Source organism: Magnolia sinica, chromosome 17 (genome assembly GCF_029962835.1).
Source record: "Magnolia sinica isolate HGM2019 chromosome 17, MsV1, whole genome shotgun sequence".
Classification (NCBI taxonomy): domain Eukaryota; kingdom Viridiplantae; phylum Streptophyta; class Magnoliopsida; order Magnoliales; family Magnoliaceae; genus Magnolia; species Magnolia sinica.
In genome coordinates, this window is record NC_080589.1 from 57,166,491 (window position 1) to 57,238,579 (window position 72,089).

A 72,089-nucleotide genomic window follows, 5' to 3' on the forward strand; every position below is an offset into this window, starting at 1 on the left:
GGATGAAATGTATGCTAGCTGATTACGGCATAGTTCAGAATACAATGAATTTATATTGCGATAACACAAGTGCTATTAATATATTAAAAATTCTTATTCAACACTATCGTACAAAACACATTGACATAGGATATCATTATATACGAGAATTAGTTGAAGAAAAGAAGATTATGCTGGAATACATTTAAACTGAAAAGAAGCTTGCAGATATCCTGACTAAGTCACTTGACGATGTTCAATTCTCAAATTTAAGGCATAATATTGGATTGTATTTTATTAAATGAGTTTATTGAATAATAGCAGTTTTGTTTATTTTATTTTTCTTTAATATTTATATCTCTATTATTTGTTTAAAGAAAAATAATATGGAAAAGAAAAGAAAATTGAAAAAAAATGAAATGATTTTTTTTTTTCGAATTTTTAGGCCAGTTGGTCACCTCAATTCCGTATCCAAATATTGTCGATTGAGGCACTGGAATCCGAATTACCTTTTAATTCTTCCAACCTTCATATGATGAACCTATTTCCTCTACCTGAGCAACATGGCGTTTAGGAGGAAAGGTAGGGAGATAACGTAAACATGAATGATATTTTTGATTAATTAGAAGAAGAATTACCAGAAGATGTAGAAGATTCCGACTATCATCCTTCTAATTTTGATGAAAGCTTATCATCTTTAGAACAAAGGATGGATGCTCTGCATGTGTCTAAGGAATCTCTTACTCAAAATCAAAAAATGAATATGAAGTACATAAAAAGTACTTCTATCACTTTAATAGGAGTTTGAAAATAATTGATCCTGATATGCTTGTTCTATCATCCTCTGAATCTGAATGACTTTTGAACAATTTGGTCTGTAATAACTTATATTTGGTTTGGTGTGGAATTACTTAATACTTTTAGAGTTGTTTTAAAAATAAAAATAAAAAAATTGATACTTATAATTTGCTATTGGTATTGCTTAGAAAGTTAATTCTCTTTAATGTGCTTAATTGTCCTATGTGTTACTGCTTCCTTTGCTTAATCTTCCTTTGTCAACTTGTGGCAAAAGGGGGGAGAGTGATTTATTGATTGATGATAATCTTGAAAATCTTGAATCTTATGCATATTAGAAAATAATATTTTTGTTGATTTTTATTGCATATTCTTGAGTGTATTTCTTAAGGGGAGCAACAGTTGTGCAGATTTGATATTCAAAAAGATTTTGATCTGAAGCTTTAAGTTGATGGTTAAGTTCGTGTAATTAATGTAATTATTTATAATGTGATATGTATGTATGATATGATGTGTATGTATAATGTTGTCACGAAATTGACAAATGGAGAGATTGTAAGTACTTGTATTCTAGGCACATATATAGTTGTCAAATTTCGTAGATAAAATACTAGTTTGATCTTTAATCCTCTACGGCATTTCATAGAGAGTGACTTAACATCACAAGAATATAAGAATCGGTACGGTTGCAAGTGAAAGATCAAATTGTATGCCAACCTTCAGGTAAAATGACCCTACGAATAGACTATAAGATAGAGGTTTTTATCATGGTCCTTAAATGCTTAAAATGTATTAGTTTACCATGTAAATTTATTGAAGTTCAGTTGGGCTCAGGCCAACCCAAAGGTGTCTCAGGTCAAGTTTCCAGCAATGATAATTTTCAGATTTTAAGGGGATTCGGCCAGCTGAATTTTTGATAAATCTCATCTCAAGAAATCTGATAGCTGTTAGAACAATATCGTTGAAATCTGGCCAGCTGAAGTTATTCTGTAACACTCAGTACTTTTCGTACTCGGGTGTTACCAAGAAAATCTAAACCAGTTTCATCAATCTCAATCGTCTGGTACAACATTCATTCGTATATCAAGTCATCCATTCAATTGATTTTTAAAATAGTTTAGAGAAGTATATTTTAGGATCTCAACCACTTCAATAGAAGAATCAAACCGTCCAGTAATATTTAATAAGTGTGTATATATATATATATATATATATTGTTATATTATAAGTTTTACACAAACATATATCAAAAGAATTATGGACGTATTTGATAATTTATTTATCATACAAATAATGTATGAAAATGTGTTGTAATAGAGTGATATGTATATAACTAACGCATATAAAATATTACAAAAATAATATTATAATGAGTAATAATCTTACAATGTATAAATGAATTATAAATACTAATGTAGTATCAAATATCTTATGTGAATATGAGTACAAAACTTATTAGATATTTTAATAAGATTTTATATGATTTAACAATATTATGGAATACAAAGATGATTTTGATTAAATATATATTAATATTATATATTGAGAATTATATACTAATAAACATGTGATCCATGGCACGTATATGATAGTATATTAATATTAAAATTTATATACTATTTGAATAATAACATATGATGGTTTGCTTAGACACATAAGTGATCCCTTAAGACATTTTAACCATTGATAGTCGAAATAGAACTAATCCGACCGTTGGGTTGACACAATCAATGATAAAAGACATTAATTCCACTAGTATGACTCACCCAAACTTGGATCAGCTTGATCAATGGCCCAAGATCCTATGTTAGAGCTCCTCAGTAGAATGGGCAGAGTGGATTTATCACAAACATTACGGTGGGCCCCACACAAAGCGGGGGTGCACCAAGGCCATCCGTGCACGAAGTGCACGGGACGTGGCATGCTGGCCGACCAGCGCTGACCCGCTCCCTCCCTCAAAACAGAGAGAATCCCTCTCTCTCTCTCTCTCTCTCTCTCTCTCTCTCTCTCTCTCTCTTTGCTTTCACCAGCGGACGGGAGTCCGTTTGGGACGTCCGTGGCCCACCATGATCATCCGCCTGGTCGATCCAGACCGTCCATCGTGTCCAGGGCTCGGGCCCCGCCACCCAACTTTCATAACAGATTTTCATGCACGTGTGGACGCACGATCCTCGCTGCAAACTAGCCCTACAAACACCCTGTTTTCAAAAATAGAAACTGTTGCCACTCTACGTCAACAATCCATGTAAGCCTCCTCTTCTTGCATCTCCACCATTCAAACCGGAGTGATCTTGACCGTCCTAAGCTAGGTTCTAGGAAAGAAAGAGAATGAGAGACAGAAAATCGTCCGCCTCCTCCCAAGCTCAAACCCATCACCTAAACTCTCATGAAACGCCTAAAGGCCTCCTCCACAAGCTTCCTAGGGCTCCCACGAACCATCTACAATAGGCAGATCAGAGGAAGAAGCCTCCGCTCGAGATCCGTCATTAATGGCCGAGCATCTTCCTCACAGTTGCACTACCCGTCTGAGTTGTGATTCAGGCTCCGTTTTTGCAGTAATGAGGTCCATCTGATGGATGTTTGAACGACGACTCGTTGAAGTCTACACCCAGTATAGGGCCTAATGCATTTCCAAAGTCCAACAGAGAGCGTGCGTTGCTGCACAAGCTCGAATCGGATCGAGTCGCCCGAACTGGACACCCAAGTCTGGATGCTTCCAGCAGTAGAAGGAGAGGTATGTATTCTTATCCACGCCCCTCATCCAGCCGCTGGGACCCACCTACCTGGACGTGGTTGGCTGGTGCACACCAGCTATATAGTTGTTGTAGGATGTCAGCAGGTGGGCCCTGATCATGGGGTCTGTGTATATCCAGACGGTCCATACGGTGGGCCAGCAGCCAGTGCCTGCTGGACTGACATCAGCACATTCTGTGGGACCCACCTGATGCGTGGATTCCATCCACGCCGTCCGTCCATTTGGATGGGGCCAAACCGTGATGTATATGATGGTCCACACCGTCCATATGGCTGGACGTGGGCCACGCCATGATGTATGTATTTTACGTCCACACTGTTCATCTGTTTCACACCCACGCTGTTGAACGTGTATCAAGTGAACCACACTACAAAAATCTGTGGAGATTGAACGTCCACTATTGAACTGGTTGGGGTCACAGAAATTCTGGATCAATATGAAACTGCTTTCACTCTTATTTCAGGCCTCTGTGACCTTATGAACAGATTGGATGGAAAATAAACGTTACGGTGGAGCCTGTGCATTGTTAAGAGTGGAAATCATTATCTCCACTGCTATTTGTGGTTCGGTCCATATGATCTCCCGATATGACTCTTTTTTTAGGGAACGCTCTAAAATGATCTCTATGAATAGGTGAATGGTGTAGATAGTCCAGTTAGGCTCAGCTCAAACTCATGGGAGCCAAGCCCAGTTTTTGGGCCACCTTGGAGCCACCAAGTTGGGCTAGATTAGGCCCATGTTAAGCCTAGTTAGGCCACTTGTTGGGGCAAGTATTTGGTGGGCCTGGTTCTCTTGATGAAGGTCCAAACAATTTTAAATAGGGGCCTTTCAAGCCCCACCAATCCCTTATGTGCTTAAAGCTTTAGGAATTATTGTGTAATACAAATGAATTCTCTAGGAGACTAAATGAGTGACTTGGAGCCACTAACTTTACGCGGAAAAATTGAATCAAGAGGCGTACTATGACTCTTCAGTGATGATTCTTCCCCTTAAGCTTTCCATTTCCAAACTAGTTTAAGTAATAGTTTTTATTAGAATCACTAATGTTATCTCATAACACGCGATCTTTTATCAATTATTAAGGCATGGCCTATACTTGAATTATATTTAACAGTTGTGAACATGATTCCATACAATAACTGCTTACATGATGGTTTCCATTTAAATTTAAATTAATAGTTCTTATCATTATCCTGAATTAACTTATGTCTGGTATGCCATAATTATATGCTTTATCACGGATTGATGTGAATCGCTTATGGGTCTCTATTCACTACATTTAATGGTAGGTGATCCCTCTTGTGTACGTGAACCCATAGTTAGGATGTAACAAGATGGGTTGGTAAGGAATGGGCCATCGATTTAGAGGTTATATGGAACATGGAACGTTAATGTTATGATATTTGAAAGGGGCAGATTCATGCAATCTTAAAAAACAAATAAATATCAACCTGCTTTATACATCATAAACACAAGAAAGAAATAATGTTAATATAGCATTGAATAGGGCCATCCATCACAAAACAAAGTATTGAATCTTAAAATCTGAATTTAGTTGGATCTGGCGAAAGATAGAACTTTCGTCTTGCAATAGGTCCGTCTAGTCGAGGGCTGTTCGACTCAAAGTCCAGCGACTTGTGTTTTTTGGTGTCCGGGCTGCTCGACTGGTCGAGGGGGTCCCTCGACCAGTCGAGGCCTCGGCTTGACTAGTCGAGGTTACACAGATTCGAGTCCGGATCTTGTGCGGACTGCGAAAATCTGATGCGGTTTCGCAAGGGTGCGAAAGTGAAGTTTCCTAAATTATAAATAGGGGTCCCTAGGGCTATTCTAAAGGATTCTAAGGCTTCCTAAAGGTATTCTAAAGGGTTCTAGGATTATTAAAAGGTATAGCAAGGGTGAGATTCGAGGTTGTTCAAATCGGATAAGTCCTCTCACTTTATAATTTTTATTTTCATAGTGGAGATCTATCGTTTTTTGCCGTGATTTTTTCTCGAAAGGGTTTTCCACGTAAAATCTGTGTGTTCTCTTATGTGTGCTTGGTGTCAATGGATTACTATCCTAGATCTAGATCTGAGTGATTCCGCAGGCCAAAATCCCAACAAGTGGTATCAGAGCAATCGTTGGGGCACATATCTGAATCTGAGGGATTAGTAATAATGAGAAGCACTAGGTATGAGATTGAAAAGTACTCAGGGAAAAATAATTTTGAGTTATGGAAGATCGAGATGATAAGTTCCTTAGTTAAGAAAGGCGAAAATGGTGCTCTTGAGGAGTGAAAGTCTATTATGACTGATGATGATTGGAATACTCTTGATAAGAAAGCTTTATCATCAATCCGTTTGTCTCATGGATGAGGTTCTCTATAACATCCTGAGGGAGAAAACTGCGGCTAAGTTATGGGTGAAGTTAGAGGATGTCTATGTGTAAAATTCTCTGAAAGTCGCCTACACTTGAAGCGGCAGTGGTATAACTTCAAGATGACAGAGGGTGGAGATCTGGAGGCTCACATCAACAACTTTAATAAATTAGTTTACAAATTGCTGGATATGGAGGAAGTGATGAAAGATGAAGAACAAGCATGTATGTTGCTGAATTCTCTTCCGGCGTTGTATGAGTCATTCAAGGACACTATGTGCAGCACGAATAAAACCCTAAGTGTCGACACCTTTATCTTGGCCCTTCAAGGGAAGGCTTGAGAAAGCTAAACGTCAACATGTGGATATCTTCTGAGGCACTGCTTACAAGGGATAGAAATTCTGAACAAGATACAAGCTCTTCAAATTATAGGTCCAAATCCAAGGGCAATGGCAAAGGAAAGGTAAAGTGCTGGAACTGTGGGAAGGAATGACATGTGAAGAAGGATTGTGAAAATCCTAAATTAAAGAGGGAAGATTATGTGGTTTCCTACAGGGAGGCCAACGCTACCACATCAGATGGATCGAGTAGATGTGATGGTGATGTTTTGTTTGTGTCTACTATCAGGCGGCCATACGATGATCGTAAGGTTGAGTGGATGCTAGACACAGGGGAATCTTTTCACATGACTCCTCATCGGAGTTGGTTCGCCAGCTACAAGGAGTGCGATGGTGGATAGGTGTTTATGAGCAATGGCTTTACCTGCAATGTTGTGGCTGTTGGTACGATGCGCATCAAGATATTTGATGAGGTGGAGCGTACCTTGACTGATGTCAGGCACGTTCCTGATTTGAAGCAGAATCTGATTTCTCTTGGTGTACTTGAGGTAAAAGGATGCAAGTACACAGGTATTAATGGTGCTCTTAAAGTATCTAAGGGAGCACGGGTAATCATGAAAGTGCAACGACTCGATAATTTATACAGGTTGATTGGGAGCACTTCAAAAGGTGGAGTTGCAGAGGATATAGCTGATTCCACCTTTGCACATGTGTGGTATATTGGGCATGGCCACATAAGCGGACAGGGCAAGAAGGCTGAGACGCGCGGACAGGGATACAGAGCAGGTGGAGAGCCACCTTTGAGAAGAATCATACAACATGATCGCAGGATATCAGTGAAGTACATGGATGACTTCAATATCGCATGGGATTCATCTTCTATTCAGATGGCTCTAGGTGAGCCTGGTGCTGAGAAGTGAAAGGTGACTATGGGCGATGTGATGGATTCATTATACCAGACCGACATATGGGAGCAAGTGGAGCTTCCAGTGGGCTGGAGAGCGGTTGGATGCAGGTGGATCTTCAGGATGATACAACATAGATACAGGGCGAGGTTGGTAGTGAAGGGTTATGCTCAGAGAGAAGGGATTGGCTTCTTAGAGATATTCTCGCCGACGGTATAATAGGTGTCTATTAGATCTGTAATTGGCACTGGTTGGCCAATGTGATCTTAAGCTGGAAGGATGGATGTGGAGTCTGCACTTCTGTAAGAGAAATTAGAAGAGCAGATCTACATGAAGCAACCAAAACGGTTCGAAGTTAAAGGGGCTCAGAAAAAATTTTACAGGAGGTCGTGGTTTGACCTGTCGCCTAAGCAGTAGTTTAATTCCTTCATGGTGAGTCAGGAATTGATGAAATGTAGATCGCCAATTATGATATGTCTGAAATCAATGCACTGAAGACTCGGTTAAGTGAGAAATTCAGGATGAAGGATTGAGAGGCTGTCAAGATGGTTCTCGGCATTGAGACTGAAAGAGGAGTAGGCTTTGGTAATCACAGGAGGAATACCTTGTGTATAGGTATTGATCAAGGATGTGATGAGCCAGGTAAAGCCAGAGAGCATTCCCTACGCATTTCTCCTCAAGTTTTCCTCAGGACATGTCCCAAAATAGATGAGGAAAAGCAAGATATCTCATGAGCCTTATTCGAATGCAGTTGGCAGTGCATGCCATGGTTTGTATTAGATCGGTTATTTCACAGGCTATTAGTGTTGTGAGTAAGTACCCCGACAAGCAATATTGGGTAGCGGTGAGATGGTAAGAAGACTACGTCTTTCCTTTTGAGAAGACAATAGCAAAAGTGGTTAAGCACGTGGATTTTGATTCGGCTAACATGCTCACCTAGATCGTTCCTACAGAGAAGTTCAAGTTCTGTATAACTTCTCTGGGCTTGACAATGACGTAAAAGAATGACGGATTGTGCACGAGAAGCGTTAATTGAAGCTATGATATGATGCAGAGATAAAAGAAGAGGGCAGCAATATACACAGTCGAAGATTGAAGGCATGGTGGAGATTGTTGACAGATGCCTTAAATCTGCATTGCTCGACCGGTCGAGTAGGCTACTCAACTAGTCGAGGGCTGTTTGACTCAAAGTTCAGCGACTTATGTTTTTTGGTGTCCGACTGCTCGACCGGTCGAGGGGATGGCTCGACTGGTCGAGGGGGTCCCTTGACCAGTTGAAGCCTCAGCTCCACTAGTCGAGGTTACGCAGATTCAAGTCTGGATCTTGTGTGGACCGCAGAAATCTGAGGCGGTTTTGCAAGGGTGCGAAAGTGAAGTTTCATAAACTATAAATAGGGGTCCCTAAGGCTATTCTAAATGATTCTAAGGCTTCCTAAAGGTATTCTAAAGAGTTCTAGGGTTATCAAAGGGTGTAGCAAGGGTGAGATTCGAGGTTGTTCGAATCGGGTAAGTCCTCTCACTTTGTAATTTCTATTTTCATAGTGGAGATCTGTCACTTTGTGCCGTGGTTTTTTCTGAAAGGATTTTCCACATTAAATCTGTGTTCTCTTGTGTGCTTGGTGCCATTGGATTATTATCCTAGATCTAGATCTGTGTGATTCCACAGGCCAAAATCCCAACAGTTAATGTGTGATTTACCATCCATAGGGCATATGGCTTGAGTGGCTTAGAAATGATCTCTTTAACCGCACCGATTTGGCCTTGCTTGACCCTTTTTGTCGATTGATTTGATGTTCTGTGTACCCTTTTTGCCGCTGCAATTTGATACCTGTCCTATGTTTTGAGATTTGCTGATGTGGCTTCAATGGCCTATACCATGCGATGTGTCAGACATGTGTCCTAATGACCATTCCGTTCTGTAAGATCTCGTGGTTCTCCTGGTCGAATTCCGGTGACCTGCGACGCGTAGACAGTGTTTGCGCGTGACTCTAAGACACATCCTGTAATTCCGAGACAGCTTGACCCAAGACCTATGTCATTGCGACCGCATCGTCGCTATGGTTCCAACGCCGTGACTCGTGCGCCAATCCTACGGGTAAATCAAAAGATGTATCGTTTGTAATATTTGAGCCCTTGATTGATGCGGGGCCCACTTTAGGGGTGCATATGTTTTTCTAGGTGGACCCACCCTAGCTGCACCATTTTCATGAGAGCTTTAGTCAACTCTCTCTTACAAGTCATTATGAGGTTCTCTTCCCTATGCTCTTATAACTCATTATTACTCTCTTACAACCCATCCTCTCTCTCTCTCTCTCTCTCTCTCTCTCTCTCTCTCTCTCTCTCTCTCTCTCTCTCTCTTCTTCTTCTTCTTCTTCTTCTTCTTCTTCTTCATTTTTCCCTAGTAAGGAAGGAGCTAAAAATGTCCGTGGCAGCCCTCCCATTTCCAGCCACATTCACCTTAGATCTCCTTCAATCCAGCCATTAGAAGCCCATCTCCACCATTGAAGGAGCCTCACTGGAGCTTTGGAGCACTATGGAGGAAGAAGAAGGAAAGGTAGGTGCTTCTTTCTCTCTCTCTTCTTTTTTTGGGTGATGGTGTCTGGCCCACCTGATGATGCATGCATTATATCCTGACTGTCCATCATGTGGGACTGTCCACTCGACCCAATCTTGCTGGCCGTCCAGCAGTTTTTCCTGGCTGCCTACTTTGGTCAGGCCTGGAGGATGAGAAAAATGCAAATATCAGCTTGATCTTTTAAGGTTGGGTGTCCCACTAGCATGTGGACCCCACCTTGATGTACATCCACACCATCTAGGGAGCAGGTCCCATTGCTGACGCTGACCAGTGGCCTGCTTGGACCGGTCCAAAGGAAGTTAAAAAAATAATAATAATACAAATAACAACTTTGCATTCAAGCCGGTGGCCTACCCGCATGGACCCCATCATGCACCATGAAATCATCCAGGCCGTCCGTCTGAGGATGTCCAGCAAGCCTGGAAGATAGAAACACAAATATTTGCTTGGTTCGTGGGGCCTACCTTGTTGTGTGCGTTGCAGTCCACACCATCTAGCCATGGATGGTGGGATCCACCAGATGAATGTGTTCTGTCCACATGTGTGGACTCACCATAAGTATGCGTTTCATCCATCTCATCCACCGTCCAGCTGGACGGTGGAGCCCACCCTGCCTGCATGTACCGTCCACATCATCCAGACCCCTGGACGGTGGGACCCGCTGTGATGTATGTGATCTAGCCTCTCCGTCCATCCATTTCAGGCGGTGGGGCCCACCTTGATGTAATGTATATCCACACTGTCTGTCAGATTGGGACAGTGGGTCCCACGCAGCAAAGTGTTGTTGTTTTAACGGCCACAAGTTCTGGGGCTGATCATGTGGTATGCGTTATACCCATGCCATCCGTCCCCTTTTTCCTGCTGGTGGGACCCACCCACATGTGTTGCACGTGTGGGGTGGGGCCCTACCTTGATGTATGTGTCCTATATCCTCAGCCGTTCATCTGCACGGCCCAGATCCAGCATGTTGTGGACTGCACAGTAGCAGCAGCAGTACCGCCCACCTGCTGACTGTCTGGACAAGGAAAAATGTAAATACCAGCTTTGTTTCAAACATGGTGGGCCACATTGACGTGGACCCCACCTTGAGGAATGTATTGTACCCACACCGTCCATATGTAACGGACTATATCCAACGCTCTCGTGGGCTGCACCATAGCAATAGTTGAACTGTCCACCTACTGGACCGCATGAAAGGAAAACACGAGTATCAGCTTGATCCAAAAAAAAAATAAAAATGGTTGGGTATTGAGTATATAATCATATTCATCACGGTGGGCCCTGGGACTTAAAATCAAGTCAATCTGTGGCTTGTGTGGGCCACACCATGCACAACAATTGAGAGGTTTACCCTCTATTGAAGCATTCATAATTATTTGTTGGGCTTACCAAGCCGTGGAAAAAATAATAAATGGGCATTATTCACAATATTCTACATACCATGTTGGGCTCCAAGTAATGGCCGAAGGCCTAAATACAACAAATGGGCTTCATGAGGGGCAGCCCATGGCCCAAAAACATCATGGCCATGGGGAACATCCTGCTCATGCATTATGTTGGACTTCATGGGCAACCCACATGCCCCGATTAAATAGCCAAGGTGTAACCAACATCCACCAATGTGTGCTTTTCAATTCAGCCCAAAACTAGGCAAGTTGGGTGGGTGGCAAAGATTCAGTCACTTATATCATATTGGGCCCTCATGGGGTGGTCCATAAAATCCAAAAAAATAGATGGGCAGCATGTGCAATCACATACATCATAACAGGCCCTCATGGGGCAGCCCATGGCCAGGGAACTGATAAACAATGTGCTTCCAATACACAGAACAAGGTGGGCCTCACAACTGTACAATGGGCGGCCAATCATAGAACAAATGGGGCCCTTGCACATCATAAATGTCCTTACCAAAGGTGGCCAGCATGAATATGGTACATTCAACATGGTATGACCTAATTGGAATATGGAATCTACCTCATAATGGGGTCCATGGCCCATACACAACAAGTAAACAGATAGACAACATGTACATACTTCTTATTTATATGGCGGGCCTCACGAGGTGGCCCACTACTCCCAAATGGATGAGTAGAATGGATATAACATATTCATCATAGTGGGCCTCATAAGGCAACCCATGGCCCAGGAAAATAGATGGGCAGCATGCATATACACATAACTCATGGTGGGCCTTATAAAACCATGGGGCCCACGACCCTAAGGACAAAAGAACAGTGTGTGTGACACACATACATCATGGTGAGCCTGCATAAGGCAGCCCTTGATTGGGCACATACATAGGGCGGGCCTCTTAAAACAGTGGGGCCCACGGCCCTAAATATGGATGAACGGTCTACATTTATCACATACATCATAGTGGGCTTTATAGGTCAGTCCATGGTCTAACAATTTGGATGGCAACCTGTACATATTATGCTTACAACAAGGTGGGCTCGATGACTGGACGTCTAACCCATCTGGGCCTGCTGGACATCCAGCAATCTGGACACCTAACTGGGCCCATATATAAGGTGGACCTGTCATGGCAATGGGGGCCCACGGCCTTAGAGGTCAAAAAAATGGTTGGGTATTGAGTATATAATCATATTCATCACGGTGGGCCCTGGGACTTAAAATCAAGTCAATCTCTCTCTTGTGTGGGCCACACCATGCACAACAGTTGAGACGCTTACCCTCCATTGAAGCATTCATAATTATTTGTTGAGCCCACCAAGCCGTGGTTCACAAATCCAGCCCATCAATTATGTGTGTCCCACTAGGTTAAGGGGTCAAACCAAGTTTTAGGTGCATCCAAATCTCAAATGGACCCCAGCAAGTGCTTTTATATGATTTAGCATGTCTTCAGATGATTTTTGATGGTGTGGGCCACCTGAGTTCCATGTACGGCCGATTTTTGGGGTGTCCCAATTTCTAAAGGGGACCCATCAAATGCACGGTGTGGATATTTGACATACATCATGGTGGGGTCTGCTGCTGGGTCCCACGGACCCAGCCATCTTAAGCAGCATGCAGCGTCCTCTGGACGTTGGAAGCAGCAGGATGTGGCACCTATTATTTTTTATTTTTATTGTTTTCCATGTTTTTTAATAGGCGGGGCCCACATCAGGCCGATCCACTCCGTTGGTTAGGTTTCAGGGCTCGAGACAGGTTCAATGAGTCCAATATTAGATATGTTTTGAAGTATAAAAAATCCACGAGAGCCCTGACAGTTTATCACTACTAAAATTATCTTTTGATGGTGTGGCCTTCCAGAGATTTGGTTTAGCTCTATTTTTCGGCTCAACGCCTAAAATAAGCTGGGAAATAGGATGGATGGTGTGGATCAGACAAATACATCAAGGTGGGGTCCACGTGAGTGGCCCACCAGATTTTTTTTTTATCAAGCTGATACTCGTGTTTTCCTTTCATGCGGTCCAGCGGGTGGACGGTTCAACTGTTGCTGTGGTGCAACCCACAAGAGCGTTGGATCTAGTCCGTTGCATATGAACGGTGTGGGTACAATACATTCCTCAAGGCGGGGTCCACGTCAGTGTGGCCCACCATGTTTGAAACAAAGCTGGTATTTGCATTTTTCTTGTCCAGACGGTTAGCAGGTGGGCGGTACTGCTGCTGCTACTGGTGCAGTCCACGACATTCTGGATCTGGGCCGTGCAGATGGACGACTGAGGATATAGGACACATACATCAAGGTAGGGCCCCAACCCACACATGCGGCACATGTGGGTGGGTCCCACCATCAGAAAAAGGGGACGGACGGCATGGGTATAACGCATACCACATGATCAGCCCCAGAACTTTTTGCCGTTAAAACAGCAGCACTTTGCTGCGTGGGACCCACTGTCCCAATCTGACTGACAGTGTGGATATACATTACATCAAGGTGGGCCCCACCGCCTGAAATGGATGGACGGAGAGGCTAGATCACATACATTACAACAGGTCCCACCGTCCAGGGGTCTGGACGGTGTGGACGGTACATGCAGGCAGGGTGGGCTCCACCGTCCATAGCTGGACGGTGGATGAGATGCATGAAACGCACACTTATGGTGAGTCCACACATGTGGACAGAACACATTCATCTGGTGGATCCCACCATCCATGGCTAAACGGTGTGGACTGCAACGCACACAACAAGGTAGGCCCCACAGACCAAGCAGATATTTGTGTTTCTATCTTCCAGGCTTGCTGGACATCCTCAGACAGACAGCGGGTAGGCCACCGGCTTGAATGCAAGTTGTTATTTGTATTTTTTTATTTTTTTTTAACTTCCTTTAGACCGGTCCAAGCAGGCCACTGGTCAGCGTCAGCAATGGGGCCTGCTCCCTGGATGGTGTGGATGTACATCAAGGTGGGGTCCACACGCCAGTGGGCCACCCAACCTTAAAAGATCAAGCTGATATTTGCATTTTTCTCATCCTCCAGGCCTGAGCAAAGCAGGCAGCCAGGAAAAACTGCTGGACGGCCAGCAAGATTGGGTCGACTGGACAGTCCCACATGATGGACGGTCAGGATATAATGCATGCATAATCAGGTGGGCCACACGCCATCACCAAAAAAAAAAGAAGAGAAAGAGAGAGAAAGAAGCACCCACCTTTCCTTCTTCTTCCTCCGTAGTGCTCCAAAGCTCCAATGAGGCTCCTTCAATGGTGGAGATGGGATTCTAATGGCTAGATTGAAGGAGATCTAAGGTGAATGTGGCTGGAAATGGGAGGGCTGCCACGGACATTTTTAGCTCCTTCCTCTAGGGAAGAAGAAGAAGAAGAAGAAGAAGAAGAGAGAGAGAAAGAGAGAGAGAGAGGATGGGTTGTAAGAGAATAATAATGAGTTGTAAGAGCATAGGGAAGAGAACCTCATAATGACTTGTAAGAGAGAGTTGACTAAAGCTCTCATGGAAAATGGTGCAGTTAGGGTGGGTCCACCTAGAAAACCCCCAAAGTGGGCCCTGCATCAATCAAGGGCTCAAATATTGCAAACGATACATCTTTTGATCTACCTGTCGGATCGGCGCATGAGACGCGGCGTTGGAACCGCGGTGACGATGCGGTCGCAATGACATAAGTCTTGGGTCAAGCCGTCTCAGAATTACAGGATGTGGCTTAGAGTCACGCGCAAACACCGTCTACGCATCGCAGGACACCGGAATTCGACCGGGAGAACCACTAGATCTTACGGAACAGAATGGTCATTAGGACACATGCCTGACAGCTCTTCCCTCCTAATAAAAATTTCATCCTCGAAATTTTTTAACTACCTCACAGGACAAACATAAAAGAGAGAACAAGGGGTCTATCAGCCTTTAGAACCCTCAAAGGCACATTAGATAAGGAGCTATATCAAAAGTTTCTAAGTTATTCAAACCCGAGGATCTAATCATTCTAAGTTCTCGACAATCATGCAGTGAAGGGTACTTATCAGTAGATATGTGATGTTATCCTCAGATATTTTCAAGTTATGCTCTGATACCAACAACTGTCATGCCCCGAACTCGAAAATTGGGCTCACAAAGTTCTCGATCGCCGAATCCGGCGCCGACAACCTCCGTAGTACCCCATTCTCGGCTCTCAGCGCCTATACGCTAAATTTCGATCCTCGGGTCCTACAAGGAGGATTTGTAAGTGAAATTTTTTTTTAGCATAACTATGAGTGTACCCAATTCATAATGGCAACATCATCATCATATATCCACTAATAATAAATTGTTGATTACAATATTGAAAGGCAATACATGTATATAACAGAATCTCCACAAAGCTCGACCGCACGCTCCTGCTCCTGCTCCTGCTCAGCTACGACTGCCCAAGCGTTGCATGTACACATCTATCATGCATAAGCTTATAAAAAGCTTAGAGGGTGGTGTAAGTGTGTGCCAAGCACATAGATATCAAAGTAAGCGAAGGTACTAGCAAGTCTGTAAAAATATTACAATAATATCCAGGATATGCAATGCAAATACATAATAAGCCAGTGTCATGAACTGAGAAAGTAATATAGATCAGCTATGCAAATGCAGAAACATAGTAAGCTAAATATTAATCATCGAGAATACAATACAGTATGTAATACCTAACGGGCCACGGCCTCATCTAAGCCATGCAAAAATATAGTAAACCAAATGCTATATGCTAAGGATAGATCATAGGATATTAGAGTGTGTAATGCGGGTGACCAAGCTGCAGTGTGTAATTGGGAGGATAGCGCGTAATATCGCAAGCGATGGGGGTCCATCACAAAGGACTTCTATCCAAACCAGTCCCATACCTAAATTTAGATAGCTAGACTCAATGTGGTAAACTCCTGATCTCAGGTTGGTCGCGCGCCCAACCGAAATCCTAGTCATTGCGAAGATACACATAATGATTTGGTTGTGCATCACCGGCCCGAGTGTATGATGAATGAATGAATAAATGGATCAAGAGCTAAGTATGCAACCCCTACTAGCAAGCCCGCATGTGACCGCCATAGTGTCCAATGTGGGACAAGGTTCCGCCTCACTATATGCACAGTAGCCTGCCAATCACTGGTAGCTCGCCCAAGCCCTTAGGCCCCGCCCACATGTACTCGCCCACATGTGTAACAGTGACGAGTCATCACAATATCTAAAATCGTACATCTCTGGGATCACCACCGGGGTCTAGTACACTACTGCCGCTCTCCAAGCCGCACAGCCTAGTGAGCGTAAGAGACCTCACTACTCGCCTGTGGACAGCCAATCACCAACAAGGCTCGACGGTAGTTGACCCATTTACGAGCTGGTCAAACTCAACCTAGCTATGCCTCCTCACTCAGGAGGGTAAGGCCACACCCCCTCCCAACCGACCACGCTACAAGGGGAGACGCGGCCTAATAGTAAAGGCATTCGGGCACTCATGTTTTCTACTCGGTCTCGGCGTTAGGGCGTCTCCTGGTACCATGTAGGTTTAAGGTATTTCACCCAAGGACATCCTAAATGCCCTAAATGCTCAAATAACATTTTCGGTGTCTCAACTGGCCATCCACGACATGCCTGTGGAGGCCATGGCCCTGATGTCGCTAGGGCGTACAGTGTTCATATCACAAAATGCCTTATGCATCATATCATCTAGTCATGCAATAATCCGTCCAATGGCATGTGCTATGATCACTCCTCATAACACGCATACATATAATGCGTATGGCATGAAAGATGAAGCTATGCATGATTATCGAACTTAACAATGATCAATCACACAATCACAATGGGCCTCTCACATCACAATGGGCATCATCTAGTCACAATGGGCCTCACACAATCACATCAAGTCTCGTGCCATAGGCCTCATACAAACACAATGGGCCTCATTCAAATACAATGGGCCCCATATAATCGCAATGAGCCTCAAATAAACACTATGGGCCTAACATAGTCACGATGGGCCTCATACAATCACAATGGGCCTCACATGGTTACGGTAGGCCTCAAGTAGTCACAACGAGCCTCGTGCAATGGGCCTCATACCATCACAATAGACCTCACACATCACAATGGGTCTTGTACAATCCCGATGGACCTCATGCAAACATAATGTTATGTTAACACATACCCAGTGCATATACTAACATAGTTGAAATCAATGATCGGCCTATATATGGTGGGGTCCTTAAAAGGACAGGGGATCTAATTCATAACGTGAGGATCGGTCCTCAATAGTGGATATACCAAATCTGATACCACTGATCCTACCATCTACAGTGATGATGTACTGGCCTCATAACAAGGGTAGATCTAGATGGCCTACTCATGGACCTAATGATCGGCTTCCAGGTTTGGGTAGTTCTACTAACATCAATGGAGACCCAAAGAATTGAGATAGCCCAATAAGGTGGGGTGGATTATACTAATAATAGTGGGGGCCCATCCGTTTGGGTTAGCCCACTAAGGAGGGAATGAGAATAGGCCTAATCAATGGGCCCTGGGGAGGATCACAAGATGGACATTTAACGACCATTGCTCTTACAATGTAGACATTTAACCATCATTGCTCCCAAGGCATGGCCTATGGAATTTATCTCATGATGGGGGACCAAGGCTTATACTAACCAAGAGAATGATTGGGCAAACATAATTATAGTGGATTTACACATTACAAAGGCCTCATCACATGGGCCTCTCATATATCGCATTGGGCCTCGACAAGGGTCATAAATACATCATACGGGCCTCTCTTGAGGGCCATAAACATATCATGTTGGGTCTCACACCAAGGTCATAAACATATCATGTTGGGTCTCACACAAGGGCCATAAACATATCATGTTGGGCCTCACACAAGGGCCATAAACATATCATGTTGGGCCTCGCTCAAGGGCCTCATATGCATCACATTTGGGCCACATCCTATGGGCTTCATACAAGATTCTCATGAAATAGCCCATGGCCCACACAAAAGCTGGAAAAAAAATTCACTTACAAATCCTCCTTGTAGGACCTGAGAATCGGAATCTAGCGTATACGCGCTGGGAGCCGAGAAGGGGGTACTACAGAGACTGTCGGCGCCGGATTCGGCGATCGAAAACTCTGTGAGCCCTGTTTCCGAGTTCGGAGTGTGACACGATGGAAATCCCTACTTATGAAATTTGATTGGCCACTAGTCGACGGGCATCCATTAAACATCCTAAGATAGGAAAACCTCATGAGCCGGGGATGGTGGTCATGGGACACTATGCCCGAGCTGTCGGCCTACGATGGGTGACGAGCCCCCCGTAGTGACCATTGATTTACTTAAATTGGCTGATTGTAATTGAATTAATAACGGTTGGCTAATCATGTATTCATAGCATATTGGCGATGACGGGTGGGTAATTCTGGATGCTGTAGCACGTGCCCTAGAGTTGTTGGGGTATCATGTCGCCAGCTCCCAGACCACCGACTATCGACCTATTGTTCCGACTAGATGATCATTCCCAAGGCGATGATTGCATGGGTGACGAGCCCAAGTCCAACTGCATGTGTATCCCTAGGTCGATGTGCATTCACGCATCCATGCATATAAAAAGACTGCATCATGTATTGTTTTGATTGCCTTGTCATTTTTAACTATGCTTAGCTAAGGCGGCGATGTGTAATCTTGAGGAAAATTCACACTAAGTTGGCCACTCATCCATCAAATATATAACCGTACAGGTAGCACAAGTGGCTTAAGTGACATTCAGGTTTAGACTTGATGAGGAGCAAGGTACAAGTGCCAAGGACGCATGGCTGTATGGTCAGGAGAAGTTGCGCGATCTTGCAGCTCAAATTATATGTATTCTTTTATTTCTCATGTACTAAGTCATGTAAATCTTGTATTGGTTATTTTTGAGACATTGGTTTGCATAAGTCATTATGGGCAATCTCTTGTATATTCTAAATATAAATAAAAATTTTCATTTATGTTGACTTGTCCATTCTACGCTTATCTACTAACTCTGATAAAAGAAAAGGATTATGTGTGAAATTTGATTCTTTTTAGGATAACACTCGGGTTTTTGGGAAACGAGTCATATACTCGAATCTTGAAAACACAGAGCGTTACATATTCGTAGGCTGACTGAAGTTTTAAATCCTTTGGCCATTAATAAAGACTTTCTCTCGTTGTTTTAGATACAAAAAAGTGTGATAAAACATCCCCAAGTAAAGAGAGAAACCAAGGTCTTTCTAAAGCTAATTGTGTACTGATTCTTGTTTTATTTTATCTTATTCAATTTCATTTCTCAAGTTAGATTTAAATTTAATTAGAGAGTAAACTATATTCTACTTGATATTAGAGAATTGAATCCGTAACTTTTAGGATTTTTATTCTTTGAGAAACTTTATATCTCTAGATGCTTTCTGGTTGAGCATGCATTGATTTATCGTCATTCAATAAGGAATATCGTTGCATTGATTGAAGCTTCAACTTCATCAAGTATCTTCACATCGACATTTTGTCTTATGAAGATAAGTATTTATTTTAGTTTATTATTCCATTTAGGTTTATTGAGATTGCCTGGAAATCTCATTGGATCGAGTGGTGGTTAGCCCGTGAAAATCACTAGGAGGTTTTATTATGGTAAGCTTATGAAAATTACAAGAACTGTAAGAGGTTGTTAAGGTGAACTTGTGAAAACCTTAAAAATAGTGGAAAGCTAAAATTACGTGAAGTAGTAATTTTGGGAGTGGAGTAGGTGTGTGTTAAGTGCCAAATCACTATAATTATCTATATATTTGTGGTGATTGCTTTATCTTATTTTATGCCTTCACTGTTTTAAAAAATTGATTTTAAGTACGTTGTGAAATAAGGTTGTCCTGCCTAAAGTTATAGGTCAAAGTTGTCCTACGAATTAATTGGAATCAATGTTTCAATACATTATACGATTGAGAATATATTTTCTACAATTTATTACCAGGAATTGGTTTAGTCTTATTCACCCCCCTTTCAGCAGGACATATGTACTCATCTCTCTACTTATTAGGGGAATAAGAACATGTCTCATACCATTTGCAATACTCAAACTTTTTTAATTCATCAGTCGTTGGTATTTTATGATTACTATAAACTTTAATAAACTCTTCTGCTATAAGTATCTCAGATATCTCATTAGCATGGGTGAAATCAAAAGTATATATTTTGAGCCTTTTACGTTGTCGGGGTAGTTGTTTCCATCTTGACCGATGCTGAACATATGAGTGGCTTTTTTTCCACTACTCGATAATTGGAACATTATAATTGGGGTCATGATAATGTCCCAATTTTCGAGTTCTTTTGCCTGGATCCTTCCTGAAGAAGTTTCTCATATTTAGAAACTTTTCTACTTATGTCATATAAATCCATGAACTCTATTCCAATGAATTTTTTTTTTAAAGTTTGTATTCCAGGTCATCTTGCGCAAGTTGCACAAATTCGGTCTCGGTCATGACGACTTTGCACCGAATTTTCTTTCTTTTAAACTGAGTAATGTAACTCTCACAAGATTCTCCTGGTAACTGCCTGAAGCATGCAAGATCGGCCATTGTCATCTCCTTATCCTTCAAAAAGAACTGAGCATGGAATTTTTCCTCCATCTCTTACCAGGTATGGATTGAATTTGGGAGTAAGTTGGAGTACCACGTGAAGGATTCCATTGTTAATGAATGACCGAATAATTGTAACTTGTGATAACCATTGTTAGCTAATTCACCACATTGCATAGTGAATTGACCTACGTGTTCGATGGTTGATTAACTAGGATCGCCCAAGAATTGGGCAAAATTTGATTCCTCGGTAATGGGTGTTATCGGTCAATCCATTCAGGATATGGCTTATGGTAAATTGGGACATTATTACGGCCAATGACTTGGCCTGCTACCTCCTGAACCTTTTACATGATCTGGTCATGATCCACCCGTTGAGGTTCAACCATTAATGGTGGATCAGGACCTACCTGATTCTGTCCCTCATGGAACAATGAATTTCTGAAAAAATGCTGGAAAGTTTGTCCTCCTGAAATACCTTGATTTCGAACTTCAATGATAAAATTTCTGACCTACCACTCTGGTCGCCTAAACTCAGGGGGTAGTGAAGCATTCCACCCATCCTGTATCAGAATAAGAAGGGTGTTCCTCTATAGAGGAGGTATTGATAGCAGTTGAACCATGTTACCGATGGAACTTTCTTCGGCATTATACTGTGTTGTCGTATGTGCTCTTTCAGTAATGATGGCCACCAATTGATGCATGGTTTCAGTTTAGTTAGTTATCCATTTGTTAACATTCTTAGTTTAAATAGAATTGATCGGCTTGGGTGTGTACCAACTCTACCTGAGCTCTCCCATATTCCTGAACATGTCGAATACTCAGTAGCACATCCTCAAGTTTGACCATTATTTCTTCAAGAGAAGTGGTCTGGGAGGTTAATACCCCTTCCTGGTTAATAGGAATGAGTGTTGGACTAGTACTTAAATTCAATTATTTGAGAGTTTTTTGAACTGGCATGTTCTCAATTGAAGGTGGTGCGGTTAGTGTCAAGGGTTTAGCCCTAGCAATTCGATTGCTTCTTATATTCATATTTCTAACTGGTAAGTTTGCAATGTCACACCAGTAAGTAAACTAGAATCAGTGTCTCATTAGGCGTGCTAAAATATGTTGTTGTCTCTTTTTTCAGTTTCAATTTCGGTCACATGATTTATGCAGGCATGTCAGGATTGAATGTACGACTCAATTTAAATCGAACAACTATGACCCCAAGCAGTAAGATAGGCAGATACGTCGAAAATCGATCGTATGTGACCGAGATCGAATAAGATCAGTCATCAATTCAACAACCTGCACAATGCTGCTTAAGATGATCAGACAATTATCATAAGGTAGGGTTCATCCTTTAAAAATATGTTATACTTTTGTCTTCCGTACGAAATGACTTTTTCAATATAAATCAAACAAAAAGGAAATTCTTACAATCGGCTGTAGTGAACAACTGCAAACTGCCTTTCTGAACGAAGAACTTGTTTGATACTTCAATTGAATCTAGCGTATGAGCATAAACTCGAATTATAGCTAAAGCTAACAACTACTTGATTATTGTTACGAATTACACTAAGGAATGTAAATGACAGATAATGCTAAGGTTAACAACTACTTAATTACTGATACGAATTATACTAAAGAATGTAAGTGGCAGATAATGCTAAGAATCATAAAGTAATTAAAAGATAGATTTGATTTGGTTTGATTAGCATGAGATTTCTTCTTATGCTGAATTCCATTGCTATTTATAGCCTTAAACTAACATCCGGATGCATCCCGCATTCTGATATTTTCTATAACCACTCCAAGCTTCCTTATCTACTCAACCACGTTCCGCTCAACCACCATTGCTTTGAATGACATGGCATCGTTCGATAGACAACAGTTGTATCAGTGCAAAATCCTTTTCGTATTTCTCTGCAGATTTCAAATACACCACGCAACTCTCGTAAAATTATATGTTGTATCAATGCAAAATCTTCTTCGTATTTCTCTGCAGATTTCAAATACACCACGTAACTCTCGTAAAATTATATATGTCCATCTCTGATTGGCTCTCGTAGAAATGGACAGAAATATGATACAACAAGTGGGTGCACCCTTCAAACCCTAACCCTTCCTTATTTATATGATCAAATCTCAAAGGAGATGAAGAGTTAGCCCTAGACGTCCATACCCCATAGGATGTGTGAGTGTTAGGAAAAGGAAAGAATGTCTAAGGGAAAGAGCGAAAATCCACTCCATCCTCTTCTATTATCCTCATGTGTGATCTACTTGTGTAGATGGTATACATCTTTCCTTGACACCTATCAGAGAATTAGATGTTAAGCTATTTTGATTTTCTCGTATTGAAGTAGATTAGGGAGAGAATCCTTAGTTCAAATATTGCATATCAGACCCCAGTAATTACCAGATTTTATGTATATGATAATGCTTAATGGAGTATTTTAATTGTATTTTTATTACAGGATAAAGTCAGGAGCGTTAATTGAAAATTGGTGTTAAAGGCATGGATTTCATGATCCAAAGTCTCCAGAACACGGGGTGGACTCCAGAGAACCAATAATGAAGATTTTACACGTCTGGGATCTGAGGAAAGCAAGCCAAAGGGGCCCGAAAAGGGTCCAGAATGCAAGATCACATGGTTCCCACTATCCGATCAGTTCGAAACTTCATACATGAGATGAGGGCCGTGAATTAACCGTACATATTAAATTTCAGCCATTGAAGATCGCGGGAAGTGGTCCAACGGACAGATCAGCCCATTAATCTTCACCTTGGGGCCCACCTGATATTTGGAACTGCCTCAAACTTGGAGCTGATGGTTGAAAATAGATGACAAATAGGATGGACGGATTGGATTTCTCGTAAACATCACGGTGAGCCCTGTGTAAGAGATGTGTACACAGTGCACAGGTGCATCGGCTGCGCACCAAACGGACGAGCGTCGGTCAGCAGCGCTGACCCGACTTCGTCTTTGGAAAACGGAAGTTTCCGTTTCCAGCGTCCGCGGAACCGACCGCTGTCATCGGTTGTGGGGCCCACCTAGTGTCCAAATGGACAATCCGAACCGTCCATCCGCTTCCTGGGGCCGATATCATCATCGCCTAGATGTCCGTTTGGTTCCATGCATGTGTACGGACGTTGATCGCTGAAAAAACGCAAAACGGACGGTGAGTTCAAAACTCCGTGGGCTGCACCAAATTCACCCCAAAACCAGTCAATTCCTACTGATTTTTCGAGCTGAAACCAATGGACGACGTGGATTCCTGTGAAAAGTCCAGGAATGGGCCCCACCATCATCGCAGCGTCGGTTTGGCGTCCGCGTAGCGTCTTCCGCTGGCCGTTTTTGCGAAGGATTGTGGGCCCCGTACGTCACCCGTACGGCCGATCCGAGCCGTCCATCGTGTAGAGGGCTTCGAGATCTTCAAAACTATGCTGATATTCCACTCCCATGGGGACACACATGTGCGGTACAGAGGCCACAAAAGGGCTACCTGGCGACGTTCAAAACTGATCTTTTTGTATTTTCTTCTCTGGGCCGCGATAATGAACCTTCAAAACCACCCATTCTTGACTGAAATTTCGTTCTGAATCCAATGGATGGGGTGGATTTTCCAGAAAACACCTCTGTGGGGCCCACCGATCACGGCTGCGAAAAATTGCACTTCGAGTCCTTCTACGACTCTGCCACCGACCCCAGCCATCCAGCAGCTATAAAAGGGGAGTTTTGGACGTGGGAAAGGCATTCAGAACCAGGGGATTCCAGATCTGGAGCAAGGGAGAGAAGAAAGAGAAGAAAGAGAAGAAAGAAGAGAGAGAGAGATTGTTTGGTTTGATGCTTTTTTTTATGAATCTTATTTAATATTTTTTATGAATTTTATGGGTCACTAATCTCTCAGCTAGGGCTGAGATGAAGCCCTTAATTTGATCAGCTCTTGTGTTGGTTGATTCACTTTGAATTTTAATTAATTTGTTTCTTTCTCTAAGTGGGCTTTATGGGTTTAAATTCTATACTTCTCCATCTATGAACTTGACCAAAGTATATATATGGATGTTGTTTGGATGCTTATTATAGGTGCTTGTGTCTGATCAAGAACAGGTTTCCTATAGAGGAAGAAACAGGATGCTTTAATGAATTGTACATCCCTTATGCCCGACCAAGGATATGGGATATGTCATTCATGGCATTGCTTAAAGGAATTAGACAGTCTGTATGCCCGATTAAGGACACAGATTGTGCTTTCTCTATTTAAGTGGTATCAATCTAGATCAAGGTGAATCAACAGACAAAACAAGGGTTAGGATAATTAGGGGTGGATTCGAAAGTCCTAGTGCTCTCTCTCTGATTGAATTTTCTTCCCTGTTCTTAATTAATTGTTTTTCATAAAATTGTGCTTAGTAATTCATTCCATTATTTGTTGGATTAGTTAAGGAGAATCATAGATTTGAATTGTGACGACCAGTCCTCGTGGGACCGATCTCGTAATACGTACCGTATCTACATCTGATTCGTATACTTTCCAGATTAAAAATCAATTAAATCAAGTAGGTTTAAATAAAACATCAAATCCTTAGTTCAAAAGATCAACATAGACAAATTGATATCAAAGACATCTGCTTCGTGCACATCACGTGCATGTATGATTTTAAACTTTATATATTTGTAATGTTTTAAAAATATGATGTTACTGCAAACAAAATTTCTTAAAAGATGAGTCCCATGATTAAATTGTATTCTACCATATTTTGTTACGTTTGTGCGCTAATAACTCAACACATACGTTCCAATAAATACAACTATTACTCCTACTACTACTACTACTAATAATAATAATAATAAAAGAATGAAAAAATACAACGGTCCAAATTATAATATCCGTCCTATCCTGAATTTTGGTACATGGAATTGTTCAGAGCACGCACGATCAAATGTATGGCCCAGAGGGATCACAGCAGCGTCATTCGACGGCTGAAATGAGGTTCCACGTGTATCCGTGATGTGGGACCCACGATCTATCAAAACCCCTCAAACCTAGGCCGTTTATCTAAGAATAGGAAAGTATGTTCCTTAAGCTAAGGCATGCGAACAACTCTTAGATTAGGTGAGATAGTGAAAATCGCAAGGAATCGCAGCATGCATTGTACTTTGAATTTTTGTTCCAGGATTAATTATATGGTACATTCGACCTGTGTACGCAATCTATACATCGCTTTTCGGTTCTGATAGGTGGGGCCCATACTTCGACAACATAGGCCATTGATTATTTTATTTTTTTTAAATCGCACTAAAAATTTCCCACCATTGATGGTTGGAGAACTCTTCACCCGGTGGACCCCACTTCAGAATACATGGATTGGATGATCAAGGAAGCCCCAACTGGGCTTAAAAAGGACCGTTGAAATTGAGAAGGCTAGTGGCCCCCATTCAACAAGCAAACATCAATAGGTAGGTATTGTAAAATTCTTGCTCAGTTTGTAATAATGGGGCCCATGATTCAGTGATCTATCCCAGCCACAGAATGTTTGGCCTTTTATATCGGACGCATAGAAACCATTGTTGTCTATTCTTGATTAACGACTGACAAGGTTTCAAGATGTTTTCATGTGGATGGTCATAGAGTGGGGCCCATAATATCAAAAGTTTATATCACTGAATGTGGAACCCACTCGTGCGAACTGAAAATCCAAACCGTACAATTCAATCTCTCAGCTGAATGAGCACATTTTCTCCTTGGACCATCCTATCTGTTCCTACCAGATGAGCTGTCCCAATCACCAGATGTGGGCCCATGTTTAGGTGAACGTCCCACACGCGTACAACTAGAACCAGTTCCATTTCCACATACTCTACTCCCCTGGTGTGGTTGATGAAAAGACTCCAGTGGGGTTTACCATTATTTTCAAAACGATGGTGACCCATCCTCCTTAAATGTGACATAAATGTATCACCATAAACTGTGGGTCACATTGCAGATAGAGCATAGTTCCAAAATCGCACCGATCGAGCAGCCATAACCATCCGACCTATTGAATGGATGGTAAAAGGTAAAATAGTGAGTATCCAAAATCAACGCTCAAGATTATATAGTTATTGAATTTTGGGTGTTGTTTTGCCTATGTGGCCAGTGATTTGGACGGTCTGGATTAACGTAAAACTTCCTCATCTAACAAGTGGACCGGATTGCCATTTTTATAAAAAAAAATAGTGGTGAAATACCATAGTATTCTAACCGGCTGTTGATACATCACTCATTTCCCTGTCTTTGTTAAGAAAAGTAATCTTAGAAAACTACAAAAATATGATATATTATCTCTAACCCTCCACAACAAGCTACAATTGCAAGCTACGCCAACCCTTCATTCAAACATGATGGCCCACCTACGCCATGGACGGTTAGCCGAATCTCGAAAAGAAACCGACTTGGAAAGCTCTTTTTCATCTTCCAACAGCGAAACTCTACTCTATTTCAACCAAACTACCAAGCATTGCTTGGACTCCAAGCCTCTATACCTCTCTCACCAAAACCATGCCAACAACACCCCATGCTGTTTAAATCTTTGGGTCGTTTGTTGTTTTGAAATCAAGATCAGGTGCACCTCTTTTTCCCTCATGGCCCATGCAAATCAAAGGGAGAGATCGACGACAGCTATGCATTCGTCAAAGGTAAGAACTATTAGTGTTCTTCTTTCTGTTGCTCTTTATGTGATGGTTAATGGTCCAAAGAAATGAATTAAGGCCTGTTACAATGGCTACTTTGAGTTATATAAAATTATGAATAATGACCATTAATCTATTTTCGAAATGACTGTCATGGATTTTATTTTTAAAAATGTGTAATTGTTTCAATGAAAGTTATCAATTAACGAATTATTTAAAATTATTGTTATCATTAACAACTTGTTGGATTTTGGTGATCAGAATCATTTAACGGTCGAGATGATGGTTCAGATATATGGACGTTACATTGCAGATGGAACAAGTTCTATATTCTTCATTACAACTCTTTTATACGCCTGAATAGCTAGTAATCATTTATGGGTCGTCACGCGTGTTTAGGCGATTGGATTGCCTCTAGCGAGCGTAAAATGCGGGTTGATATGGGGCCCACAACATTCAGATTGCAGCATTGATCATCTACTGGAGAAAATGGGCCTTTTCTTTCATTGTTGAAAAATCATGTTTTGGCCCAAATGGCCTGTGGAAGGTAGATTTGGATCATAAGCTTAAGCGTAGTTTAAAAACATGACTCGACTCGACTAGATTTTACCAAGGCTCAGTAAAAACTCAACTCGTCACGACTCAGTCAAAACTCGACTCGATGTGAAAAGACTCATTAACTAACTCAAGAAAACACCACTTGGTGTAATTCAGACATAATTTTTATATAAGTTATATTTTAAATATTAAATATTACTTAAAAAGTTGGAAAAGACTTGTAAGAGTTTTCGAGTCGACTCAGCTCAACGGGATTCTAGTTAGAGTTGAGTTCTTGTCATTTTTTAAACTATGAAAGGTGAAGCCAATGAAGATATCTTATTTAAATGAGTATAATATAAAGCTGGTTAAAAATAGTTAGTGTTAGTAGCGAAGATCACAACTGATTTATGGTGATATCTATAGTTAATATAAATAAATAAACACACATACATACATACGTGTGCATATGTGTGTTATAAGAAATTTTCTCTTAGGAACCGGTTCTCATGATGACCCTTTGAGAACTCATTTCGCATGATGTGTATAAGCAATCCAGGCCATACAACCCTGCATCTAACTTAGATGAAGGGTTGGGCAAAAAATCACATGTGCCCAAGTGTCTCACATGCATGAGATCCAAGACATTGGATAGATGGTTCCCTCAAGTCAGATGCCCTAGACCAATGGTCAGGAAGCGGATTGGCTGGTGTACCACACCCCACCAACCTAGCTGGTGTGGTACATGTGGTCCCAAGACGAGGGCTGACACTCCTCGTTACATGGGCTACACAGTAATGTATTTATTATGTCCACACCGTTCATCCATTTGAAGAGATCATTTTAGATCTTTATCCTAAAAATGATTTATATCCAAAGCTCCAGTGGACCACACCACAAATAGTAGTGGGACGATAATTCTCATAGTTAAAACATTTGTAAGCCCACCATAATGCTTATTTTCCATCTAATCTGTTCATAAGGTCACACAGACATGGATGAAGAGGAAAAACAAATATCATATTGATCCAAAAATTTTGTTACCCTATAAGGGTTTCAATGGTAGACGTTCAATCCCCCACTTCTTTTTACCGTGCGGTCCATTTGATCTCTGTATTTGTCTTTATTTTAGGCTAAATTCTTTCGACTAGCTCGCAAGTGGACGGACAGTTTGGATATAACACACAAGTCATGATGGGAACCACAGGAACCTGGTGACGTCAACACACCAGCCAGGTCGGTGGAGTGGGTACATATGCCAATACGGTTCCAAAGGTCAGGCCTAGCCACTAGTCAGTTGAGCTACGGTCTATGGAACAAATAGATGTACAGAAAAACCTAGTCCAGTTTTCTCTAAGCTATCCTTCTGTTCTAACATGGTAGCCTGTTTTAGCAGTGTATTAGCCTTATTTTTATTATATTATATATTATTTTTTGTGCTAGGGCACATCCAGACAATCTGGCCCGTTGGATGGACGGATTTGATCTCCCACGCATGTGCCTCACGTACCTCTAAACTTTGAGATGGGTTTTACATTTTTGTTTTTTCTCAATTTTCAGAGAATGGAGAGAATTAATAGGCCACAAAAGAAGGTGGAGCTTGAAAAAGAGGTGAGATATTGTTTCTTATCTTGATTTTCTTTTCCCTTTTATTTCTTTCTATAAATGGAGTGAACAAAAGATATAGTATCATTTCAACGGCTTAAAATGATTTATGAACGTTGGTATCTAATTAGTTTATCTGAGGTATGCAACAGAGATTTTCCAGTGCTCTCAGAGCACTATAAGTTATAAGTGCTCTTAGTTGCATTGGACAGTTAGACAGGCAAAATCCATTGATCTATTGAGAAAAAAAAAAGGCCAAAGAACTGATGGTTTGGATCATCCAATCAGTGCAACTTTTGAATGAAAACCATTAAAATGCATCTTAGATCAAATGGACAAATCTGGAGCAGTTTATTCAACTTTCCAAAGGTGTAGTACTAGAACTTACAGTATATATGCTACTAAGAGCTAGCATTGTATCATTTCTCTAAAATTCTTCTAAAAATTATCGCAATTAGATATTTAAAAACATCAATCTGAGCCGTTGGTTTTTTTTTATAGGTGGCCAAGCTGAATAAGATGCTGGATTATGAGGAAAGGGTGCATGAAATATTGGAACATGCATCTCATGGGCATGTTAGCTCCATCCCAAGCTTTCTTCCCCCCAAGGTAAAAACATCTCTTCGATTTTCAAACTTCATGTCCCGTACCTGAGAGTATGGACTGAGGACTTAGTTCGAGTTGTATGCAAACCGAGTCAACTCGGACTCGGTCAATATGATCCAGTGCAGCACCCTGAGTCAGCATTGAGGATATGCCCAAATGAGCTGGGTCACACCATGGATCGGCCTTGTCACAACTCAGCTCGGGACCCAACAAGTTCTTCTCATTCTTTTGGCCGAGTCTTGAATTGATTCAGGAACCAACGAGCCCGGACTGAGTCTCAAAGTCTCCAATCCATGCCTTTCCGAGAGAGAGAGAGAGAGAGAGAGAGAGTAAAGTTGGTCCACTCATTGGGTGGGCCAAAAATGCATGAAGAAAACGGATGGTGATAAATAAAAAAATAAAAAAAAATGACCCTGCAGTGTAGTCCACAGATATTAAGAAAAGAAGGGAAAAAAAAAAATCATGTCATGTACGAGAGAGAGAGAGGAGTTTGTCCACTCATCACGTGGGCCACATATGAATGAAGAAAATGGTAGGGAAAACCAAATGTGGCGTACGGTTATTTAGAAAAAAGTTCATGTTATACACGTAAGAGGGAGAAGTTATACTGTGTTTCCTCAACTCTGGAACCAATGACTCGGACTGAGTCATTGAGTCCCTTTGAGAGAGAGAGAGAGAGTCAAGTTGGTCCGCGCATCTGATGGGCCATACATGCATGAATAAAATATGGTAATAAAAAATGCCAAGTGTGGCTGACAATTATTTTAAAAAAATAAAAATAAAAATAAATCATGGTGTTGTCTTTGGTTGGTTATAACCAATGCTCGAAATATTGGCATCGCATTATATATCGCACCCTTGGGATACATATACGTATCGGTTATCGCATGGGATATATCAATTGTATCGTGGAATGTATCGTTGTTGTTAAAAATATGACGAAACATTGGAAATTGGTCGAATTTTTCAATAAAATTTCAATGATTATTAAAGAAAAAAGACATGAATATACACATACAAATCAAAGCATTATAAAAAATAAGCGGACATAATAGATTTTCTTTATATGAGGTTTTAATTTATAAATTGTATAACTGAATTGATGCAAATATATTCAAAGTCTATTCATATAATTTATAAATGTAATAAGATATGTGGAAAGACAAGCAATATGTTCAGAAGCAAAAGAATATATATATATATATATATATTGATTTGTTTTTTTAATTTTCTGGAACTCAGTCTTTCTCTAAATTTCAAAATCAAAGTTTTCAATCAATGATTTTTCATGTCATACAAAATATGATACAAAACATGAAAAATCATAAATTTGTAACAATTTGACAATGATTTAACATGATTTACAATAAAAACATGATAAAAAATAATTAAAAAATACCCACCAAATCGAACATGTAGAATATATCTCACTACTTGTGTGTTTCATATCACATAGGTGATATGCAAGATATATTGTGAAATATATCAGTTGATATTGTCAATATTTAAAACACTAGTTGTAACTTGCAAGATTAAAAGAGATCATCGAGACGATAGTTAAAGGATCATGTATACGCTCTACGTGGAGGCATGCTCATATCTAATCAGTTGCTTTGGACATGCAAGACTATCAAACGTCGATCTGGACCGTCCACTCATCCGAGCCTACTATTCACAGACCACTATTTAAAAATCACACCAATTGGAGAATAATAACCACCTGATCAATAGTATGAAAAAAGGACAGTTGAGAGATGAAGAGAAATAGGTCCATTCCTTAACTTGTAATTCTAAAGAAGTGCTTTGGATCATTCGGTCATGACTTGCAAAATGGATGATCATCTAATCGGTGTCAAGTCTTGGAATTTTCCCTGCCACTACCGGGATCGAATGAATGGACAGTCCAGATTTGATGATGGGAATGCCCCATGCGTCCAATACAGCTAGTTATATCGCAGCTATACATTAAAAACTAGTCCTATGAGATCACACTCCTCTGAATCTATTTACATCAAAATTTAATGCATTTAATATCTATTCCATCCAAGTGGATGGCCCACTATTGGACAATCCATGGCTTAAAAACGCTCTAATTGGACGTTCATAATCACACGATCAAATGATTGATTTTGGAAGATTAGCTAACGTGCAATAATCCACAAAAAGGCCCACTTGTCAAATGGTTAAGATTTTCAGATGTTGGATGGTCTGGATAGATAGGGATGTACACTGACTAGATTAGATAGATGTGAGACTCGTGTAACTCAACTTAACCGTCCAAATCATGGGTGGCACATTACAAGGGCTCTGAATGGATGATTAAACTGAGAAACTACTGTCCCTAACCGATTGGTAGACATTTAATGAACGGTTAAGATGGAAAATAATCAAACGGTCAAATTCAGCGAACATTAACCGATTAATCAAATGACTTAGTTTGTGTCATACGCATTGCACTTGTAGTTTTTTAAGTGCATGCGTATGAATAATCACTCTCTCCCAAAGTAATATCAAATAAGACCTGATCACATACAGGCGAGGTACCCAACTAGCGGTGTTGTACCTTCTCCCCAGCCAACATATCACTTACAAGGATATTAGTACCCTTAACCTATGGTGGATATGGGGGATGGGATGGATGATATTCATGATACCTCGATGTCACCAACCAGAATTCCAATTTTCCCGTGCCTCACACCTTTGAGATAACCTCTCAGTCGGAATAGAATTTTCTCTCTTGTTTTGATAAGAATACCAAAACATGTATTTATAAAGAGGATGGTTAGAGAAGCTTATACATCATACTTCTCTCCTCCACGGTCTCCACGCTGTAGGTTTTCATATTTAGCTTAATAATCATGTATTAGAACCACAGTTCAAGCATCCCACTCCAAACCTGTTTGTAATGATCATAATTATAATAGGCTCATTAAATCGTTCAATTTAAATAATCCAACGGTCAAATATAAACTAATGACTATGTGTGGCCCATCTAATAAGAGTTACAAAATTTGTGTTGGCAAGAGAGAAAGTTGGCAGACACTGAAGCTTTTTTTTCCTTTGGATGGAAAAGAAACAGTTGAGTATTCTTTGAAGCCTAAATCCTAACGACAATTGTTGCATTTTTTTAATATCTAAATTATTTATAACTTAATTTAAAATGTATTTCTGTGTCTCTTAGGTCGATCTGTTTCGATACCACTAAATAAATTACTTTTTCAACTTGCAATAGTAGATAACTTATTTGAGATACGTAATTAGTTAGGTTTAAGATTAATTATAAATAAATTTTTTACCTAAACGTACTCAATCGCTTCAGCTTAATAAGTAGAAACAAAGATAAGCTACTTGAAGCATAAAGTAGCTTATCTTAACTAACTATCCAATCACCATGGAAATTAATTGCATGGGCAAAATTTTCCAAGTTGTGCAAAAGGTGGGCCCACCATGAAGATCAATCTGACAAGTCCAATCATCAAGTGGGCCACAATCATAAATGGAATGACGCCAGCCTGATTTTCACAACCAGTGAACTCTCGGTGGGGTCCATTTTTTGGACGGCTTATAATTGCAACACTCAAAACATTGAGAGCATGTATTTTGTAGCTTATATAGTCACTCTTTTATGAACTTGTATAGATGAAAGAGCTCCTAGCAGAGCTAGCAATGGTAGAGGAGGAGATTACCCGGCTCGAACGTGAAATCAGCAACCTTCAACAAATTCTAACTCATGATCAAAAGTTCTTGAATGGATCAAAATCCAAACAATGGCCACATGAAAGCCTGAGCTTCCTTGAACCGCTGGATCGGTCCATGACGCCACATCCAAGGGCCACAATCAAACCCAAATGGACACATGAAAGGCTGCCATCAGAAGCTCGTGCTTTGTTCTTCATAAACCAAGCTATTAAAGGTGACTACATATCTAGCCGTTTTGCAAGGGACAATGAAAAGATTGAAAATTCAATAGGAGCCGTTGATCATAAAGAAGGCCAAAGGGATGTTAGATCTAGAGAGAAGCTTTCAAGGAAGAGTGGAATAATAGAGAAGCCATCCATGCAGAAGATCCCCCCCAGGCATTCAACGGGCAAGGTTAGTGCTACATTTTCTTTGGCTTATGTAAACCGTTCATACATGTATGCGTTGTAGAGAGAAAACATGGGTTGTAGATGCTTTGTGGAATATAAAAATATAAGGCCTACTTATACTAGAAAAAGAACAGATGCTCCTGGACGTGTGGGATCTAATTTTATCTATCTAGACCGTCCAATTGGCTGGGCCCACCTTGTGGATTAGATGAATAACGTTTTGTTCTGATGATTGTAGCCATCCAATTCGTGGATTTATTTTATTTTTCTTTGTGGGTGCTGAATGTGGACTGATTGGATGTTCGATTGCAATCTGTTCAGCAAATTCTTATATTCATCCGATTATAGTCGTTTATGGGGATGGATGGTCAAAGTAGGGCCCTCTAAGCCAACGGTCTAGATAGATCAAGGTGGAGCCCACCTATAGTTTAGGATAGGTGTACGAGATTGCAAAATTGCAACCTATTTCATTTTGCCAGTGTTTGCTGGCCTAGATGATTATGATACATGTGGGTTCTTGGATTAATCCAAACCGTTGATTTGATGGTCCTGGGATACAGGTGGGAGATGTTTTGGAAATCTTCCAAATTGGTAGGTTAGAATCCTTGGATCAGAGGAGAAAAACAGTAACAAATTCAATCGAAAAAAACCCATGATCAGAGGGTTGGAGTCTTCTGGATGGGTTGAATTTTGGGAGATCAGATCCGTTAAATCAGTGACCTCGATCAATATCATGTGGTCACACATTCACAACATTTTGTACGGCTATGAACATTTGTAGATGAAATATTTAGATAATTATACGTAGATGAGAGCTTTTCTGAGCCATCATTCATGTACATGGCAGCACATGGTGGTGCAATTCCAAGCCGTCCATCTGGTAGGTCATGACTGTTTTACATGTCCTTTTCCAAAAATAAATGTAGTCTGTTTAGCGGGTGGGCCACATGTTGGAACAGTTGGAGGGGTAAAAAAAATCATCAATCTTTTCAGCCTACATTTGTTAACTGTGTAAACCTAAAGAGTGCACTGACCTGATTCTTGGAAGAAAGAATCTAGTACTATATAATATTAGCAAAACCCAGAAGAATGGATTGGATGGATTGGATTGTACCAACGTGCCACGTTAGTACATATGTGGCACGTGCATGAGTTGCCTTGTACACACGTGTGGGCTTAGCAATGCTTCCTAGATAATAATAAATGCATTATATTCCAACCAAACTCGTATTTTTATGTCTATTGAAAGACAAGCTCTATCTTCAAAAGCCCATGTTTAGCAACCTAATTTTCATATGGTTTGCCTTGTCATGAAGATACCTTAGCACCAATCAGGCCAATGCCTATACCATGAGGGTAACACTTGGAACTCTGGATCACAGCAGTAGTTTTCCATTGATTTCTATAGTGTGGTGCACATGATGAGTGGATGAGCCTCTTTTTCCACGTTCATCATGGTGGGGCGAATCTTTTAAACGGTTGAATGTTATATGATGATGATGTGTGGACACTTTTTGGATAGTGTCATAATTTGTAATTAAGTTCTTTCGACCCCAAATTAGGTTTATTTCCCTTTCCTTGGTTCAATAAATGCTCTTACTTATACACTAGTTAGACTATTGTCATTGTTACCATAGTCATTGTTGTTGTTGTTGCTGCTGCTGTTGTTGTTGCTGCTGTTGTTGACCAAGACCAAACAATCTCATCCTATTTCTCGGACCAACCAACCCTTTTACTTTGTTTCAATATTCTTGCCCAACAAAAGCTTACTAAATGACCTGATCTACGATGGGTGTGTCAACAGGCTTGGTTAGGGTTAGGCCAAGCTTTGTCCATGTCCAGCCTGCATTTCTCAACATATGCAAGCGGACAAACCTAACTAAGGCCTATGATGAGGCAAAATTAATAGTCTAGCCTGAACCTAACCTAAAATGCTTATTTCTAGCTTGAGCCCGAGGGTTGGTCAAGTTGGAGGTTAGAGTAACATGAAGATTAAATTAGGATACACTTATTTATATGTTGTGTATGTTATAAAATTACCCTTGCAAATCCTAATGGGCCAGGACAGGCCAAGCTGATGGGCTGTTGTATATGGTCCAAACCCCACTTGATTGAGAAATGGGCCTGAATTTTAAGCATGATCCCTGCCCTCGGACATGATACTCCAGCCCAAGCCTGGCCTGAGGCAGGCCAGGCCCGAAGCCTGATGGGCTAGCCCAACCCATTGACAGCCCTACCTGTGTTGGAAGTAAATGGCAAAGTGATGATAATGTTGTATTTATTCTGGTTTTACCTCAAAGACTCGATGAGTGTGCAAGGTTTGTTTCTTCCACTTGCCTGTAGGAGCTCCTTCCATCCAAGAGGCACCCATATGTGAGATTTCATGTTTCTCTACTTCTCTTGGTCTTTTCCTTAAAAACAGGCAATCTCACAGCTTAGGTGAGCCACACCTAAAGAGATGCCGACTCTTGAACAAAATGATACAAAGTATTATTTAAGCTCAGATCTCTAACATGTGTTCTACATGGAGATATACTGCATGTTTTTTTTTTTTTTTTAGCAAAGCTCTAAAGATAAGTTGGCTTGAGGAAATCTACTGCATGTTTTTGTAGCAAAGCTCTAAGGGAAGGTTGGCTTAGGGAACCTTGGAGAAGTACCCCACTGTTTTCTCTTTCTTTTCTTCAACTTGAAGAGGTTTGCTATAGTATGGTGTAATCATGGTGACAAAATAGCCCACAAAATAATAAAGAGTTAAATTATTATTGTGTTTAAATATTCTAATCTGGGAACTTTTTTTCTCCTATTCAGGTGGGGCCCATTATATAAATGGTTTGGATCACTAAAACAATATTATCCCAGATCCAACGATTATAGTCTGGATGTAGAAAAATGCAATATGTTGGGATTTATCTTAAATAAATTTCTTTTTAGAAATGAAAATCTACTAGCATATAGTGCCTTCTTCCAAGTAAGTTCAAAGCCACAAAAACCAAAGTGCCACATCCAAACTGCTCATCAAACAGGGTCCACCATAATGGTGAAAGTTAAGCTTATCTACTCATCTTCCAATAACAAGAGCACATTGAGGCTTGGTCATGCGGGTTCCACCTGAAACCTACTGGCAAGGTCACCTGATGAGCGGCTTGGATCGTGCATGTTAGCATTGAAGGTGTGAATACTCTTGCAAATGCATCTGAGTATATGAGAGACCACCCAGAATATTTTTCACTTTGGTGTTGATGCCCATGGTGAGAGAGAGAGAGAGAGAGAGAGAGAGAGAGAGAGAGAGAGAGAGAGAGAGAGAGAGAGGAGGAGGAGGAGGAGGAGGAGGAGGAGGTTTACTAGAATACATCTCCAATGATTGCACTATGATACGTCAGGACCTTAGCCTTTGGATCTGTGATCATTTTGGAAAGATCCTAACTATTTATATCATGGACCACACCTTAGATGGTGGATAGCCAAAACATAAAAACTCCTACATTGAATATTTCAATTATGTGATCATTTGACTCTTTTCCTTTGAATATGGATGTCTCCACGAACTTTAAATAATAAAAAGGTTGAAATGTCTTAATTTAAGAGTTAGATTATTCCCCATGCATAGTGAGACTCATCATATAAATTGTCTTTGAAAGACCCCAATCCAAAAGTTAATATTGTGATGTATCTGGTTGCAATTCGTGGGAATCATGTATTCCAGCAAACATAGATAGAGAAAGAGAGAATCTTTCAAATAGGAAAAGAGGGAAGGGATGGAGGGAGAGTTTTACTTGGTTTTTTTGTTTGCTAGAAGGTATATTAGAAAAACACAATATGTGTGTGCGTGCGTGCATGTGTATCGATAAACACACACACACACACACAAGGATCATAGGGCACTCTCTCTAACATACAGGGGGTTATGGAATTTTTTGTTTTTATAAATGAGGGGGTTTTTGGAATCAAAATATAAAGAGATGGTAGGCCTGTAAAGCATCAATGATGGGGCATTGGTCCATTTCCTTTATTAGAGCTAAAATTATCTATTAGTGATTAATAGTCAACTTCCCTAAAGTGCACAAAGTTCCTTCATGGTGGCAATTATCCAAGCCATTTGTTTGGTGGCCCTTATCAGGATAGATCATGTACTAAAACATCATAAATTGAAAGATCTTAGCCACCCAAGTTGTAAAGTTGTCTAATTCATGAGATTCTTTGGGCAAGGTCCGTTCATGATGGGAGATGCTCAGTGAGAAAAGGGAAGTCACATATTAGTCACTGATAGAGAACTCTCATCTTTTATTGTTGTTGTTATTCTTCTTCCTATTGCTGCTACCACTGCTTTCTTGTGTCCTTTGCTCTAATCATTTTGTTCCAGCCAATTGAACTTGATCCAGAGATCCCCTTCAACTTGCTTCGAAAATCTTTCTCCGATTCAAGCCCATTCGAAGAGAATATTCAAAAGTTGCAGCCAAACAAGTTATCTGAGAGTATTGTGAAGTGTTTGGTTTGCATTTTCATGCGACTAATCAGAACATCGAGAGCAATGGAACTAGAGAAATCTGGCCCAATAACTCGATCCACTCACCCGTCTCCAAGTTCGCGAAGCTTTCGATCTGAGAATGCCTTAAACTTGAAGGCAAGCAGCACAGTCTCACGTGAAATGGGCCAGCAAGACCCATATGGAATTTTCGCCTTTGAAGATTCCCTCCCAAGGGACATTGGCCCTTACAAAAATTTTGCTAGATTCACATCAAGTTCATTGGACGTGAAGAACATTTCTAGCTCTATTCCTTTGCTAAGAAAGTTAAGGTGAGTTGATGCCATGCACATCCACATGCATGCATGCATATAGTAATTGCATCCATTTGGGACAATACGTTATTGATCCAAACCATTGATATGATGAGATGCCCTGAAAATCTTACAGATCAAATGATCTCAAACGTTGATTTTTTATGGCATTTAGTTTAAGGTGGACTGTCGTGATGTTTCTCCCTAACCATCTATTTATAGGCCATGGTCTGAGGTTCAGGATATTTTCATTTGGAAGATTTACAAAGCATTCTCAATCTACAGTGCAACTGATCAGATCAACGGTTTGGATCAACAATCCATTGTCCCACATATATGGAACCCTACACGTCACCAGAATCTTATATAATTATATGCTAATGACATGAAGGGAAAGAACAAATTTTACTGTGTGCAGCCTGAGGATTGTCTATGCAAAAAGTACATGCACGCACGCACGCATATAGTCTGACAAAAATACTTTTTCTTTTTGTTCTTTCATGCCCACTTCCTGTCATGGGTACTTATATTGCCCACCATATATGCATGAATAGTATTACAACAATTCAAGATTTTTTCTCTCTTTTTTTATACATCATTGGCTTTGACTCTGAGAGTGAAAGAAAACTTTTTGATTGATTTTTAAAGATAAGGAAGCATGAGAAACTTAAGGAAAAAAACATAGAATCACAACAGGAATCCCAATGTAAATGCAATCAAATTCTAAAACTATACAAATTAAAAGCCAAGATTTTACCTTAGATTGATGTCCCTTAATGGTTAAAGAAGTTCGATGTTGTTCCTCCAAAGTAGAAGGCCATCTCCTCAATCTATTCAAACAAAGAGATGCTTTAAAACTTGCTCATGTCCCCACTAACGGATTAGGGGTGTAGAATGTAAAAACCATCCAAAAGTGGACCACACACATACGATGAGATAGTGAAAGATAAATGATAGGAGAATCTTTCTTTTTCTTTTTTCTCTTTTCTTTCATCTTTCCTATCGAGACTTGGAAGGGACGCATCCAAGCTCTCTCTCTCTCTCTCTCTCTCTCTCTCTCTCTCTCTCTCTCCTTTATCATAGGCTTCAGTATTCTATATCTTTGAAAGCTTGCTATTCTATCTATCCATGCACCCAAGTTGATCAAATCCTTCAACCTACCGTGTTCCCTCCCTCAATCGAAAGCCTACCATTTTATTTCCATGCACCCCAAGTTGATCAAATCCTTCAACCTTCAATGGCCACCATCCTTGGCCCATAAATCTCATGTAAAGTCAATGTAGATAAGTAGATCTCATATATATATTAGAGTATGTGGGCTTCATCTACATCCTTGTACATGTGTCTAACCACATCCGTATGTTAGTCACTAACGCAATCTTGAAGGGTGAGCCAAAATACATAATACTGAGACCATGAAGTCAATGAACCGTTCCAAATATGATGAGCCTTATGAACTTGGGACTTGATTCAATCCTCCAATGCAAATATCTAATTGGGCTTGAGCACAAGCACCTGCAAACATAATAACACTTACACTCCCATGTGAGAAAGGGCAACGGCACGAAATACTCAATAGTAGATATTGTCCATACCAAGTCATCATTAGTTCCCATCACACAAGATGACCCTAAAACATAATCAAGGGTAGCCAAACCCTAAAGTAGTCGTGAATGTTAAGGTACTTGAAAACTATGGTGCATAACTCTCCCTTAACTATAGGGTTGTCGATGGGCCGAGCTTGGCTAAGCCTAGGCTTGTACTCCAAAGCCTCGCCTGCAAAGTAAAACCAGACCCATGACAAGCCAAAGATCATAGGCCCGCCCTAGCTGTTGTTGATTCACCGAGCCCAAGTCTGGCCAAAGCCCAAGCTCTCATCAGATGCAACGTTTCCCCTTCTCTAGGTTACCAGTCTTAAATCCCTGTAATTATATCAATGCTCAACAATAATGTATGTTAGTTTCATACCATTCACATATCTTAGTTGTACAGTAATCTAAACTGTTAAAATCACTGGTCCAACTGTGGATGGTACATAACAAAAGGATATTGAAAAGATAATACTAACATTAATTTAATTTTTAGTTCAAATTTGGACCACTCGCTATTTTACTTGTAACCATCCACTTGATAGCCATTAATTGGATTGTTGTAATTCCCCAATAAATATAATTTTAGAGATACGCTCCATCCGCAATGAAATCCAAGTTGGATGGTCTTGATAGCTCTATTTCACTCCCACATAAGTGACCGTTATTTTCAAAGTGGTGCAAAACCAACATGAGAGCTTCTTCTTCTTCTTTTTCCCTTCTTCTTAAAACCATTTCCCCAAAAAAGAAATTAGTCTCAAAAAAAGAGGATGACGATTCAATGAGATGGAGGGGCTCTTCATATGAGGTGGCAAAGTTCTGGATATCTGAGAAGATGACATACATGTCAGAGATCCAAACCATTCATATGGTAGTGCGCTTGCTGAACGTGCTATATATATATATATATATATATATATATATATATATATAGGGTTATGCACTCATCAAGGGAGCCACATATGTCTACATATTTTGTCATAAAATCTTGACTTTCTGGATCATTTGACCAACATTATTTTTAGTCCATGGCATTGTCACAACATGCAGTATCTGGAGAATGTCTCAGATCTATTATACATGTGCCTTTCTTGCCCTTGAAAATGGAGAAATGAAATTTATCTTATAATTACACTCAAATAAAGTATGAATGGAATTACTCCTATAGTATTAGGTAGTCTATAAATAAAATACGTTGGAATCCAAATATTAAATTTGGATGGGAGTGGGAGGAATTGAAATGCATTAGAATTATTCAATATATACACAAGAATATATGTGATATTTGACTGAATGATTGTAATAAACCTAGTGAAATATGTGTGTGTGTGTGTGTGTGTGTGTGTGTGAGGATCTCTCAAACAAGCAATTTGCCAACATTTTTAACTGTTCATTTAGATGACCAGGGCTTGAACAATTTGGAAAATTCTATTGTTATGATTTTAGCAATGCAAGCATAAATAGATTGTTTTGGAGTATCGTGTAATGTGGATTAGGAGCTTAGTAACACCTTTGTTTGGTTGTGCAAGTTTTCAAAGGAGCTAAAAAAACTCATTTCACACTGTTTTTGGCAAGTCTCCCCTCTTACTTTGAATTTCATTTATTGACATTTACTTTGAATTTCATTTACTCACATTTACTCTTATCCAACACACCTCTTACCTCATTTACCTAATTCCTCCCATTTAGACCCATCCAAATGACCCTTTAAGGGCCTACTTGGTTTTCCAATAATAACAATAATTGGCTAAAAATAGATAATTATTACTTACCTTGTAATTGTCTCGACATCACTTGCATTTGACTCCAATGATTACATTATACCGTTGTTTATTTTCCAAGCCATGATAGTAAAAATAAACCTTTTTGTATGTAAAAATGTAATGATTATAGTTGTCTTTACCTATATACTTTATATGTGTATTTAACTCTCTCTCTCTCAATTTTTTTTTATCTTTTTTTGTCGTAATTCACTCTTAACCAAACACCCTGAAAGATAATGATTCTCATCTAGTTTGAATTACATTAGAAACTGAAAAACCAAATAGGCTATAAATATTTTACAGTGGACTTCGATAAATAGTCTGGTCAATCAATTTTCACGTGTCACTGATTGGACAATTTTGATAATTAGAACGTAATTATTTTTAAAGGCTACCTAAGAAGATTGAAATGGATCTAATAGCCATTTAGGTTATCTAAGGTGTAAAGAGTGCACATACAACTAAGCACATGATGAGAGTTCCATGAATATAACCCATTAAATTGATACAATACTACAAAATACTCTTCATACTTTAAATGGCCTGAGCTGGACTAGTCTTGGGTTGTGTTAACATGCTTTTATACACGGCTCCAGCCTGGTACGAATAATAAACAGCCTTTCATGTTAGGCCTGGACCTAGACTTTGCGCTCGATATGCTAACCGAAACTCTGCTTGAAGAGGGCTACTATGAGCCTCGCGAGCCAGCCTGGCTCATTGGCTACAGGTGTAAAAAAATCCGTGCCATAAAAATGATAGGCCGGCCCATGAACAAAGCTAGTTTCTCATAAACAACTTACTCTTCCTAAAATGTTACAAGTGTAAAAAATCCATGCCATAAAAATGATAGACCTGCCCATGAACAATCACAGATCATTAAAAGCTAGCCAGTAGTCTCATCATGTACACTAGACATTTGGACTCAATGAAAAATCAACGGTTTGAATAACCATGGCAATATAAAATTTCGATTTGACTCAATTTCAAGGTGAGTGATGCCCATGGTGAGACCTAACATTTTTATAGTATGGATATCTCGCACACATGGAATGTTGGTTGAAAAGATGGGGCTACATTGGCATATAACAGTTTGTGTGATCATTTTTTACTCCCAATGAGTTTTGCTAGGAAGTCATGCCTGTATGATGGAGCCTCTATATATATATATATATCTCATTGTTTATGTAATCTTTCTTAAAAATTAATTTTGCCCAAACGTTAAAAACAACCCCATTATCAAGTTAATGAGATCTCAGCTCTTAAATAGTAGAAAAAAAAAAATAGGGCAAGATTACACCCATAAGAATATTTGAGTAGAAAGGAACAAATAACTTTAGTTATATAAACTTTTTCTCTTATAATACTTAAGAAAACTGTTGTGAGTGAACCCACTCTTTATCACAGTATAATAATGTAAACTTGAGCCAATAACAAACTCAGATCAAACCCTTGGTATCAGAAATTTGGATCTAATACCACCGTCAATCCGTGCACTTTATAAAAGCACGATAAACGAAGATAGAATAATATAACAATACAGAATAACCAAACAAAAGAAAACAATTCACAAACACATGATATTTTACATGAAAATCCTTGCAGGAAAAAACTATGGCACAAAATGACAAAAATTCACTATAATCAAAACCTTAGAGTTGTATAGACTTACATTTTTCAATTATAGATGTACCCGATCTTCCCTTGTGATTGGTACCTCTAGGAAACTCTTAGATCCCTTGAGAAATCATTCCCAAGTCTTTTACAAGTATAGAAAATTCTCTCCCTTAGCAAACCATACCCCCTTAAGAGAAAACACTCGTATTGGACAAAGCCCTAATGAAAAACTAGGCTTAAATACCTTGTTTCGTGCAAAATTGTAAAACCCGACGGTCGCACCGCAATCGACCGTGAACATCACAGTGAGTCACGGTCAACTGTGGATTCTCACAATCGACCATGCCTTGTATAATGCAAGGCATCTGCACAACAATATCCACATTGGCTTGCATTCTGCCAAGTCACCTTGAAAACCTCCCATGCAACTTTCACCTTGAACGTATACCATTATCTTTATCCCTCCACCTAGAACACAGCTCCATTCGCACCCATGTTCAATGGTGCCTAATCTCATCAATGGCTACTGAGATTAATTAAGCCTAAGTAGTGCTTGAACTTCTCTGTGGTTACCGGCTTTGTCAATGTATTCGTGGTATTCTCATCCATATGAATCTTCTGAAATAAAATCTCACCTGAAGTAATGAGCTTCCGTATCTTATGGAACTCGCATCGATGTGCTTGGTTCGCACATGATACACCTGATTCATTGCCAGATGGATAGCACTCTAACTATCACAATGCAACTGAATCGCCTCCTACTTCAACCCGAGTTCACCTATTAGACCTTTCAACCATAATGCATTCTTTAACGCCTCTGTCATAGCCATGTATTCTGTTTCGATTGTAGACAATATGACTATAGCGTAGATCTCTAATATATCAGTCCGCCTACTAATGTGAAAATATATCCCATTGTGGACCTCTCTAGTTGTCTAGATTACCTACATAATCTGAATCAAAGTAGCCTACAACTCCACCTGAAGTTTCATGTCCCTCAAACATGATTCCAATATCTTTTGTACCCCTATGATACCTAAGAATCCAATTAATAGCATTTCAATTCTCCTTCTATAGATTCACCATTTACCTGCTAACCACACTCACTGCGTGTGAGATGTTTGGCCTCGTGCAAACTATTACATACATCAAACTCCCTACAACACTAGTACTATATGACACCCGTGACATTTCTGAAATCTCTTCTTCTGTAATTGGACACAGCCGAGCTAACAACTTAAAGTGACCCATTAGAGGTACGCTAACTAGCTTAGCACTTTTCATGTGGAACCTTTGTAACACCTTCTACACATAACATTTTTAAGAAAGCCACAGTTTCCTAAACTCTCCATCTCTGCTTATCTTCATGCATAGGACCTTCTTTGCAACACCTAGATCCTTCATGTGAAACTCCTTGCTTAACAAAGAATTAAGCAAGTGTATCTCCGTCTTGTCCTTTGCAACAATTAACATATCATCTACATAAAGCATCAGTAGAATATAGGACATGTCCTCAAGTACCTTGTAGTATACATAGCAATCATACTCGCACCTATTATATTCAATGTCAACCATGTAGGAATCAAACCGCTTGTACCACTGTCTTGGAGACTGCTTAAGCTCATATAGCAACTTCTTCAACCTACATACGTGGCCTTCCTTACCAAGCTCCTCAAAACCTTTAGGATGCTCGATGTAAATAATTTCCTTGATCCAAGTTCCCATGAAGGAATGTCGTTTCACATCGAGTTGCTACAATTTCAAATTGGATTCCGCTATCATCCCTACTAACACCCTGATTGAGATATGTTTCATGACCGGAGAGAAAACCTCATTGTAATCCACCCAAACCTCATTGTAATCCACCCATTCTCTCTATGAGTACCCCTTCGCTACGAGTTTTGCCTTGTACTTCTCACCCTCATTTTCTATTAACGCTTCTTTCTTCCTTTAGACCCATTTGTACCCTAAAGCCCGCTAACCTTTAGGAAGTTCCACCAACTCTCGTACCTAATTCCTATGGAGCGATTTCATCTCCTCTACCATGGCCAACAACCACTTTTCACCATCGTTTTTAGATTTTGCTTCTTTAAAGGTGGAGGGATATCTACTCCCCATGAATAATGCAAAAGACATCATGTCCTCGAACTCATACTAAACCGGTGTTGATGGTTCTTTTCTCCATGTTCCTGGCTATACTTTCCTAAGTATCTTGCTGATTATTTTGCTTAGATCTTGCTCTTACTGATTTTCACCTTCAATAATCTACTCAACTGGCTCCACCTACACCAACAATCTCTTAGTTTTACCATGATTTTTTGACTTCTCTCTTGTAGCTTCCTTATTGGTTTTCAACATTGACACCTCATCAAAGATGACATCTCTACTAGTAATCACCTTCTGAGCAACTGGATCTCAAAGTTTATAGCCCTTAACACATTTCTCATACCCGACAAAGATGCACTTCCTAGACTTTGGATCCAATTTCGACCTTTGTCCACTCTGCATATGAATATATGCTGGACACCTGAAGATTCTCAATCCTAAGTAATCGACGTCCTTACCTATCCAGACTTCTTCTACAACCTTAGAGTCTAGTGTTGTAGATGATGATTAATTTACTATATAGCATGTCATATTCACCACTTCAGCATTAGAAGCTTTTAGGCAACCTCACATGCAACCACATACTTCTCACACTCTCTAACAGAGTTCTATTCATCCTCTCTGCTACCCCGTTCTATTGTGGGGTCCCTGGAGTTTAGAAGTACCTTGTGATGCTTTTATCCTTGTAGAATTTTAAGAATTTCACCTCTTTGTACTCCATATTATTATCCGACCTGAGACACTTGACGTGTCTCCCAATTTGCTTCTTTACTTCTGTCTTCTATTGCTTGAACCTGGCGAACATTTCAGACTTGTGCTTCATGAAGTAGACGCAGACCTTCCTTGAGTATTCATTTATGAAGGTCATGAAGTATCGTGCCTCTCCCTTAAACCATACTATCACTAACCCCTAAACATTGGAATAAATATAGTCGAGCACCCCACTAATAGTGTGTGTGTATAGAAATCTTGAACCTTACCCTGCACTGCTTGTTTAGAATGCAATGCTCGTAGAAATTCACCTTACATGCCTTGACTCCCTTCAATATTTGTAGAGTTCCATCATGCCCCTCTCGCTTATATGCCCTAACAGCCACAAATTTGTATCATTTGTGCTGGATTTTGCGTGTGAGGTAATAGTGGCATCACCCATAATTGTGCTCCCGACCAACTTATACAGATTTCCGACCTTATGTTCATTCATCAATATTATTGTATCTATAGTGACTTTTAATACACCATTAGATGTAGTGAATGTGCAACTGTTCATATCTAAAAACCCCAAGTATATTAAGTTTTTCGTTAACTCTTGGACATGCTCGACTTCACCAAGAGTCTGAATTACTCTGTCAAACATCCTTACCTTTATGGTCCATATTCTGATGGCCTTATAGGATATATCATTTCTCATCAGAACACTTCCACCATCATAGGACTTGTAGGAATCGAACCAATTCCTATCCGGGCACACTGATACGAACATCCTGAGTTTAGAATCCAAATGACCAAGAGCCGACTCATACCTAAAGAGACCGAGAGGAGGTCTTCTTCTGAGTTATCTTTTGCTACACTCATTGATTCACATGTCTTCCCTTTTCCTTTACTTTTGTTTTCCATGTCATCCTTCTTTTTCTAGCAGTTTCTCTTAAAGTGCCTCTTAATGCCACAACAGAAGCATCTTTCATTTTCCTTCCACTTCGATCTGGACTTTTTCTTCTTGTCCGACCAAGACCAATTCACAAATCGCCCACGTCCTTGACCCCCTTTTGTGACTAGCCCTTCTACCTGGGAGTCCTCATCACTTGAATTCTTCCTCATGTCGTTGGAAATGAGCACTGTAATGATTTCTTCAAGCTTCATTGCATTCTTTCCATAAAGCAGAGTAGTAACAAGATGGTAGTATAACGAGGGAAGTGATGCTAGAAGTAGCACCACTTTGTCTTCTTCCTTTACCGTCTCTCTAAACCTTACCAACTCGCTACATAGCTTTGTAAACAAGTTCATATGCTGGAGGAGATTCGATCATTCCTTTAATTCCAGCCCCAAAAGTTGTTTCTTCATAAACAACTTATTTGTAAGAGACTTTGACATGTATAGGTCTTCTAGCTTCTTCCATATATTCAGGGTGAGATTATTCATCCAGGATATTGTATATAACCTCATCCGAAAAATATAAATGGATGGTGCTCATAGCTTTCTCCCTGAGATCGGTCCAGTCATCATATGATATCTTCTCCGGTTTTGTTTCCAACAATACCTTACTCAACCCTTGAGAAACTAGAATGTCATTGACCTTTCACTACCATAAATTGTCGTTCTTTCCACCAAACTTTATATGAAATTTTGATCCTGATATCTTGGCTCCAACCCAAAAATCCAACCTAACACTATGATACCACTTTATTGTGAGTTAACCCGCTCTATATCACACTATAATGATGTAAACCCGAGCCAACAACAAACCCGAATCAAACCCTAGGTGTTAGAAATTCGGATCTAACACCACCTTCAATCTGTGCACTTTACGGAAGCATGATAAACGAAGCTAGAATAATATAATAATGCAGGATAACCAAATTAAAGCAAACAATTCACAAACACATGATATTTTACATGAAAATCCTTTATGGGAAAAAACCACGGCATAAAGCGACAGAGATCCACTATAATCAAAACCTTAAAGTTTTATAGACTCACCTTCTTCAATTATACATGTACTCGATCTTCCCTTGCGATGCACACCTCTAGAAAACCCCTAGATCCCTTAAGAAATCCTTTATAAGCCCTTTACATGTGTAGAAAACTCGCTCAATTGGCAAACCCTAGCCCTTTGAGAGAAAACACTCATATTAGATAAAGCTCTAATGAAAACTTGGGCTTATATCCTATTTCACACAAAATCATGAAACTTGATGGTCACACCATGGTCGAATGTGAACATCACCGGGATCATGGTCGATCTTGGAATTCTACGATCAACCGTGAACATAATGGTGAGTTATGGTTGACCATAGATTCTCATGGCCAACTGTGAATGTAAGGCATCTGCATAACAAAAACTCATACCTAACTTTATACCTCTTCCCCTGGCCCTAAAGATAATCTATAATGAAAATTCCCCAATTATTAGATTAATATTAAATTAATTTTATTTGATTTCAAATCAATCTAAACTCCCTTAGCTGGAAACAACCTAATAATAGTAAAAATAAATTTAGAAAATGATTCTCAAAATCTTCAATTACATCTTTAAATCAACCCTATGTCTTTCATAAATAGAAATTTGTACTTTCTAATATGCAGACCCTAAATCTATCAACAAACATTCCAAAATCAGCAAATGTTAGGCCATATGGTTGGTTGTGAGCCTACATCATCGTTACTTCTTATGGTAGCCATGGGCCTACATCGTTCTACCGGGTTGAAAAAAATCAACCCAGATGAATTGAACACTTCATACAAGTAGTGAGGATCTAAATCAAATCTTTCAATTCATCGCTCATGATCCACGTGTATTCCAAATAAAGCTTATTCTTCCATTTCACCAAGTATTACTTATATTCATCCCATCAACTACTTCGTGCGCAATACTTATTCAACTCCTTCATTTTTATCTTCGGGAGTTATTTATCCATATTAATAATAACTTTACCATCCGAGACCTCATCATGGTACTCAAACAAATTCACCACATTGAATTCATTTAGAAACACGATCATATAGGCATTGCCACCTAATTTTCTCTTGATTCATTATGGACCAATCTTCTTAGACTCAAGCTTGTTATAAGTTCCCCTTACAACATTTCTTTGTAGAGATAAATCATAATTAAGTCACATTCTTTATATATCTTTTCATTGTAATGTTTATTGTAATCTCTTGGTATTTAGCTATTCTCTCTTTAATATCATTCTTTCTCTTCTTTTTCTTCTTTCTATTTTTTCTTTTAAGCTTTATTACATTGAACTGTTTAATCAGCAGGTGTTTGGCTTGTTTGGCTAAATTTATTTAGTAATGTGCAAGATTCAATATATTCAAGCCTAAATGTCAAGTTAATATGATATTAGATATTCCTCATAAGAGAAAGTCCAACTGGAAGTTCTTCGGACACCAAATCTTAATATTCACGAAGGACTTTCATGTGAGAAGTGGAACATTTGATTATTTTTCTTCTTTTTTAATAACTAAGACTTTGATAATGCGGCCTCTTTCCTTTTTTTTCTTTAGACTCTTATACATTGAGTTATTTTTGCCCTTGCTTTTATTAAAATTTGCTTCGTGGAAGATGTTTCATTAGGTGCAATACAATACTAACATTATCTTTAATGAAGGAGTAGGTGTTGACCCGAGTCACATACACCATATCTCGATGCCACAACCATGATTTCTCTTACAAAATGTGTCATACATTCATGAAGACCACATCACATCACACATTAACCTTATGCTTGGATCCAATAGAGAATGAAACTAAGCACATTAGGTTACCAGAAACTTCTCCCTTTCTTAAACCAATGAATCCAGTATGGGCGTGGATGCTTATGTTCTTTGATTTTTAATTTATCCATTGTAAGACAATGCTCTCATTGCTTCCCATCTCTCCCACATATCTTCCTATCAAAAGTGCAAGTGGTGTAGACCATTGTCCTTCATCAATCACTTGAGACGTCGATAGCATAGTCAATTAGATAACCAACAACTCACCCCTATCACCACATACATCTTCTTCATCTTTCCTAACATGCACTACATCCTTATATGCATATTCTTCATGTTTTGTGTTATCTTCACCTTTTATTTACATGTGATCGGGAGTTTCTTCAATACATCCTCCTTCATCGATCAATGGACTAATGTTCAAGAAAGTGAAAAGAACGATGTCCTAGCTACCCACACTTAAAGCATATGAAAGGAATATTTTTTTATCTTGAGTGACTAGCTCCTCATCCATAACTACCTCCCCTTAAGTTAAAATTTAGCTTTATTGTTAGACATTGGTCTATCATACCTCGACTTATAGGAGACGATGTGGTTCCTTTATATGAAAAATTAGCACACTGCCCCATTATTGATGGCAATTCTCGTGGGGCTCTAAATCGCCTCCCAAGTCTCCAATTAATTATCACATCGACTTTTAATGTGTATATGCATTAGACATGTTAAGTATATTTTTAAAGTTAATTCATTTATAATGGCTAAGTTAAGACTATCTTGAAATCTTTTGGCCTTCATGCTCACAAAACCTTCCTTGTGATATCAATTTTAATTCATTGGTATATTCATTTATCAATTTTCTCCCTTAACATAGATTGTGACAGCTTTAATAAAAGTTACATCATAAGTCATGGTTAGAAACAATTTGTTTACTCTTTTTTTTTCTAAAAATTTACTTTCCTCTTACCTTGACAAATTCATTTGACTTAAAGATCATCCTACAATGCTAACACGGGACCAAAAAAAAAATAAAAAAAAAACTTCACAACTACTAACTTAACCTTCCAATTGTCCATGATTTTCTTATATTCAAACTCTGTTTGCACCTTTTTTTTATAATTTTTGAATTCCCTCCACGTTGGAGCTCTCTTGCTTAATTAGTGAGATTGCCTATCATATGTGTAAATTGATCCACTTACTTTATGAATATGTGAATCAATTAGATTACTTACACAAACTCTTCCTATGTTACCTCTTTGAAGCCATTAGGAGATGATATAGAGTAAAAATAAAAATATGACTCGCTCGTATACTAAAATGGTGCAACCCAATTATAAAGTTAATTAGGTCTCAACTCCCAAATTGCAAAGAAATTGACAAGAGTACACCAATAAGAATATTTGGATAGAGATATAGAAATAACTTTGTCAATATCAAACTTCTTCTCTTAAAACACTTAAAAAAACTCATACTCAAAAAATTTGGAATGTCTACCCCCTACCCCCACCCATTTTCTCTTTTTTACAAACCCTATAGATAATCTATAATGAAATTTTTCTCAACTATTAGATTGATTTCAAATTAATTTTAATGAACTGCAAATTAATTTAATTTACCCAATATGAAAATAAGTATAATAATAATAAATGTAAATTTAGAAAATAATCTTTAAAACCTCTAATCACATCTTTAAATTAGTCTCATATCTTTAATAAAAAGCAAATTGCAATTTATGAAATTTAGACTGTAAATTTATCAATAAAAAGTCAAAAATTAATACATGCTAATAATTGTAGTACGTCATGGGCCTACATCATTTTTTAACTTGATTATGGGTCATGGGCCTACATCATTTTTGGACTTGATTATGGGTCTTGGGCCAACATCACTATCAAACTTTACAATGGGTCATGGACCTACATTAAGTTTGTCAAGTTTTTACTGTTATCCATTTTTTATAAACTATAACTAACCTTATAAGTGAATTAACCTATTTTTTGCCAAGGACATCCACATAGTAGGTACTATCTGATAGATAGCTTAGATCTTTCACATGTAATATACTTTGGCACATGAGGACGTGTATGTTGGCCCATAAACCTCTTATAAAAGCAAAGATATAATATAAGTCACAATAATCTAACAAATAACCCTTTAAGAGTCGTAAAATTATTCTATTTACAAGCATTTAGGATTATCTAATTTCTACTTTTTTAATATTTCATATCCTAATAAGTAATATTTACTATGTACATTTGAGATTTGACACATGAATGATACGTAGATATGTTTCCATAAATACACAAATAGGCTTGGTAAATCATTAAAACATGAATATGTTGACTTAGCAAAATGTTAAAACATCGAAGTATCAAAAAGATCGTTAAAATATAAATATATTTTCTTTATGGTAAAGCAGAATTTCTATATTTTTCCTTACATATACTTTCAATACAAAATTCAATAGCCAATTAAAAAGTCATTCTACTTGTACCCATACCTTTTACTATATCAATAAAATATATGTTAATTGCACCACCTCTTTTAAGTGTCTCTTTACTTTTGTTTTGAAAACAAGTATAAGGAAAATGAAAGAATTAATGCTCTCTTGAATTTATTTATTTTTACTTTTATTTTTAATGATTTATTAAGTCAGATATACCCATGTTTTAACCATTTATTAACGTATGTGCGTGTGCAAGAGAGTATATTTACACACCCATGATTTAATGATTTTATAATTATAAATTTTATTTATAATATAGAGCTAACATTATTAGTAAACTGACCTAATTTTTTGTCAAGAGTATCAACACAATGGGCATTATCTGATGGATGCCTTAAATCTTTCACACATACACACACACACACACACACACACACACACACACACACAACTTTGGCCCAAGGATTGTGATGTAGATTGACATACAAATTTCTCATAAAAAAGACATATGGCATGTTTGTTATTATTTTACATGCATACATGCATAATGATCTAATTTCTTTTCTTTTTGATATTTCAGGGTCTTAATGAGCAATCTCTACAATGTAGATTTGAGATTTTTGACTTACCATCAGAAGTTGGCTTTTTGGATCAATATGTACAATGCTTGTATCATGCATGTATATTACGGTTGAAATCACTTTTCTTAATAATTCAACCTTTATAAGTTACATCTTAAAGCTTTGCTAAGCCCACATGCATTGACAAGGGTACTCATCACCCCATATACCAAAGTGGCATATGTGTGCGAGATCTAATTTATCAATAGATGCATCCCACCATGAAAATGCCCTTTACATAAATAAGGCATATATATTGACCAATTGAATATACATATTATGAAACAAATGAACTGCTGAAAAAATATATCTCTATTTTTGTAAGTCATCGATTTTATTTATAATATATTGGTCTATTTTATGAATGGACCGGCTTGATATTTAAGCTAGGTATGTAAATAGTGGGAACCCACCAGATGCCACATTAGTATATGGGAGCATGTATATGGTCTTCCTTATACAAGCATGAGGGCTTAATAAACCTTAATCATGTATAACATTATTATATACTTTTATGATTTTTTCAGGGATTTCTCCAATATGGGCTTCCCTCAAATTCAGAAAAAGTGCTTGCACTGATGAATAAGGTAAGCTGATTCAATACAATCAATGACTACAGTATAAGTTACAATAAAAGTTGACATCAATGCAGGCCATCTAAAATCATGTACCCCATTGTCAATAGAACATCGAACAATCATACTTATCAAATAATCTCACTCATTTGGGCCTCTAACCACCCTTTAATGGTTATCAATCAAATGGTTAAGATTATTGGATTTGTGTAGTTTTTGAGTTGTGTTGCATCTAAAATGAGGCCAACTATTTAGATGGTTTGGATTGGAATGCACAAATGTCACATACATTTGTAGCAAAGGAATAATGTAATATACCCTTTTAAGCATATTATCTTAAATTTTTCCTTAAATCAATAAAACAGAATCGAGTAAGAGTTACAATCACTTTAACATTCCATGAAATACTTATTTGAGAATTAAAAGATATGTTCAAATATTCATATTTATTTTAACTTTAATAAAACCTTATCGTGTAAATTGATGCTCATGCTTTAAACTATGGTTTTGATGTAGGCGGTGCTCAACATTGGAGGAAACCAACTGAATGCTCTTGCAATAGAGCATTTTATTTTAAGGCAACCAACTACAGTAAAAGAAGTGAGTATTACAATTTAGTTTTATAAAACTCATATTAATAGGGCTGCTGAATAGGTACTTAAAACCATGTAAACCTAAAGTATTTAATAAAATTTAATTGGATCTAGACTCAATTTGAGGGCCTAAACTAATTCATCTGAGTTTTTTTTATAGGTTCACTGGTATGGTGAAAAGAATGACAAAGACGATATTGTCCATAGCATCTATGGACTCGAGTATCCAGAACCCAACGTCATGTTTGCTCTTTCTTGTGGGAGTAGATCTTCTCCAGCTGTAAGAATAACATTCTTAGTTATAATTTATAAAATGCAAATTTCATGTTTTAAAATTAGTGTTATATGTACGAATGAAAATTTATATAATGTTCAACCCAAAAGCTTATTCAGTATAATCCATGTTTTAGTTTGTACAAGTGAAGATCATAGTTTAATTTAACTGTTGATATGTCAATGTTTTCGTGAACAGCATATGCACCAAAAATCTATGTAAATCTCAAAATCTCAATCATATATACATATATAGAGAGAGAGAGAGGGGGAGAGAGAGAGAGAGAGAGAGAGAGAGAGAGAGATTGTCTTTTCTTGGTTGACTATGAGGGAATCTAATGTTTTCAATTAAGCTCAATTCACCAACTATTTAAGGGTTAAGATTTTTTAATAAAAAATGTTTTTAGTGCATAGTCCATATACAGTAAAGCCTATAATACCAATTATTTGAATAAATAGATCGTATGCCCTACTTCTCATGAAAAATAAAAACATAAAAAACATAACATTTCAACCTAAGCGTTGTCTAATACTAACCAATGGTATTATCATAATATAATGTTAATGCTATTATAATGGATATCCATTATACTTATAATTATAATGTTACAATAGTGTGTGTGTGTGTGTGTGTGTGTGTGTGTGTGTAATAACTAAATTAAAAAGAAATTGTTCTTTCTAAAAGAATTTGTTGTTTCTAAAAGAAAATATCCGGTAGAGTATATGCATTGTAACATTATAGTGCATCTAGTGAGAGAGGTGTTAGATATAATCAAACGATTGCATAAAAAATTATATTATGCATTATAGTTGGTGGCTTTCATATCTTTTTTTTTATTATAAAACTTTTATAAAACTATGATTTACTTCACTAGAGTTTGTTTCTTTTTATTTCTCCCATTATTTTAATATTTTCACATGCCGACATATTTACAGGTTAGGATATACACAGCAGATGGTATTTCAGCGGAATTGGAGAAATCAAAACTAGAATACTTGCAAGCCTCAATCGTGGTAACTACCACAAAAAGGCTCATGGTTCCAAAGCTTTTGTTATGGAACATGGCCAATTTTGCAAAAGATATGGATTCATTATTAGAGTGGACTTGCAACCAATTGCCTGCTTCTGGATCTTTGAAGAAATCAATGGTGGAGTGCTTGAGACGACAAAATAGTGGAAAGATATCAGATGTCAATGAAATAACACCATATGATTTTGAATTTCAGTATTTATTAGCTGTGTGAACATCAGTATTCTAAGGTGATCAATGAATGTAAAGATTGTTAAGGGAAAAGAGAGAGAGAGAGAGAGAGAGAGAGAGAGAGAATTTTTACCTATACGAATTGAGAGAAATGCTTATCACTATACCTAGCAGTGTAAGATGGACCAAGAAGCATTTGTGGCAAACATGCTAATAACTTATATATGTGTGAATTGAGTTATTTATAAGGTACAAAAGATTATGAGCATGATTAGAACAAAAGTTGAGTTGCTACACTTATCAAGTAAGCCATTTCTAGGTTAAATGTTTACATTTTAATCTTTTATTTTATTATTCATTTTTCCTATAATAATTCAATTTTTCAACAAAGATATGGAACCAGTGCACCCTACTCAATGAGTGGATCAGATGTACCACCTGTGTTCCATATTTATACAAGTATCATGAAGCCCCCTCGGTCCATCTCACTCAAGCAAAGCCACCAAGCATATCTCTGGTAAGAATTGCTAATGATGATGTGAATATCAATTTCACATATGTACTTGATAAAAATTTCAATTGTGTTTTTGTTAGTATCAGCACTTATGACTAAATATAGTTTCTTGTGATTAAAATATATTTTCTCTTGATAATAAAATATTTGGTTATTTGAGAATTAGTTATTGTTGATTTTTGTAAGTATGGTTTTTTTACTTTTCCTATAGTGGATTATCATTATGTTATCTTAATGTTTTACTTTATTTAAATTTTAATTAAGGAGAAATGATGTAGTGGGCTATGCGTATGACAACCTTTCAATGTACATAGTTGCATTTGATCTTGTTATCATTCACATAACCTATCTAGTCTTGTCCATTAAATACGATATAATCTTCTCTTATTATTGTGCGTAAACAAGACCAATCAAACAATCCAAACTATCCATAATTGGACTTGCATTTAATAAACAATCTTATCAATCAATTTTTACAAGCTACTGATTGGATGGTTTCAATCATCCCATTTGTTGGACGGTTTGGATCATCGTCAATAGGATTTTTTCAAGGTTGTCTATGAAAGAGGTATTAGACTCGATGGATGGTATAGATAGCTAACATGGATGTTAACCACTCCAAATCCAATTATATGCATGGCAAGGATCTAATGCACTCAACCTACTAGATCATTACTATTAATTGAGAGCCTTTATTTAAGTACTTTAAAGAAAGTTGCACATTAATAGCCTTTTGGATTTGTAGAAGTAAAACCCTGCACTTTAGAACTCAATTTCCTAAAATTTGAGGTTCCAATATACGGCCACCTCTTAAAGAATTTAGTTAAAACTCAAGTTCTGCAATGGTCTAAAATAGATAAGACAATCATGAAATCACTTTTTTAGAACTCAATATCCATAGTGTATGCTCCTCATTAATGTAGCCTATATGAAATACATTCTAAAAATCACTTAAAGTAACTTGTTCGTCAACAACAAATATAGTTAAGACAAAATCCTAGTGTGTCCTTCTTAAAATGCTTCCATCCCTACTTTAAAGCATAAACAGATGCATATGATTTCCAACCCTCAATAGATATAAGATGAAGGCCTAGGGAATATTTGGCTCCTTTGTTTAAAAGTTGAAAACGTTATTTTTAAGAAATAGATTTCTAAGAAACATATTATGCTTATTGTGTTTCGATATTAAAAAATTCATTCTAAGAATTTTAAAATATATGTTTAAAGTACCGGGGAGAGAGAAAGAGATGGAGACTTTTAAATTTTTTTATTATTGGCAAGAATTTGTTTTCCTTGAATTTACAAATTAGATTTTATGAAGGAAACAAAAGTTTCTCATTTGTTTTAAAATTGTTTCCGACAAAAAAATTGCCAAGTTATAGATTATTATTTTTCATTAAGAGTTACTTTTTAGATATTTTCAAAAGGAATCATTTTTTTTTGTTGAAGTATTTTTCAAGGACCCAAAAGCAAGAAACTGACATAATTATAGATTTTGTTTCAATAAAAGCTACTTTTTAGGAATCCAAATGATACCCAGGGAACTCTCTATTTTATAGCAAACAAGATATTATTAAATAACTGAAGAGTAAAATTATAACATTAACAAATGAAGCAGAGAAAGCATGGGCACCGATCTAAGATACCCACAAGCTAAGTAAAAAGATCAATGAGAAATTAAAATACCGAAGGCAACAAAAAACTTTGCTAAATAGAAAAAAGAAAAATAGCGAAAAATGTTGAAAGAACCAGCAATCAAAGTTTCAAATATCTAAACCAGTTACATCATGAGTGTTCTTTATGAATCCTAACAATTTAACAAAATCTTAAATATTTTATATAGTAGACAATTGGATCTTTAGAGCTAGATGGAATTTATACAGGTTACTATAGAGTCAAGCCAGTTACCAATGCCTCCAAGGACATACAACTAGATGTTTGACAAATCCTAGTGTAGGCATTTATATCAATGATAACATATTGATTTATAACTAAATGTTTCATAGATTGGATAATAAAGGTGAGACCAATTATGACATATCTCAACTTGTTATCACTAGCCAACTGGTTAGCTTTGGCAATGTAGATGTCGTCATTAATTTGCATGGCCACATGAAATAATAGGAGAGTTCTTCAACCTAAGTACAAGTTAAATGGAAATAGTTAGAGTAAATTCTCTTTAATTTATGATGAAGAAAATCTTCATAAGTTAGGTTGGGCTGATCATGGCTAGCGTTCATCTCCCATAGATTTCAAAAGGCACTACAAGATTTAACTATTTCAAACCAACTATGAAAATGAAAATGCAACAAGCAAGAAAATTTTAGTCCAGAAATTTGTGAAAAAAATATTTTATTATTTCTCTCATTCCAAATACGCTAAAAGGAGGTTGCGAAGGATAATCTAGCTATTTCTATAATGAAAAAATACTTTTAAAAATTATAAATAATATTTTTAAATAATCACTAAAAAGACGATGATTAGATGAAAGTAAAACTCAACTTTCCAACCACCTTACTCAAAATCCAAAAAAAAAAAAAAATTTAAAAAGAAGTAACAATTGAATAATAATTAGCATGGAAGGGTTGAGCATAAAGGAGAGAATTTCTATATATAACACAAAAATATAAAGCCAAGTAAGATCTCCTCGCCTAAACCTAACTGTTGATGAAAAAAGCACATGGAGTGTCATTAATTAAGATTAGAATACAGATTCATAAACCTAGTTGATTCATTTAGTAAGGAAGCTTTTCATTGTAGTGAAAAGAAACTTCCAATTGACACTATCAAAGCCTTATTCAATTTGATTTTCACACATTCTCTCTAGCCTATCATATATGTGAAAATTGATTAAAAGATCATGGCATGTATCTTATTGAATATACTCATGTTAGTAATAAATATTAACTAAGAAGGGTAACATTTTTATGGATTATTAAGCATTTTGTGATAATTTTGTAGAGAAAATTGCTAAGAGATATAGGCAGGGATATATCTAAAGAGGCTAGTTGTTGTTTTTAGAATGAAGGCTATGAATGTGGTATTAATAGCTTTAATATTTTTGCTGGAAGAGAAAAGATTTAATAGCTTTAATGTCATCATCTCTTAAAAAATGGCCTTGGAGCCATCAATGCATGGATTTTTGTCAAAGCGCGAGAAGGAAAAACTGTTCAATCTCCTTAACAACTTGACCACAACTTGTTTCCTAGTACAAATTGAATCTTCTTTTCAAATTTAAGTGATTAAAATTACAATCAATAAAAATAATTAGAGGGTCCAAATTGTCTCTTAAGTGGCTAACAAAATTGTTATCTACATTCAATTGGTAAAGATTTTCATTCTCATCATTGATGAAAATGATTTTCTTTCTTGCTTGCCTGTTAGATATGGAGGATTTGAAGAACTTGTTGTTGGAGTCTCCGATAATACGCTAATAATTGATTAAATTTCTTCCAAATTTAAGAGATAAGTGAGCTTATTTTTCAAAGCCTTTCAAACTCAATTAGATCCTTTAGAAAGGACTTGCAAGGCATTTTTCTAAGTTATCCTCAAGAGTCATGCGAGCTTTGGTAATATTAGCATTGATACATTATTAAAAACCCAGTTAATAAGGGATCTCTTAACACTCTTCAATTTTTCATCAAATAATACATAAAAGATCCTGGCACTAATTTGTGGTTGATTGGCCACATTTGATTTTAGGTTTGTGACTTAGTTATAATGACATCTAAAGTTAAAGTGGTTTAATTTGAATTAATATATACCACATATACAATATCTAAGTTCCCGCTCGAGCATCATACCTCCAAGAGTATCAAATAACGCTCAAATTCATAATATGATGAAGACATTTAAAGAAGAAAAATGAAAGAAAGAAAATTTTAAAAAAAAAAAAAAACCTAATTCTCACATAGTAACATGGCAAGTGTGCATCATCTGAGAATTTCATAAGGTCGTTCCATGACACTCATTTTTTCTAAAAAGTTAGACATTTCGCTTAGCAATAAGGAGAGTCCCCATATGTGACCAGTCCAAAAAATCCCAAAGTTGTAAGAAATCCTGCATTCTAATGCAACATAAGTTTTCTTGCCTTTAAGTCTATTAAGTAAGCAATCCACACACACCTAGCAGAAGATGCCGATAGATGGCATTTAATAGTAAATTGTGAATGGGTTAGTAGAAGGAGAATTGAGAACGAAGGAGAATGGAGAAGGGGAAAGAAGAGAGAGATGTGGGGAGAGAAACCTAAGTGTTCTCAGCAATCACACATGTAGGGTAAATCCATATATATATATATATATATATATATATATATATATATATATATATATATATATATAATGAATGGGTCTAGGATGGCCAAGCCCACATGTACATGGTTACTTATTTTCTACACCCCATCAAGATGGTCATTGCATTTATGTTATATATGTGTGTACAAAAATACTTAACTGGGAACCCATTCTCATGAGAACCTCATGAAAACTTCTTACACGTGACGTGGGCACAAAATCCAAGTGGTCCACTAGATGAGTCACCTCATGAAGCCCCAAGGCTAACTTTTTGGCCTGAACCAAAAATCTACTGGGCCATAGCAAAGTGGAAACCCCTAGGCCCTTGATTTGTGTCACGCCCTGAACTCAGAAACCAGGCTCATAAAATTCCCGATTATCGAATCCGGTGCCGACAGCCTCCGTAGTACCCCATTCTCAGCTCTTAGCGCTCATACGCCAGGTTCCGATCCCAGGATCCTACAAAGAAGATTTATTTTTATTTTTTTTTAGCATAACCACAAGTATACCCAAGTCACAATAGGAACATCATCATCACATATCCACTATAATAAATTGTTGATTACAATGGTGAAAGGAAATACATGCATATAATCAAATCTTCATAAAGCTAGCTGCACACTCCTACTCCTGCTCAGCTACAATTGTGTCCAGGCATCGCCTGCACATATCTATCGTGTATAAGCTTATAAAAAGGTTAAAGGGTGGTACAAGTGTGTGCACAAGATAAGTGTCAAGCACACAAATATCAGAGTAAGCGGAAATACTAGCAAGTCTGTAGAAATATTATTAACCCTATCCAGGATGTGCAATGTAAAGAGATAATGAGCCGATGTCATAAACTGAGAAAGTAATGTAGAAGAGCTATGCAATGTAAAAACATAGTAAGCTAAATATCAATCATCGAGAGTACATTAATATATACAATACATAACGATCCACGAATACCATCGACCTCATATAGGTCATGTAGAAACATAGTAAACCAAATGCTATGTGTTGAGGATAAGTCATACGATATCGGAGTATGCAATGTGGATGACCAAGCTGGAGTGTGTAGTCAGGATGATAGCTAGTATCGTAAGTTATGGGGGTCCATCACAAAGGACTTCTATCCAAACCAGTCTCATACCTAAATTTGGATGGCTAGACTCAATGTGGTAAACTCCTGATCTCAGGTTAGTCGTGCGCCCAACCAAAATCCTGGCCATTGCGAAGATTCACATAATGATTTGGTTGCGCATCACCAGCTCGAGTGTATAGTGAATGAATGAGTAAATGGATCAAGAGCTGAGTATGCACTCCTACTAGCAAGCCCGCATGTGATCACCAAATTGTCCGATGTGAGACAAGGTTCCACCTTACTGTATGCACAGTAGCCTGTCAACTACTGGTAGCTCGCCCAGGCCCTTAGGCCCCGCCCACATTAGCGTCTGCCCACGTATGCCCACCCACATGTGTAACAGTGACGAGTCATATCAATATCAAAACCATACGTCTTTGGGATCATGACCGGGGTCTATTATACTACCTGCTGACTGCCACTCTCCAAGCCGCATAGCCTAGCGAGCGTAAGAGACCTCACTACCCGCCCATGGTCAGTCAATCACCAATAAGGCTCGGCAGTAGCGGACCCATTTGCGAGTTGGTCAAACTCGGCCTAGCTATGCCCCCTCACTCAGGCGGGTAAGGCCGCACCCCCTCCCAACCGACCACACTACAGTGAGAGACGCGGCCTAAAGGTAAAGGCACTCGGGCGCTCATGTTTTTCACTCGGTCTCGACTTTGGGGAGTCTCCTAGTACCATGGAAGTTTAAGAGCTTTCACCTAAGGACATCCTAAGTGCCCTAAATGCTCAAATAACATTTTTGATGTCCCAACTGGCCATCCACGACATGTTTATAGAGGCCATGACCCTGATGTCGCTAAGGCGTATGGTGGTCATATCACAAAGTGCTGAGATATATACGTCATATCATCCAATCATGCAATAATCCGCCCAATGGCATGTGCTATGATCACTCCTCATAACACGCATACATATAATGCGTATGGCATGTAACATGAAGCTATGAATGATTATCGAACTTAACAATGATCGATATACAATCGTAATGGGCCTCTCACATCACATTGGGCCTCATCTAGTCATAATGGGCCTCACACAATCACATTGAGTCTCGTGCCATAGGCCTCATACAATCCCAATGGGCCTCACATAGTCACAATGGGCCTCACATAGTCATAATGGGCCTCACATGGTTACGATGGGCCTCAAGTAATCACAACGAGCCTCGTGCTCATATATTCGCAATAGACCTTATACCATCACAACACAATGGTCTCCACACATCGCAATGGACCTCACAACATCACAGTACAATGGTCCTTACATAAGCAATGGGCCTCATACCATCACAAGGGGCCTAATCTTGTGGCCTCATGCGAACATAATGCTATGTTAACACATACCCAATGCGTATATTAACATAGTCGGAATCAATAATCGGCCTATATACGGCAGGGTCCCTAGAAAGACAGGAGATCTAATTCGTAACATGAGGATCGGCCCTCAATGGTGGATATATCAAATTCGATACCACTGTCCTACCATCTATAGGGATGATGTAGTGGCCTCACAACAAGGGTGGATCTAGATGGCCTACTCATGGGCCTAATAATGGGCTTCCAGCTTTGGGTACTTATACTAGCATCAATGGGGACCCAAAGAATTGGGATAGTCCAATAAGGTGGGATGGATTATACTAATAATAGTGGGGGTCCATCCATTTGGGCTAGCCCACTAAGGAGGGAATGAGAACGGGCCTAATCAATGGGCCCAAGGGAGGATCACGAGATGGACATTTAACCACCATTGCTCTTACAATGTAGAAATTTAACCATCATTGCTTCCCAAGGCATGGCCCATAGAATATATCTCATGATGGGGGCCCGAGGCTTATACTAAGAGAATGATTGGGCAAACGTAATTATAGTGGACTTACGCATTACAATGGCCTCATCACATGGGCCTCTCATATATCGCATTAAGCCTCAACAAGGCTCATAAATACATCATATCGGGCCTCATTCAAGGGCCAAAAACATATCATGTTGGGCCTCATACAAGGGCCATAAACATATCATGTTGGGCCTCATACAAGGGCCGTCAACATATCATGTTGGGCCTCATATAAGGACCATAAACATACCATATTGGGCCTTGCTTCAAGGGCCTCATATGCATCACATTTGGGCCACATCCCATGGGCTTCATACAAGGTTCTCATGAAATAGCCCATGGCCCACACAATAGCTGAAAATAAATGGGCATTATCCACAACATTCTACACACCATGTTGGGCTCCAAATAATGGCCCAAGGCCTAAATACATCAAATGGGCCTCATGAGGGGCAGCCCATGGCCCAGAAATATCATGGCTAAGGAGAACATCCTACTCATGCATTATGTTAGACTTCATGGGAAACCCACATGCCCCAATTAAATAGCCAAAGTGTAACCAACATCCACCAATGCGTGCTTTACAATTCAGCCCAAAACTAGGCAAGTTGGATGGGTGGCAAAGATTCAATCACATATATCATATTGGGCCCTTATGAGGCGGTCCATAAAATCCAACAAAATAGATGGGCAGCATGTGCAACACATACATCATAACAAGCCCTCATGGGGCAGCCCGTGGCCCAGAAAACAGATAGACAGTGTGTTTCCAATACACACATCTAGGTGGGCCTCACAACTGTACCATGGGCAGCCAATCATATAACAAATGGGGCCCTTGTACATCATAAATGAGCCTCACCAAAAGGTGGCCAGCATGAACATGGTACATACAATATGGTACGACCCATTTGGAATATGGAATTTAATTAATTCGTAATGGGGTCTACGGTCCATATACAATCTGGGAAAAAGGATGGACAGCATGTGCATACTACTTATATATGGTGGGCCTCACAAGGCGGCCCACTGCCCCCAAATGGATGAATAGTATGGATATAATATATACATCATATTGGGCCTCATAAGGCAACCTATGGCCTTCACAATAGCTAGAAAACAAATGGCCAGCATTCATATTATCTCATACATCATGTTGGGCTTCAAGGGATGGCCCATGATTTATATACATCAAGGTGGGCTACATAGAGGCAGCCCATAAGCCTCATTCATCATGGTGGGCCTTTTGGGGCAACCCATATAAACCAACAAAATAGGTGGGCAGCATGCACGACACATGCATCATAACAGGCCCACATGGGGCAGCGCATTGCTCAGAAAAATAGATAAGCAGTATGTATACAATCACATACATCATGGTGGGCTTCTTGTACGTCAGGTGGGCCTGCAAGATGGATCTCATAAGGCAGCCCCATGGTGGGCATGTAATCCATAAGTCAAAGTGGGTCTCTCAGGGTAATGGGGCCCACAGCCCTGAGAAAAGGAATGGACAGCATGTATATAGCACATACAACAAGGTGGGCCTCATCAGGCAGCCCACGGTCCTAAAAAAATAGATAAATAGTGTGTATATAATACACACATCATGACAAGCCATATAATGCAATGGGGCCTACGGCACTAGAAAAATAGTTGAACAGAGTGGGTATAAAACATACATCACGGTGGGGCCTGGGACTTAAAATCATGTCAATATGTGGCTTGTGTGGGCCACACCATGCACAACAGTTGAGGGGCTTACCCTCCATTAAAGGATTCATAATCATTTGTTAGGCCCACCAAGTCATGGTTCACAAATCCAGCCCATCCATTATGTGTGTCCCACTAGGTTAAGGGGTCACTAGGTTAAGGGGTCAGACTAAGTTTCAGGTGCATCCAAATCTCAGATGGACCCCAACAAGTGCATTTATATGATTTAGCATGTCTTTACATGATTTTAGATGGTGTGGACCACCTGGGTTCCGTGTACGGCTGATTTTTGGGATAACCCTGTATTTAAAGGGGACCCATCATATGCACGGTGTTGATGTCCAACATACATCATGGTGGAGCCTATGGTGGGACCCACGTATACAGCCCCTGTTCTAAGCAGCAGGACGATGTTGCTGCCAGCGTTTGAACGCTGGCAGCAACAGCGCCCAGCTATTAATTATATATATTTATATGTTTTTTTGTGGTTTTTCTTGGGTGGGGCCCACATCATGGTGATCTACTCCGTCTACTAGGTTCCCAGACTCGTGACAGATACAATAAGCACAATATTTGATGTATTTCGGTGTATAGAAACGTCTAACAATTTTTATCCCCAAAACTACTAGTTTCTACAATGTGGCCCACCAGAGACTCGGTTTGGCTTCATTTTTTGGCTCAATGCCTAAAATGAGCTGGGAAATTGGATGGACGATGGAGATATAACATACATCAAAGTGGGGCCCCATGTCTAGTGAAACAGACGGAGATGTGAATACACACTTACATCATAATGGGTTTCCACCGTCCAGGGATTGGACAGTGTGAATACACATCATACCAAGGCGGGCCTCACCGTCCCAGTTTGGGCTGGACGGTGTGGACAAGGTACATACAGTAGGTGGGGTCCATGTTAGTGTGGCCCACCAGTTGAATCAAACTACTATTTGTGTTTTCCTTCATCAACGCCTGCTGCTAGACAGAAGTAGGTCCAGCTATTAACGGCCCATCTAGCCCATGGTTGGATGGCCAGATGATGGACGGTGTGCATAGAGGGTACATACATCAAGATGGGACCCTACAGTGGGCCCCACGGTGTCGGGCGTTGCAGGACACGCTGGACAGTGTGCTCCTCATGAGGCTGAATCTCCTGGGTTTGGACGATCCATGACCATGTTTAGGGCTAAAATCGGTGGGCCACCTTGATGGCAGCAGGATAAGAACACATACATCATGGTAGGGTCCACCTGGGTGGGCCACACAGCCCTGGACCAAATTGATCTTTGTGTTTCTCCCTTCATTTGTGCCTGTGTGGCCGACCAGCCATGCAGCCCCAAATGGATAGCAATGTGGTCCCATTTGAGGACAGCGGGGCTATCCCACTACTGGACAGCGTGGATAAACGTCGTACAATCAAGGGGGGCCATAAGATGGGAAAGAGAGAGATAGAGAGAGAAGCATCCACCTTCCTTCTTATTCCTTCTACCTAATGCTCCAAAGCTCCAATGGGGCTCCTTTAATGGTGGAGATGAGTTTTTGATGACAGGATATGGGGGGATCTAAGGTGGGAGAGGGCTGGCCATGGATATAAGTTGGGATGTCCATGGCCTCTAGTTGCTAGGGGAGATGAAAAATGAGGAAGGAAGGAGAGAGGGAGAGAGAAATATGTAATAATGGCATGTCATAATGAATGTAAGAGAATCATTGCTTGCTAAGGGGGCTAGGTGTCTAAACTAGCTATAGGTGGTTAGGGATCTAGACTAGCTATAGGTGGCTAGAAAATTATGAAGATGATGATGTCATGCATGCATAGGGTGGCATGACATGCCATAGGTGGGTCTCACAAACGCGATCAACATCCAAATAAAGCACGGCCTACACGTTTTGATGTACAACTCGGATTGCTGCACGAGATGCGGCGTTGGAACCGTGGTGACGATGCGTTCGCTATGGCGCTAGTTTCACGGCGATCTAGGTCGGGTTTACATGATGGAACTTAAGGATCATTGTAAAGGAAATTCATAGGTCATGGGTTGCCAGAATTCAACCGGGAGGACCGCGAGATCCCACGGAACAGAAAGGTCACTAGAACACAGGCCTGACAATTTGCCTCTCACATTGCTATAGCCCACTAGATTTTTGGATCAGGCCAAAAAGTCAGCCCTGAGGGTTTCATGAGGTGACTCATCTAGTGGACTGTCCAAATTTTGTGTCTACTTCACATGTCAAAAGTTCTCACGAAGTTCCCATAAGAACTAGTTCTTAAAAGAGCATATCTCTCTCTCTCTCTCTCTCTCTCTCTCTCTCTCTCTCTCTCTCTCTGTGTGTGTGTGTGTGTGTGTGTGTCTGTACAGATATATGTATATGTATATATGTACGTATAAATATATGCATGTGTATGCGTATGTATATATGTGTGTGTATGTGTACAAAGAGAAAGAAACTCTCAAGTCCAACTGGTTAGACTGTACAACCACTTTGGTAAGTGATGATTAATTAATGTTATAGGAATGAGGTAAAAAATAAAGGAATGGAAAGAAAATTGATGGCAGTTCAATAGGACCCATCATGGTGTTTATGTGAAATATACCCCATCACCAGGTGTGTGACACCATGTTAGGCCTAAGGCCCAAAAATCAATCCCATGATTTGAGTGTACTAAGTAACTCTCACCATCTGATATACAACTCTTAGTGTGGCCCACCTAAATCACAAATGATCCAGGCTTTAGGCCTATATTTTATTATGACATCTAATAGTTGGAGTGGATTTCATATAATCATCCTAGTGGGCTCGATAAAAATTAAGGGTGTGAAAATTCACCTTTGGTGTAATGAGATTAGCACCGTTTTGTATGAGGAAGCTTAGCGGAGCTAAGGAATGAAGGTTATGTCCTAGAGAGGGGTGATTAGAACAAATTAAAATTTTCATCTTTTAAACTACAATTATCTACTTAGCTAATATGCAAGTTAAGCTAAACAAGGCAATTAACTCTAAGGCTTGCAAGCTAATAGAGGGTCCAATCACATATACTACAAATGATATGTCATTTAAACAACTAGTCTATAAACATGATAGTGTACATGTGTGCATGGTATGTGCTAACTATCGATTCATAGCATTCATCTAATTATGCCTACATAGAATTAAACATTCAATCACATAAGCATAATTAAACAAATGTGCAAATACAATCCCAAACACAAGCATGTATAGTGGTTCGATTTTCCTACTCTACTCCCGTCCCGGCAGATGTACTTAACCTATGAGTATACCAGATTTCACTATCAGAGGTTTTAAATCATGTTAACCTCTGACCTTTACAATCCTATATAAGGACCGTCTCTCATAAGAGACTTTATGCAGTTTTTCATAAGCTCACCACAAACCTTGGTCCTACTCAAAAACATACACGTATACACCCATGTTGGTGGCCTATATAGGACTTAACTTAGGTCCTACACAAGAACCAATGTCCTACATAAGAACCTAATCAAGTTTGGCAATTAAACTCTTACACTCAATCCTACTCAATGAAATATTGTATATGGACTCTACAAATGACAACCTCATGTTAGATTAAGCTCTATTGATGTGATGTGATGTGATGTCTAGGGTTACTTAATCGATGCTCTCACATGCTTCAATCGGCTCCCCTTTTGCTCCTCCGATCATGATGCCGATGCTTTGCCAAGGATTTAGCTCCAAGATCAATCGCCTTGCATGTAGTGCTCCTTTAAGGCACTAATGTGATGTGAGGTTGGATAGAATCACCTACAATTAATGGGAAGTTGTAATGCCTAGGAGATTCACATAGATGGATATTCTAGAAGTTGAAAGACATCAGGATTTGTCAATAAAAATAGTGTCTAAACTTCTAAAGAAGGCTTGAGATCATAATCTTCTCGTAGATGAACTTGGAACACTCATTAGAGTAAAGAATCACTAAGAAGAGCGCATGGATCTCATTGGGATAGAGCCTAGGATGTTTGGTAGAGATTGGGATGCACTAAGGTCTCTAAAATGTCAAATTTCATCATTTCCACAAAGATTAGGTTGTAAAATTTATAGAAGAAAATCTCTAACAGATCTATAACAGAGTCTTCGGTCTGACCAAAGTTGACTTCAGTCACACTGAATTAGCTGGAGGAAAATTGTAAATGTTGTTGGACAACTTTTGGTCCCTTCAGTCGGACTGAACCTGACCCTCGATCACACTGAATCCAGCTGAATGTTCACTCAGATGGAGCCCAATATACATTTTTTCAAGTTGACTTGTTGACCAGTTTTGGTCACTTTCGGTCGAACCGAACCTAAGCTTCGGTCGTATCAAATTAACTAGAGGAAAAACTGTAAATGTTACTAGACAACTTTTGATCCCTTTAGTCGGACCAAACCTGACCTTCTGTCACAAAGAATTCAAACGAAGGTTCACTCAGCTGGAGCCGAATATACATTTGTTTTCAAGTTGACTTACTGACTACAATCGAATTTTCCTAAATTTCAAGGCTGAGCTTGCTATCCTATTGTGGCCAATATCGGTGGGACCAAAGGTTGCTGAATTTGTGCAGTTATTTCAGCAACTTGACACTTCTAAAGCCAATCTAAGATTGATCAATTTAGGCTTTTATAGCTTATGGGATAATCATTAAAGTTTTTACTAATTAGGTTTTAAGATTATCTAGAGGTAGGTTGTTTTGGTGTAAGGGTTAGGGTCACTAAGTCACTTCATTCATCGTTCTTTTGCTCATTGATGTTCCAGCGTCACTTGTGTCTTCGGTCTTCAGTTTCCGAGGGCTCAATTAATTACATGACACATTGACTCACGTGATTAACAAATAAGTGCTTAAAACAATGTACTAACAGGGTGGACATCTCCCTCCAAACCATTCCCATTGGTGCGGCCCACATGAATCAGATGTTAGCCCGAATTTTTTATACAAGGCATAATATGTGATTACACATCAATGGTTAAAGTGAATGTCACACATTCTAATGAGCACCCTAAAAATCACTGGTGCACATCCATCGCCCAGCTGTTAGAAAAGTGGACTCAGATCGCATAGTGTAACACATAGCACCGACGTCCATACTATGCACCACTGCTAGAAGAGCTCTATGGCCCCCACCATGATTTATGTGTTTTATCCATGCAGTCCATCAATTTTTCCAACTCATTTTACGGCATGAGCCAAAAAATGAAGCAGATCCAAACTCCACCTAGGAAGCATTAAAACCCCACTATTAAAAACTTCTTAGGGGCTACAAAAGTTTTGAATCAAGCTAATATTTGTGTTTTCCCTTCATCCAGGTCTATATGACTTAATCAACACATTGGATGGAAAATAAACATTACAGTGGGCCTTAGGAAGCTTTTAATGGTGGACATTCAATCACCACAACTTCATGTGGTGTGGTTCACGTGACATTTAGATATGCCTCATTTCTTGATTGATACCTTGAAATGAGCTTGCACCAACGTTTGTACCGTGCATTGCCAGAAAAGATCTATGGGCCACACCAAGATTTATGTAACCATCCATCCATTTTTCTAGCTCATTTTAGGACACGAGCCAAAAAATAAAACAAATCCAAACTCAGGTGGACCATATTATAGGAAACATTGAACGTCCACCATTAAAAACTTTATGGGGCTACAACAATTTTGGATTAAGATGATATTTCTGTTTTCCCCTTATCCAAGTCTGTGTGACCTAATCAATGCATTACATGGCAAATAAACATTATAGTTGGCCCTGGGAAGCTTTTAACAACGAGTATTCAATCACCACTATTTCATGTGGTGTGGTCTACTTGAGATTTGGTTTTGCCTCATTTTTTGTCTGATACCTTAAAATGAGCTAGAAAAATGGATGGACGAGGTGGACAAAACACATATATCATGGTGGGACCCACTATGATGATTATATGAAATCCACTCCAACCATTAAATGTCACGTCAAAATATAGGCCTAGAGCTCGAAATTCAAGCCTATATGTAATTCAGATGAGCCACACTAAGGGTTACAGTTTGGAGGGTGAGAGTTGCCCTATACACTCTTTGTAATCATGTAGTCCACCTAAATCACATATGAGGTTGATTTTTAACACTTAGTCCTAACCTAGGGCGATGCACTCGGAGAACAAGGTAGATTTGACATAAACACCATGGTGGGGCTAGAGCTAGACACAAACCAAGTCAGCTCAAAAGCTCATCTCAAATTGTTTTGAAAAAGCTCGGCTTGGATTGGTTCGAATAGAAGTTCAAACTAAACCAAGCCTCGGAGTCAAGCTTGTTTTTTAAAAAAAACAAACCAAGCTCAAACTAGGGCAATACTGTCTTAGCTCAGCTCGAAGCTCGATTTGATTCAACTTGATTCAGCTCGTTGATTGTATGCTCATAGTGTTATATTTGTATATTA

The 72,089-nt window shown here is 39.0% G+C and overlaps 1 protein-coding gene across 1 annotated transcript; it reads left to right on the forward strand.

The window, feature by feature from the left end:
- Positions 1-27,220: 27,220 nt before the first annotated feature.
- Positions 27,221-56,280, forward strand: LOC131231517 (uncharacterized). Its single transcript, XM_058227740.1, has 10 exons — positions 27,221-27,368; positions 29,460-29,510; positions 30,006-30,113; positions 33,750-34,202; positions 38,559-38,992; positions 53,507-53,606; positions 54,074-54,133; positions 54,638-54,721; positions 54,875-54,994; positions 55,924-56,280. Exons 1-10 carry the CDS (start codon positions 27,315-27,317, stop codon positions 56,230-56,232), a joined length of 1,773 nt encoding a protein of 590 aa, XP_058083723.1. The 5' UTR covers positions 27,221-27,314; the 3' UTR covers positions 56,233-56,280.
- Positions 56,281-72,089: the final 15,809 nt, after the last annotated feature.

Coding starts and splice junctions, on each gene's coding strand:
- LOC131231517 (XM_058227740.1), top strand. CDS start 27,315: ATGGCCCATGCAAATCAAAGGGAGAGATCGACGACAGCTATGCATTCG. Junction 27,369..29,459: donor CAGCTATGCATTCGTCAAAG/GTAAGAACTATT, acceptor CTCAATTTTCAG/AGAATGGAGAGAATTAATAG. Junction 54,134..54,637: donor TGCTTGCACTGATGAATAAG/GTAAGCTGATTC, acceptor GTTTTGATGTAG/GCGGTGCTCAACATTGGAGG.